Here is a 72,089-nt window from a genome sequence, read left to right on the forward strand (position 1 = left end):
AAGGCGCAGAGCTGACAAGTATGGTCCCACAGGAGATTCTTTGTGTGTGTGTATGGTACTGTGGATGGAACTCGGGGGCATTCTACCTCCAAGCTATAACCCCAGCCCTACTTTTTATTCTTTATTTTGAAACTGGGTCTCACTTAGTTGCAGAGGGCCTCACTAAGTAGCTAAGGCTGGCCGCGAACCACGATGCTTCTGTCTCAGCCTCCCAAATGCCGGGATTACAAGCGTGCACCACCACACCCGGCTCTCAAAGGAGATTCTTGAATGCCCTTTTAAGCACAAATCTGACTTTATAATTTTTTTTGGGGGGTACTAGGGAAGGAACCCAGAAGCATTCTACCTCTGAGTTATACCCCCAGCCCTATTTTGTATTCTTTATTTGAAACAGGGGTCTCACTGAGCATGTACGTAAATCCAGGTCCTCCTGTCTCAGCCTCTCAAATGCTGGGATTACAAGCGTACACCGCCACGCCTGGCTAAAAGAGCACTTTCAAGGTTACATACTACATAGGAAATGCTGACACCATCTTCACAAGCACATGCACAAAGCACGCCCCTTCTCCTTCCTGAGATGGCCCTGCTCACCCTGTAGCTCCACTCATAACTCCAGCCTCTGACCTCTCCCCACTCCACTTGCTGTCTTCAGAGCGCTGATCACTACCTGAAACTGTATTCCCCATCTCTTCTCCAACTTCTCCCAGAGAACTTCAGCTCTATCAGGGCAGTTTGCCTTGTTTCCTCCTGTATTCGTCAGTGCTTAGAATAGTTGCCAAGTTGACAGGTGCTCATATACTTACCAAACACACCATCACTCCTCCAGATTTAATCACAGCACTTCGCAGACTACCTACATCGAGTCACAGATCCCTTGATTATGCTGAAATGGACTCAGGCTACTTTGATCAACAGGTGAAAGAAAGGGCAGAAACCCCTAAAAGGACTTCCGGGAAAGCAGCACTCACTCCCAGGCCACAGCCCCTCCCTCCCTCCCCACCCCGGCTGCCACCCTCCTGCCTGTGTCCCGTCCACTCAGCTCAGAGCACCCACTGTACGCACTGGCTGCACCAGCCTCTCCATCCAAGGCTCCCTCAGGTGAAACTGAGAACTGGCCAGCCAGAGAATTTGCTGGTTAGCATTGGGTCAACTGCCTCCCCTGATCCGGTCATAACCTGGGGCAGAGGAGACAGCACAAGGAAGGGACATAACACACCGTCTGGAGTCTGCTGACAGCCAAGCCCATTGGACAAAAACCCACTCCGCAGAGACCAACTCATGTCACTTCGTCCAAATATGCCTCGCTCTCTCATCCTTACACTCTTTTGTATTATCTCCTCTGCTTAAAATGTTCTTTCTCAACATCAACCTGTGTGTGTGTACCTGAAACTGTACTGTATTACCCATTTATTCTGAATCTTCTTCCATAGAACTTCAGCTCTATTATCTGCATAACTTCAAGTAATACAGTTTCAGGTACGCATGCACACACAAACTAAGGATTAAACCCAAGGCCTTATACATGCTAAGCACAGGCTTTACCACCAAGCTACACCCTCAAAAAAAAAAAAAATTTTTTTTTTTTTTTTTTTTTTGGCAGTACTAGGGATTGAACCCAGGGAGACTCTATCTCTGAACTATACCTCCAGCCTTTTTTTTTTTTTTTTTGTACTAGAGATGGAACCCAGAGGCATTCTACCTTCGAGCTACACCCCCAGCCCTATTTTTTTATTCTTTATTTTGAAACGGTCTGAGTTGCAACGGGCCTAAGTAGCTGAGACTGTCTCCGAACCGCAATCCTTCTGTTGCAGCCTCCCAAATGCTGGGATTACGAGTGTGTCCCACCAAACCCAGCCCCAGCCCTATTTTATTCTTTTTTCCTGTACTGGGGATGGAATGCTGGGGCATTTCTCTGAGCTACACCCCCAGCCCTATTTTCTTTCTTTTTTTGTGGAACTGAGGGTGGAACCCAGGGGCTTTTCTACCTCCGGGCTATACTCCCAGACCTATTTTATGCTTTATTTGGAAACAAGGTCTAAGTTGCTCAGAGCCTCACTAAATAGCTGAGGCTGGCTTTGAACCTGTGTGATAATCCTGTCTCAGCTTCCCAAGCGATGGAATTACAAGCGTGTCACCATACTCGGCTTTTATTCTTTAATTTTTATTTATATTTATTTATTTTTGCAGGTCTGGGGATGGAACCCAGGGGCATTCGACCTCCGAGATACAGCCCCTGCTGTATTTCTTATTCTTTATTTTGAAACAGGGTCTCACTAAGTTATGGAGGGGCTAAATAGCTGAGGCTATCCATGAATGGCGATCCTCTAGTCTCAGCCTCCCAAATGCTGGGATTACAAATGTGTGCCACCATGTCCAGCTTTTCTTTATTTTGAAACAAGGTCTCACTAAATTGCAGTGGGTCTAAGTAACTGAGACTGTCCACAAACCACAATCCTCCTGCCTCAGCCTTCTGAGTACCGGGATTAAAAGCATGCACCACCACGCCCAGCTCTATTTTTGTTGTTGTTGCAGTACTGGGGATGGAACCAAGGGGCATTCAACCTCTGAGCTACACTCCCTGTCCTATTTTTTATTCTTTATTTTGAAACCGGGTCTCACTGAGTTGCAGAGGGCCTCATGAAATAGCTGAGGCTGTCCGCGAACCACGATCCTCTGGTCTCAGCCTCCCAAGTACTGGGATTACAAGTGTGCGCCACCACATCAGGCTTCCCCAACTTTTTATTTTTTTTGGGGGGGGGGCACTGGATATTGAATCCAGAGACTTTCTACCTCCAAGTTATACCCCCAGCCTGATTTTATTTTACTTGGAAACAGGATCTCACCAGGTTGCTAAGAGCCTTGCTAAATTGCCAAGGCTGGCTTTGAACCTGTGATCCTCCTGTTAGCCTTCCAAGGGATTACAAGCGTGTCACCATACCCAGCTTCCCCAACCTTTTTAAGGGTACAACTCAATGGCACTTAAAAGTCACACTGGCCAGGCATAGTGGTATATGTGTGTACTGAGGCGGAGATGGAAGGATTACAGGTTTGAGGACAGCCTTGGCAACACAGCAAAACTCCCAGCAACCTAGTGAGGCTCTTTCAAAACAAAAAATAAAAAGGGCCGGGGATGTGGCTCAGAGGTAGAATATCTCTAAATTCAGTACCTAGTACCATCACCAAAAGAAGAAAAATATTTCACAGTTGTCCAAACATCATTTATTCCAGAACACTTTCATAACCCCCCAAAGAAACTCCTATTAGCACGCATTTTCCATCCCCATCCCAGGCAACCAGTTTTCCGTTCTCAGGTATGTTTCTAGAAGTGGATGTTAAATATATTGGAATTGCTGGGTGACATGACAACACTACATTTAACATTCTGATATTCTGCCAAGCCATTCTCAAATGTGGCTGCACCACCTCTGTACCTTACCAGCAGCAATGTATGTTTTCAATCTCTCCATGTTCTTGCCAAGAGTTATTGACCATCTTTATATCCATCCTAGTAGATGTGAGAGCTGTTATCGTGCATTAAACTCTACTGCTTCCTACTTTAAACCCCAGTTCAAACATGACCGCTGTGGAATTTCACAATGTGCTTCAGGGCAGCTGTAGTTACTCCATAGCACTAGAGCATCGTGGTTTATCTATGCTTCTGTCAGTGCCCATACTCTATCTACTGTGCGCTTATGCTGAAGATGTGGCAAACAAGACACACAGCAGAGGAAAGCACCCATCTCCTTGGGAGCTTATACCAAGTGTACGGGATGGTGGTTAAAGCAGAGCAAGACAATAGCAGATTGATAGTGTGGCGATGCCATTTTTAAACAGGGTGGTTGTGAACAGCCTGACTGAAGTTACATCTGATCAGGAAGTGAAGTTAAATTTGAACTATGATGGCTGGGCGTGGTGGTGCACACTTGTAATCCCAGGATTCGGGAGGCTGAGACAGGAGGATCACAGGTTCATGGATAGCCTCAGTTTAGTGAGGCCCTCAGCAACTGAGACCCTGTTTCAAAATAAAGAATAAAAAATAGGGCTGGGAGTGAAGCTTGGAGATAGAATGTCCCTGGGTTCTATCCCCAGTACCTCCAAAAAAAAAAAAAAAAGACCCAGGTGTGGTATAATCCCAGTACTTGAGAGGCTGAGACAGGAAGATCACAGATTCAAGATGAGCCTCAGCAACTTGCTGAGGCCCTCAACAATCTAGCAAGACTGTTTCAAAATAAAAGTTAAAAAGGGCTGGGGATGTAGCTTGGAGGTTCAATTCCTAATTTAAAAAAAAAAAACTATAAGACATTCATAACATGTCAAGGAGGCATTCAGGCAGACAGAGACAATGGAAAAGCTAATAACCAGAAACTACCTGAGATGTGGCTAAACTGGGTGGAAATTTAAATCCGGCATCCTACAAGACATTTCTGTTGCTATAACAAAATACCACAAACTCAGTGACTTAAAATAAATTATCTTACAGTTCTGTAGAGGCCCATGTGGGCCCGAGGTGGTGTTGGCAGGCTGTGCCCCTTCTTGAAGGCGCTGGGGGGTAGGGTGGAGGGAGGTCTGTTTCCTTACCTCTCCCATCTTCCAAAGGCTGTATGTAATCCCTGGCTTATGGCCAGTTCCTTTACCTCCACACCCAGCAACATTGCATCTCTCCGATCTCAGCCAGGAAAGGTTCTCTGCTTTTTTTTGGGGGGGTGGGGGGGTACTGGGGGTGGAACCCAAGGGCATGCTACCTCCGAGCACACCCCCAACCTTATTTTTTATTCTTTATGTTGAAAACAGGGTCTCAGTGAATTGCAAAGGGCCTCACTAAGTAATTGAGGCTGTCTGCGCACTGCGATCCTCCTGTCTCAGCCTCCTGAATGCTGGGATTACAAGCGTGCACCACCAGGCAGGCCCGGCTTTGTGCCTTACTTTTTAATTCTTAATATCTGAAGTACATAAGTTGTCAGAATGGATGAATGCTGACCCATGGCTAAAGGGAGTCCTTCCACCCCAAAGTCCACTGATACATAAGGTTGCTACTTTGCTTTTTAAGTTTAAATAAAATGTTGCAATGCTTCATCAAAATCTATGGTGGAAATAAATCCTTTGAAAGATGCTGATTTCAACACTGTTGTATTCAAGAACCAAAACATGTAGCAGGTGTATCCGAACTACAAGTTTACCCTTACTGAACACCTGGGTAGCAAGAAATCTTTGAACTTCCCAACCTTCAATTATTTTATCTACTTGTAGTAAATTAGCCCAAAACAGGCCTTGAGAAAATAGTAAACAGAGAAAAGCAGACAAATGAAACTCAATTTGTGGGAGGAGGAAAAAATGCACAAAAAGCATGTAAAATATGTTTTATTGTTCTTCAAAAGGGCTCAAGGGTTTGGTTTTAAATCAGGCTGCACACCTTTCATCAGTCTGACACTACTCTCACCATGTCAAACTGGTTTCAGCTAGCAATACTTCATTAAATCCAAAGGAAAAAAGTTTTAATTTTGAGGGAAAAAATCCAGTTCTAAGAACAGTGAACATTAGTCTGTAATTTAAAACCAATGAGGGATAATGTTTCATGTTGCTTTATACACCTTTCTCCTCACACAGAACCAGGAATGTAATTTTCCTAACTCAGGCAGGCACTGATGCTGAAAGATGCTGTGTGTGTGCACGCACACAGACACACACATACACACATTCACACACACAAGCACTCTCACGCTCTCTCCTCCCAAACAACAAAATTCAGAGCTTGTCAAATGAAAAAGGTTTCTGATGATATTGATCCAAACCTTTGGAATCAAGTCTATCTGAACTTGGAATAATATTTTGATGTTGAATATTTAAGAAATCTATTGTTGTATTGAGAAATAAAAGATTTTGGATAGTACCATAATTTTTACTTTAAAATTCCAGAAACAATGTCAAAAAGCATTATTATTTTGTTTTGTTTCCTGGGATAAAGGAGAGAACCCACAGATTTGCATTAGTTAAAAGTCAAAACAACTCCAGCAATAGGAAATAGGCAGTCACACAGCCGGCCAACGTCTGAGGTATCATCAGTGTGAGACAAGGTCCCAGTCCACTCCTTACTGGCCTAGCTGATGCTAACAAATGGGGAGTTTATGACTCTGCATAGCAAAATTCCAGCAAGACAAGATGACTCTAAGCCTGTATCCAGAGCCTTAGAAGCAGGGCACTATTATGTAATAGTTAGGTGGAAAGAGTATAAGAGTCCTTCTGATGGTTTACCTCCTCTACTTGTTTTATCCATGCAACCTGGTCATAACTACATTCCAAAAATGAGAAAAAACAGCTTTTCTAAATCAGCATATTGAACCCAGCACAGACTCTGCAAGATGTGCTGTTAGACCCCTTCAAAAGCAACATAGTCCTGTTGTTATTCACTGGGTTGTTCCATGTCTCCCTTCTGCCTTGTTATAGACTATAGATATGTACTCACTAGGCATTGCTGGTTCTGAATGGGTGATTTTTTTTTTTTTAAATCTCAAGAAGAACCTAGTAGGAAAAATAACAAGGCAATCAGTGGTTAAATTAAACTGTTTAGGGAGCAGTTCAGAAAATGAACACCACAGGCGTTTCTCAAGACCAAAATATTGTGACTTTCCTATTGCTTCTTTGACCGTTTCTGAAAATTCAGAGTACAAATTTCTCAACCAAAATATTACAAATTTGTTGTCCTTTGACTGCTTCTGAAAATTCAAAGAATAAGTCCTAAAGTAAAAGTTTCAAGCTACCAGCATTCTCTGACATCATTAAACAGAAGATCAGAGTAGTGCTACAGCCCACAGTTCTATGGTTTGTAAAAAGTATGCTAATTCTCTGCCTGGACACATCTTTAGTGATGGCCTGGAGTCGTCCTCTTCAAAAAACAAGTTTCTGGGATACCCACTTAGCTCCATTGCTTGGAAAAGGGAAGACCTCTAATCTCAGCTAAGTTCTTTGAGAAGAGAGACACCTCTTTAAATGCCATTTCCCCACTAATTTACCAAAACAAAGGCTCTTGGCTACTTTGCCTAACGTTAGATCAGGGCTTTGAGAAAAAGAAACTAACATGAACACCCCGTTATCAATAAAAGCCACCTAGCCGGGCGTGGTGGCGCACGCTTGTAATCCCCGCGCTTGGGAGGCAGAGACAGGAGGATCACGCAGGTTCGAAGCTAGCCCCGCGCGCTGGCTTAGGAGACCCTGTTTCCAAATAAAAATGCAGAAATAGGTCTGGGAGTGTAGCCCAGAGGTAGAAGGGCCTCCAGGAACCCCAGTACCACCAAAAAATAAAAAAAAAAAAAAATAAAAATAAAAGCCACCTGGATCAAATTTTATATATATAATTTTTGGGGGGTGTTTTTGGTTTTTGTTTTGTTTTCCTCTAAAATTGCCCAGGTGGGCTTAAGGCTGCCAGACTGCACGCAAATCTACAGCAACAGGGCTTCTCCTACTCCATCTATAAAATGTATTGGAGAAGGAAGGGGTAAGAGAAAGGAAAGAAGAGTGGGAACATGTGCCTCTTCCTCCCCCCCCGAAAAATCCCACCACTGGGAAACCTATGTGCCAAGCATAATGGAAAAGTGTGCTCCACAAACAGATGGTTCTGCACAGGCTAATATTCTGCTGGTTTTCCTTGGAGACCTATTCTGAAAAAGTTAAAAAATATTTTTAAAATAATCCAATCCTGGCAGGAATAAAAACTCCAAAACCAGGAGCAAAATCATCCTTCACTAAATCAATCCCTTTTTTCTTTCTCTTTTTCTTTTCTTAAACATTTTATTCATGTTATAGAGGGTTTTCCTTGTTTGCTTTTTCCCAATCAACAGGAGAGTGGTTGAGTAGTACTGAACCCATCACTACTTTGATGACACAGGTAAGATTCCAGATTCACATTTCCAGGTACCAGAGTTCCCTCTAAATGCCACAATGTGTAAGCCTTCATTTATCTTTCTTTCTACTGAACACAGCAATGCCCATTGGTATCTCTGAAGCGTAATCGCATCTTAGGTCGGTATTTCTCCAAGTAAAGCAGCTGTTTGGAATTGAATGCTCCCCTTCTTTTTCTGAAAATACAAGAATGAAAAACTTTATCATATAAGAAGGAGATGTATGATTCACTGAAGTTTATTATTTATAGCTTAATGCCTTCCTAACTAACTCCATTTTTTTTTTTTTTTTTTTGAAACAGGGTCTCATTAAGTTGCTGAAAGCCTCACTAAGTAGCTGAGGCTGGCTTTGAAACTGTGTGATCCTCCTATCTCAGCCTCCCAAGTACTGGGATTACAAGCATACGCCACTACACCTGGTATAACTAACTCCATTCTGCTAAACTCAACATATTTCCCAAACTACATCACCTTTTTTTTTTTTTTTTTTGGCAGTACTGGGGATGGAACTCAGGGGCATTCTACCTCCGCGCTACACCTCCAGCCCTATTTTTTATTCTTTATTTTGAAACCAGGTCTCACTGAGTTGCAAAGGGCCTCACTAAGTGGTTAAGGCTGTCCTTGAACTGCGATCCTTCTAAGTTTCCCAAATGCTGAGATTATAGGCGTGCACCACCATGCGCCAGCTTCTACCACATCACTTTTTAAATATCTAAGTTGCAACATAAACTCTCTAAACTTTCCTAAAATTTTCCTGCTGATTGTCATTATAGTGTATTTAAACAAAAATCACAATGAACCAGATACACCCCTACAGGAGTGGTAGTACATGCCTGTAATCCAACTTTCTTGGGAGGCTGAGGCAGAAGGTTATAAATTTCAAGGCCAGCCTTGGCAATTTATCAAGATCCTGTCTCAAAATAAAACTTACTTACTTATTTGTTTGTTTATTTATTTATTTATTTAGTGGGACAAGGATTGAACCCAAGGGCATTCTATCTCTGAATTATATCCCTAGCCCTATTTTTTATTATTCATTTTGAAAGAAGGTTTCACAAGGTTGCTGAGGCTAGGCCCTGAAGCTGCAATCCTGTCTCAGCCTCCCAAGTATCAGAATTATAAGTGTTGCCATCATGCCCAGCAAACTAAAACTTTAAAAAAAAAAAAAAAAAAAAAAAAGCAAAGGAGGATTCAGTTCAGAGGTAGAGTACCACTGGGTTCAATCCTCAGTACAAAAAGGGAAGGAGCCAGGTGTGGTAGTGCTTGCTTATAATCCCAGTATTTGAGAGGATGAGACAGGAGGATCCCGGTTCAAAGCCAGCTCGGGCAATTTAGGCCGGCTCTCTGCAACTTTGTGAGACCCTCTTTCCAAATAAAAAATAAAATTGAGCTAGGAGTGTAGCTCAGAGGTAAAATGTCCCTGGGATTAATTTCCAGTGATACACACACACACACACACACAGGATTGGATTTATCCAGAGGCATCTGATTACACTTTTTCCAATCTTGGTACTGTGGGCTGAACTCAAGGGCATTTTACAAAACTCCCAACCCCTCTTTTTTCTTCCATTTTTTATTTCAGGGTCTTGCTAAATTGCTAAGGCTGTCCTTGAACCTGCAATTCTCCTGTCTCCACCTCTCAAAAACTGGGATTAGATTAATATTCTTCAGATTACAAGAAAAGGAAGACGGGGTATGGTAGCACATGTCTGTAGTCCCTATACTTAGAAGGCTGAGATAGGTTCAAAGGTTGAAGTATAGCCTCAGCAATTCAGTGAGACTCTCAGCAACCTAGCTAAATTGTTTCAAAACAGAAACTAAAAAGGGCTGAAGTCCACTCAGAGGTGGAAGGTTGGACAGACAGGAATAAAAAAAACTCAAAACATTAAGATGACACAGCTGGCTCAAGACATACACAGATGGAATTTTCTGAAATGCTGCTACCCTAATCCTGCTACCATATATTTCATGCCCTCTGTTACGTTGTTCTTGTTTTTGATTTTTTGTGGCACTGGGAACTGAACCCACAAGCATTCCACCTGAGCTACACTTCTAGTTCAATTTTATTTTTATTTTGAAATAGGCTAATGAGAGTTGTCCTCAAACCTACAATCCTGCCTCAGCTCCCAAGTACTGGGATTATAAGTGTGCACCACCATGCCCAGTTCCTTCCTTTTCTTTTTTTAAAAGAAAGGGTTGAAAGGGCAAGACAATAATTGCCAACAAATTCTGCACAATTCTGTTATTTCAGATCAATGTCAAGATTCTGTCTGGGCACTCCCGTCTTGCTATTAGGCCTAAACAGGTCCCCTCTGAGTCCACAGTGACTAAACTGCTCCTCTATACATTCTTCTTCGCTCTTGTTCACACAAAGTTGCATTTGGAAGGTATTTTGGAATCTATTAAAAGAGACACTAGATCAATGAAACACTACTTATTCATTTTCAAGATTTCTACATAGTCAAATCATATATTGTATATATCCTATAATGTGTAAACTTGAAACTCAAATAAGAAAATCTTTAAACCTAGGAGCCAATAGTACTGAATCCCTTTATATCTTGCTGTAAAATTTTTATATCTTCAAATAATACTTTAAGCAAATTACTCCATACTACAAATAGATACTTTTCCTAATTCCTTCATCATTCATGATCTTATCTCAGGTGTTTAAAACTTCATACTCACTGTCTTATAAATTGAACGGCATCTTCATACTTCATTCCACATTCAATCAAAGCAAGTGCCACTAGCACAGGTGCTCTGCAGAGAGAAAACCATTTGTAAATATCTGCAAGCTTTTTAATTTCCTTTTCTTTCTTAATTTTCTTTTCTTTTTCTTTTTTGGTATTGGGGATTGAACCTAGGAGCACTCTATTTCTGCATTATACCTCCCAGCCCCTTGTTGCTAAGGCTAGCCTTGAACCTGCAATCCTTCTGCTCAGCTTCTCAAGTAGAAGGATTACAGATTCGCAACACCATGCCCAGCTAAAGAATTTTTTTAAATCCAGGATTAAAGCTGGGCATGGTGGTACATACTTATATAATTCTAGTATTTGGAAGGTTGAGACAAGAGGATCAAAGGTTCTTAGCCACCCTCAGCTATACTTAGTGAGGCCCTCTGCAACTTAATGAGACCCTATTTCAAAATAAATAAAAAATAGGGCTGGGGGTGTAGCTCAGAGGTAGAACATCCCTGGTTCAATCCCCAGTACCATAAAAATAAATAAATAAGTAAAGAAACAAACAATGAAACCCAGGATTACATATTACTAAAAAAATCCAAAGCCGATCTCACTTTCTCCATATAATAACATGCCTAACATTTTCCTATACAGAAAATCTCTAATTATTGCATGTATGACATTATCTTATTTTTAGTAAAGCAATGCATCCTAAATCTCTAAGAAAGGTTTACTTTTTAAAACAGTCCCACATTATAAGTTATCATCATCTACCATAAAAACTTCTTCACTAGTCTTTAGCTATTATCATGGTAAAATAATAGCCAAGTATACTATCTTAAGTATCTCAGAATTTCATTACAAATCAACTTATTATTTCCTTATCAAATGCTAAAAATACTAGATTTCAACAAAACCTTTTGATGAGCTAATAGAGTGCCAAAGAGTTGATAATTAGAGATAGTTCTCTATTCAAAAGAAAATCTATCAAAAGAAAATTGTGTGTGTGTGTGTGTGTGTGTGTGTGTGTGTACACGAGGACATGCTAGTTGGGATAGAACCCAGGGGCATTTAAGTAGCTGAGACTGGCCGCAAACCTGGGATCCTCCTGTCAGCCTCCCAAGTACTGGGAGTACAAACGTGTGCCACCACATCCGGCTCAAAATGATGTTTTTTAAAAGCTCATTACAAAGCATCAACTTTAGACTACCTAACTAGAATAGCTGATTGTAATAAAATTGACCCCAAGTAATGTTATAACACTATCTTTAGCTTTCAGGATAAAGACTGAAACTTTTGACCTTATGAAGAAATAATAACACACTACAAGGGCTAAATGGAGCTAACAGCCTGAGTCACCACCACCTCGAGGCAAAGGCAACGCACAAATGTTTTGGGACAAAGTGCACACCATAAATTGGCATTTAATCTGCTGTTGATGAGGGTGTTACAATACCATTCCAAGCAATGTTCAGAAGGAAAGGAAATCAAAGTTAACTCTGTCTTTACATTTCCTTTCAAGAGTTTAAAGTTCAGTCATCTACTCTCTACCTATTAATGTTCCTTTCATCTCAATCCAAAATTAACCATGTACGTATATAGTCTTCGAATGATACATATATCCTCTAAAATAAATTTAATTTTGTTGCTCATTTCAATGACCAAATCTTTGATTACTTGAAAAGGAAACTAAACAACTCATTACATGCATTATGGTACCAGAATCAGACAACCAGATGAAACACAAGGACTGTTAGGAGAAGTTATTATACTAGCTTTTGCTCTCATTTCCTTTCCAGTAATTTAATATTTAGTGTAATACATGCAAATTTCTACCAGAGTGAAATTTTCAACTGGCTTCCTTTAGTCATGATAATGAATTCAGACAAAAGGCTAAGTGTTTACCTTCCCAATCCTGCAACACAATGCACTGCAACACAGCAACCTGGCTCTTCACGAAATTTGGATTTTAACAAGTTCAGCCAATCATCTACTATCTGATTAGGGGGTGGAGCTCCATCGTCAAATGGCCAATCCTGAAAAGAAATGACCTCTTACATTAAATTAATATTTTTTCAAAACTAACATCCTAATGCAGAAGAGCTACACATAATAGAGTAGGCCTAATTGAACTAATTATGCCACATACACCTGACTTTTTTCCTTTTTTTGCACTGAGAATTAAGCCCAGGAGTATTCTATCTCCAAGCTACATTCCCAGTACCCCCACCTTTTTTTGTTTTTGAAACAGGTCTCACTAGGTTCCTGCAAGTCTCGCTACATTGCTAAGGCTGACCTGGAACCTGTGATCCTTCTGTGTCAGCCTCCCAAGTACTAGGATTACAGACATGCACTACCACGCCTGGCTCATATATTCCTAACACAATTCTAGGCATTGTTAAAAAATTATATCCAAGAGCCGGGCGTGGTGGCGCACGCTTGTAATCCCAGCATTCGGGAGGCTGAGACCTGGAGGATCTCGGTTCGCGGACAGCCTCAGCTACTTAGTGAGGCCCTCTGCAACTCAGTGAGACCCGGTTTCAAAATAAAGAATAAAAAATAGGGCAGGGGGTGTAGCCCGGAGGTCAAATGCCCCTGGGTTCCATCCCCAGACCCGCAAAAAAAAAAAAAAAAAAAAAAAAAAATTATATCCAAGATTGGTATTTAAATTTACCAAATAAATTAGTCTTCTCAATGAAATACAATCAGCATTACAGGCATGTAATTTTTTACAAAAATAATTTTATCAGTCATAAGAGTTAATGCTCTCACAAATACTTTATCTGAATAGTACACTAAGACATAATAGAGAAACCTATAATTAAAGCCAAGACCACGTAAAAGAGGGCAAACACGTCAACATGACTCTAAAAATCGACAGTGGCAAAGTATACCAATGGGGTCTCACTGGCTTCTATTTTTGAGGATTATCCCCAAATTAGTCTAATTATTATATCTTTTGAGAATGAATAAATTCAATAATTAATGAAGCTAACCAACATACTATCATCTGTGTTTATTAAATTAAAAAAGGCAAGAAGCAAAAAATGTAAACCTTTGCCTAAATTATACATCTCCCTTTTGACAAGGACAGTGCCACACGATAGGCTCCTGAGCAAATGGAGCCCATTTTCTCAAGTGTCCTTTTTCTCTTTTTGTATCCTTCAATTTGGGTCGTAGGCAGGAGTTTATCTTCTTTGTTAACTAGCAAGAGGGCCTAAGAAACCAATACAAAGAAGCCCTGCTCACATTTTATACACTCTCACTCTTGCTCTTCCCAAGGACAGAAATGCAAAAATGCTGTTGGGGAATTTTCTTAAAACAATGCTATTCTAATGAGACTGGCTAAAAACACTTTAAGATACTAGAGAAGGAAGAGAGTACTAAATTAATTCTTGCACTTTTATTGGCACCACTAGGACTTTTCATGGAGCCCATTAGCCACAACACATTACATTTGAATTCTCAACTATACCCCATAATTAAAAGACTCTAAATGTTATTATATATGTCACTACAGGCTGGGCATGTTGGTACATGTTTGTAATCCTAGTACTTGGGAGGCCGGGACAGGAGGATCACAGGTTCAAAGCCAGCCTCTGCAATTTAGGCTCTCAGAACTTAGTGAAACCCTGTTTCCAAATAAGAAACAAAATTTGGCTGAGAATGCAGCTTGTAAATAGAGTGCCTCTAGGTTTGATCCCAAGCACCAAAGATAGATAATATTAATAAAATAAATGTATGTATGTTACTACAGAATGTAACTGTAAATAGCAATAAAACCTAAGCACCTTAGTTGAACTTACTTCCTCTAATACTCCCTAAAATGCATCTACAAAGAAAACAGTAAGAGCTTGGTGTGGCACGTGTTTTTAATCCCATTACTTGGGAAGCTGAGACAGGAAGATGGCAGCTTCGAGGACAATCTCAACAAGTACTGTGACTCATCAACATAGCAAGACCCTGTTTCAATTTAAAAGTAAAAATAGAGCCTGGCATGGTGGTGCATGTTTGTAATCCCAGTACTTGGGAGGCTGAGACAGGAGACTCCTGGTTTGCAGATAGCCTCAGGTACTTACTTAGTGAGGCCCTTTGCAACTTAGTGAGACCCTGTTTCAAAATAAAGAATAAAAAATAAGGCTGGGGGTATAGCTTGGAGGTAGAATGTCCCTAGGTTCCATCCCCAGTACTGCAAAATAAATAAATAAATAAATAAATATATATAAAAAATATAAATATAATATAAATATAAATAAATAAAGAATATATATATTAGGGCTGGGGATGTAGCTCAGAGGTAGAACTGCCCCTAAATTCCATCCCCAGTACCACACATACACAAAAAAGAAAAACAAACAAACAAACAAGCAAGCAAGCAAGTGTGTTTCTTTTTTTTTTCTTTTTCTTTTTTGGTACTGGGGATGAAACTCAGGGGCATTCTACCTCTGAGTTACACTCCCAGCCCTGTTTTTCATTCTTAATTCTGAAATAGGGTCTAAGTTGCAAAGGACCTCACTAAGTAGCTGAGGCTGTCTGCGAATCTTGATCCTCCTATCTCAGTCTCCCAAAATGCTAGGATTACAAATATGCGCCACCACGCCTGGCTTCTTACTTATGTTTTTTTTTTTTTGTATTTTTTTAAAGGAGGAGGAGCATTATTATTATTATTATTATTATTATTATTATTATTATTATTATTATTATTATTGGGCTGGGAATGTAGCTCAGCAGTAAAGCACTTGCCTAGCACGCTGGAGACCCTGGGCTCAATTCCAGTTTAACACTACCCTGTGTACCCCACATGCAAAAGCATTAATTATTTAGAAATATCAGCACCTCAAACTAACACAGCTGAAGCCAGGTGCGGTGGCACACACCTGTAATCCCAGTACTTGGAAGGCTAAGACAAGATCATAGGTTCAAAGCCTGCCTCAGCAACTTAAGTGAGACTTCATCAGCAACATAGCAAGACCCTATTTCCAAATAAGAAATAAAAACTAGGACTAGGGATGTAATCTGGAGGTAAAATGCCCCTAGGTTCAATCCAAAGCGTGCATGCGTGCACACATCCACACAACACATCCACACAGCTGACACCACCATTAGCCTAAGTCTATTCCAATGGCCTTGGATTTGCAAGAGCAAAGGATTGAAAAGTCTTACCTGGTTGGGGGGGGGTGTCTTTTTTTATATGTAGAGTAATGGGGACTGAGTCCAGAGGCATTCTACCTCTGAGCTACATCACCAGATCTATTTTATTTTTTATTTAGAAAAAGGGTCTCACTAAATTGGAGAGGGCTTCACTAAATTGCTAGGGTTGGCCATAAACTTGCAATCCTCCAGTCTCAGTACTGGGTTTAGAGACAAGGTGCCACATCCAGCTGAAATTCTCTTATACTAAAATGTTTCAAACTTTCTTCACCTAGTAAATGTAAATTAACTCCATCTTAAATTTGTGTGAGGAAAGAAACTTCCAAGCTCAACACCAATGTCCTTGCTTTTTCAAGCTTAACACAGGAAGCTGGGACTAGTGACACACGATTGTAATCCCAGTACTTGGAAGGCTGAGACAGGAGAGCTTTAATGTTATTTGACCACAAAACAAAAATAAATTTAAAGGTCTGAAAGAAAAATCCCAGATCTACCATTATATTCTACAAACAAGTTCAGATTCTGTAGTTCATTTCTATTTCATGAAGATATTTATTTACCAAAATTACAAACTCAATGGTCAAGCCAAAATTATTTTCTCACCCTGCTACATATCAAAACAAGTTTTTGCAACTAGCCTCTGCAGAATATACTCACAATTTAGGAAAATACGCTTGTTTCAGCTTAATTTCAGACTTTAACATTGTTTTTCCCTAGCCGGGCATGGTGGCACACGCTTGTAATCCCCACGCTTGGGAGGCTGAGACAGGAGGATCGCAAAGGTTTCAAAGCCAGCCTCAGCTACTTAGTGAGGCTCTCAGCAACTTAGTGAGAACCTGTTTCCAAATAAAATATAAAATAGGTCTGGGAGTATAGCCTGGAGGTAGAAAGCCTCTGGGTTCCAACCCCAGTGCCACACACACACAAAAAAATGTTTTTCCCTTTTAGTTTTTTGTTTTGGTACTGGGGATTGAACCCAGAGGCATTCTACCTCCCAGCTATATCCCCCAGTCCTTTTTATATTTTGAAATAGTGTATCACTGAGTTGCTGTGAATAGCCTCAAACCTGTCATTCTCTTGTCTCAACCTCCTAGGTACTGAGATTACAGGCAAAACCACAGGAAGCCAGCCAGGCCCGGTGATGCACACTTGTAATCCCAGTAATTGGGAGGCTGAGACAGGAGAATCATAGTTCATGGCTAGCCTTAGCTAATTTAGCAAGGTCCTCTGCAATTTAGTGAGACTCTGTTTCAAAATAAATATTAAAAAATAGGGCGGGCATGGTGACAAACACTTGTAATCCCCACGCTAGGGAGGCGGAGACAGGAGGATCACGCAGGTTCGAAGCCAGCCTCGCTGGTTTAAGAGACCTTGTTTCCAAATAAAAATACAAAATAGGTCTGGGAGTGTAGCCCGGAGGTAGGTTTTCCAGGAAGCCCAGTACCACCAAAAAAAAAAAAAAAAAAGGTGGGGGGGGTTAGAAAGCTGGGCATGGTGACACACGCTTGTAATCCCAGCATTCAGGAGGCTGAGACCAAAGGATTACGGTTTGTGGACAGTCTTGGCTACTTAGTGAGATCCTTTGCAACTCAGTGAGCCAGGCGTGGTGGCATATGCTGGTAATCCTAACATTTAGGAGGATGTGACAGAAGGATACAGTTCACAAAAAGCCTCAATTAGTGAGGCCCTTTGCAACTCATTGAGACACTGTTTCAAATTAAAGAATAAAAATAGGGCTGGGGGTGTAGCTAGGAGGTAGAATGGCCCTGGGTTCCATCCCCAGTACAACAAAAAAAAGGGGGGGGAGGGGAGTATAGCTTTGAGGTAGAATGCCCCAGCGTTCAATCCCTCATACCAGCCCCCAAAGAATTAAACAACACAGGAACTGCATGGTGGTGCATGCCTATAATCCCAGTACTCAGGAGGCTGAGACAGGAGGATTGTACTTTCAAAGCCAGCCTCAGCAATTTAGCAAGGCTCTCAGAAACTCTGCAAAACCCTACAGTGATTTTCAGCTTATAGATCATAAATTAAAAATAGGAATGCAAAAGCCAAGTGTAGTGGCACATGCTTGTAATCCCAGTACTTTGGAGGCTAAGACAGAAGAATCGAAGGTTCACAGCCGCCTCAGCTACTTAGCGAGGCCCTCCACAACTTAGTGAGATCCTGCTTCAAAATAAAGAATTAAAAAATAGAGGTGGGAGAGCCAGGCATGATGGTGCACGTTTGTAATCCCAGCATTTAGGAGGCTGATACAAGGAGGATAGCAGGTTCACGGCCAGCCTCAGCTACTTAGTGAGGCCCTTTGCACTCAGTGAGAACCTGTTTCAAAATAAAGACTAAAAAATAGGGCTGGAGGTATAGTTCGAAGGTAGAATGCCCCTGAATTCAATCCCCAGAACTGAAAAAAAAGGGGGGGGGAATGCATGCAAATTAATATCATGCCATAATAGATAATAGTAACAATTTTTTTTCTCACTAAATTGGTGAAGGCCTCACTAAGTTGCTGAGGCTGTCCTTGAACTCTTGATCCTACTGTCTGAGCCTCCCAAATACCGGGATTACAAGTATGCACCACTACGACTGGCTTAAAACAAAAACAAAAAAATTTTTTTTTTGGTGGTACCAAGGTTCCTGGAAACCCTTCTACCTCCGGGCTATACTCCCAGACCTATTTTGGAAACAGGGTCTCTTAAGACAGCGAGGCTGGCTTCGAACCTGCACGATCCTCCGGTCTCCACCTCCCAAGCAGGGAGGGGGGGATTACAAGCGTGCACCACCACGCTTAAAACAAAATTTTAAGAAACAATGTTTGGCCAGACAGGGTGACAGAAGTTCAGACATGGTGACACAAGTCTATAATCCTAGTACTACTTGGGAAGCTGAGACAGGAGTATTACAGGTTCAATGCCAGCTTCCACCAACTTAGCAAGGCTCTCAGCAATCTAGCTAGACTGTTTCCAAAAAAGAAAAGAAATCAGGCTAGGGATGTAGTTGGAGGCAGAATGCCTCAGGGATCAATCTCCAGTACTAAAAAAAAAAAAGTAACAACAGTGAAATTAAAAAAACGCTGGGCATGGCTAATCCCCAGGATTGGGAAGCAGAGACAGGAGGATCGTGCAGATTCGAAGCCAGCCTCACTGGCTTAAGAGACCCTGTTTCCAAATAAAAATATAAAAGTAGGTCTGGGAGTGTAGCCCGGAGGTAGAAGGGTTTCCAGGAACCCCAGTACCACCAAAAATAAATAAATAAATAAAAATAAAATAAAAAAGAAACACTGCTTGGCTATTTTGTTTTTATATTTTTTACCCAGACAGAAGTGAGGATACAGTTATGTATCAGACATGACTTAGCTGTCATACCAACAGGAAATTGACTGTATAAACTGCCTTCCCAGCTGGGCGTGGTGACACATGCTTGTAATTCCAATACTTGGGAGGCTGAGATAGAAGGATCGCACAAGTTCGAAGCCAGCCTCAGCTATTGAGTAAGGCTCTCAGCAACTTAGTGAGAACATTTCCAAATAAAGTATAAAATAGGTCTGGGAGGATAGCCCGGAGGTAGAAAGCCCCTGAGATCCACACTCAGTACCACAAAAAAATAAAAAATAAAAACTAAATAAATAAACTGCCTTCCCAACCACTGACCAATGTAATAGAAACTATAGAACTACATAAAAACATAACCTTTCTCATTACTTTCTTCCTACCAAACTAAAAATTTTCCAGTTCTCATCTTACTACCTTGCATCCCTATAATCAAATCAAATAGGCCTACAATATCTAAGACTATAGTTATTTCGTAATACACTCCTAAAAGCCACCCCTGAGATTCAGACAACTATTTAGGGAAGAAGGTATAAAATCATATCTGAGGCTCCTGTTTTCTACAAGGAAACAACATATTTAGGAATTAAGGAGGAATTTAAAGTAATTTCAGATACTTTGTGTTCAAACTGAACTATGATAGACATTTAATATCACAAGATCCTCAGAAACCAGCCAAAGTGTCAGAGAAACTATGCTGACCAATATAGCAAGATGCTTTTTCTCTCTCCTCTCATCAGCCTTTCCTCCCACCCTTTTGATCCCCTACAAATTATCGACAAGATACTAAGTAACTAATCTAGCACTTACAAAGTGGCAGAGGATTTTTCTATATGTGAGTTAAGAATTTTTCTTTCTTATTTTTGGGGGTGGTGGTGCTGGGAATTGAACACAAGGGCATTCTACCTCCAAGCCATGCCACCAGATCAATTTTTTGGTGCTGGGAATTGAACACAAGGGCATTCTACCTCCAAGCCATGCCACCAGATCAATTTTTTATTCTTTATTTTTGAGATAGTGGCTGAGGCTGGCCTTGAACCCAGATCATCCTGTCTTAGCCTCCCACATACTGGGATTATAAGTCTGCACCACTGCACCTAGCTAGGATTTGTGTGTGTGTGTGTGGGGGGGGGGGTTACTGGGGATGGAACCCAGGGGATTCTACCTCCAAGCTACACCCCAGCCCTATTCTTTATTCTTTATTTTGAAACAGGGTCTCACTGAGTTGCAAAGGCCTCAATAAGTAGCTGAGACTGGCCACAAACTGCAATCCTCCTGTCTCAGCCTCCCAAATGCTAGGATTACAAATGTGTACCACCACACCCGGCTTGAGGTAAGAATTTCTGATGGATATTGTTTTCAATTAGATTCAAAGGAGTAATCTAGAATAAAAGCTAAATACTATACTAATTTCTTGAAAAAATGTAAAATCCCATTTTTTTTTAAATAAGTGTGCAGCAAATTTTGCTTAAATACTCTGCATTTGTAGACTTCAGGAACACAAACTGCCAATGTGTTAATCCAAAGAGTTTTGTTTATTTGTTTGTTTTGTTTTTTGGTAGTGATTCTGGAGATTAAACTCAGGGGCATTCTACCTCTGAGCTATACTCCATGCCCTATTTTATATTTTATTTGAAAATAGGGTCTCACTAATTTGCTGAGGGTCTTGCTAATTACTGCTGAGGCTGGTTTCAAACCTACAATGTAGACCTGTGCCACTATGCCTGGCTAATCCAAAGAATTTTTAAAAGATTGTTATTACCAGCCAGGTGTGATGGTACACACTTGTAGTTCTAGTGCTTGGGAGGCAGAGACAGGAGGATTATGCAGGTTCGAAGCCAGCACAGCTACTTAGTGAGGCTCTCAGCAACTTAGTGAGACCCTGTTTCCAAATAAAATATAAAATAGATGTGGGAGTGTAGCCCGGAGGTAGAATGCCCCTGGCGTTTTTCACCCCCAGTACCACAAAAAAAAAAAAAAAAGATTTTTATTACCAGATATGGTGGAACATGCTTGTAATCCCAGTTCTTGAAACAGGAGGATTGTAGGTTTGCAGCCACAGCCTAAACAATTTAGGCTCTCTGAACTTAGTGAGACCCAGTTTCAAAATAAAAAAAATAAAATAAAATAAAAAAGGGCTGGGGATGTAGCTCAGTGGTTGAAACCCTGTTCAATCCATAGTACCCCAACCCCCCCCCCACCAAATGCTATCAATATAAGCTTGAAAAGCAAAATTACCGAGTGCCAAGTTTTATAATTACATTTGTTTGAAAGGTACAATTTATCTGCAGCAAAAAAGCTAAAACACTACACACTCACTAGGACGTGAATTCCTTCTTTTTCAACTGGAGCTTTATCATACGTAGCATCACAAACTCGAACCAAAGTTGTCACTCCATACTTCTTCAGTTCCTTTAAAGAAAAACAATTTTAAGAAAACTTGCTTTGGAACCTGCAATACAAAGCCTTAAAAATAATACAACTGTAAATGTAAATAATAATCTCTTCCTTAGACAAAGGTCAAAATCTTTCTTATTGTAGTAACATATATAATGGACACTAACATACTTTCAGTGGAAAGTAATTAAGGCTCATCTTAAAAAGTTAATTTGGTAGCTAACAACAAAAAACTGGCTAAGAAGTCAGGTGCAGTGGCACACCCTTATAATTATAGTACTTGAGGCTGACAGGAGAATCACAGGTTCAAAGACAGCCTCCGCAAGTAGTGAGACCCTCATCAGCCTAGTGAGACCCTGTTTCAAAATAAAAATAAATATCAAAGTCAATCACTAAGCCAAACATGAGAAGGAGGTGCACAGGAGAAAATGGGGTGGGAATTAGGTAAGGGCTAATTGGGTGATGTGTACATGTATGCCTCTACCATCTTGTACTCCATTAAGATGTATGACTAGCCAGACATGGTGGCACAAGCTTGTAATCCCTGCATCTGGGAGGCTGAGACAGGAGGATCATGGTTCATGGACAGCCTCAGCTACTTAGTGAGGCCTTTGCAACTCAGTGAGACCCTGTTTCAAAATAAAAAAACATAGGGCTCAGAGGTAGAATTCCCTTGGGTTCCATCCCCAGTACCACCAAAAAAAAAAAAAAAAAAAAAAAAGATGTATGACCACAATGAACCAATGAAAAATTTAAAAATAAATAAAAATAAAATAGGGCTGGGGATGTAGCTCAGAGGTAGAATGTCTCTAGGTTTAATCCCCAGTATCTCACACACACACACAGAGAAATTTCTATGACCTAGAAATTCTACTTCTGGGCATGTAAAGAAAATAATTAAGAATATACAAAGATTCAGGTAGCAGCATATTCATCACAAACCTTTTTGGAATGTTGAAAGATGGAAATAATATTAACGGTTCAAAAACAAAGGGATGACGCCAGGTGTGATGGCGTGCACTTGTAATCCCAGCATTTGGGAAGCTGAGACCGATGATCACGGTTCACGGCCAGGCCAGCCTCAGCTACTTAGTGAGGACTCCTCTTTGCAACTCAGTGAGACCCGGTTTCAAAATAAAGAATAAAAAATAAGGCTGGGGTGTAGCTCAGAGGTAGAATGGAACCTCTGGGTTCCATCCCCAGTACCACACAAAAAAAAGGAAAAATGAAAAAATAAATAAATAAATAAAGACATTTAACACACAATTATAGCCCGAAGCTTTACTCCTCTCATATAAACCCTTACTGCATGCCTATCTTCAAGGGACCACTATCTTTTTATAGTTGGAGGAGAGTAGCCTATGCCACTTCTAGTGTCCAAAGCCAAGGAATCCACAGGCTAAAAATAGTATCATGTAATTCAGTCAGGCATACAGACTTGGAATCAAGTTGTACACCATGTACATAAAGTTAAGAACCTAAAAGAATTGTAAGTATATAATAAGCAGCAACAGTGATCTATAAAAAGTCTCTATCAAGGCCAGGCGTAGTAGCGCACGCTTGTAATCCCAGCATTCAGGAAGCGGAGACCATAGGATCTTGGTTCGCAGACAGATTCAGCTACTTAGTGAGGCCCTTGGCAACTCAGTAAGAACCCTGTTTCAAAACTAAAAATACTAAAAAATAGGGTTAGGGGCGTAGCTCGGAGTTACAATGACCCTGGGTTCCATCCCCAGGACTGGGGGGTGGGGGGAGGGTCTCATTCAGTTATCCTAAGAGTAAAGAAAGATATTTTAATTTCTAAAGGTCTGGCTCCAGGAAAGTAAACGTACCATCATTTGAAATATGAGGTGTAAAAATTTTTTTTGGGGGGGTGGTACTAGGGGTGGAACCCAGAAGCTTTCTACCTCCGGGCTATACTCCCAGACCTATTTTATATTTTATTTGGAAACAGGGTCTCACTAAGTACCCGAGGCTGGCTTCGAACCTGTGCGATCCTCCTGCCTCAGCCTCCCAAGTGCAGGGATTACAAGCGTGTGCCACCACGCCCGGCTAGGTATTATATATAGAACCCAGGGGCACTCTACCTCTGAGCTTATATTCCTGGCTCCTTTTACTTTTTCATATAGGGTCTTACTAAAGTATCCAGGCTGGCCTCAAACTCATAAGCCCTCCAAGTAGCTGGGATTACAGATGTGTGTCACCATTCTCCCTTGAGTTACAGGAATTAAAATTAGGTTTCAAAATACAAATAAAATTCCATTAAAATGAACTCTATAGCCAGGCATGGTGGTGCACGCTTGTAATCCCCACGCTTGGGAGGCGGAGACAGGAGGATCGCGCAGGTTTGAAGCCAGCCTCGCTGGCTTAAGAGACCCCGTTTCCAAATTAAAAAAGAACTCTATAGCTGTCATTCACTCAAGATGTGACAGAATTTATAATAAGAATTTGTAAAAAAAAAAAAAAAAAGAATTTGTGATTAAGTAAAAAATCTCTTTGACCTCAGCTTTGCCACCTGTAATCCCTAGAAAATCACCTAGCTCTCTAATGCTACTCCATAAATATACCAACTGAACAACCTTGGAATGATTAAAAAGTTAAGGACTTGACATAATGCTACCTCTAACAACCTTCCTTCCTCTCAGTTTCTGTATCCTTGTATATGATGACTATTATTACTAAAGTAGTTCTGGAGTGCCTTTTCATTTGCAGTAAAGTATAGGTTTTAGTATGACACGGGGATTAAGTGCCAGTCTTTCCATGTACAATATACCATTAGACAAGTTACCAAATGGCCCTAAATCTGTTTTGTCATTGGTTAAAGAAAAATAATAATAGTACCTATATCCCAAAAGGTTCCCATGAGTGTCTGTGACCTTAAACACAAATACTGCTTATTGCATGATGTATTAACATTGCTTACTACAATGCTAAGTACATACTGTAATAAATAAATGTTACTTTTATTTTGAAAATATGATAAGGAATTAATAAATATTAGAAAGGACACAAGAAGGTACTAGATCATCTCTATAGTATCTCAAAGTTACATAAATATTCTTTCAAAATTCTTTTTTTTAGGTACTGGGAATGGAACCAAGGGGCATTCTACCTATGAGCTACACCTCAAGCCTGATTTTTTTTTTAAATTCTTTATTTTGAAACAGGGCCTCTCTGAGTTGCAGAGGGCCTAAGTAGCTGAGGCTATCCACAATCCACAAACTGTGATCTTCCTGTCTCAGCCTCCCACCATGCCCAACTTCAAAATTCTATTTTAACTATTTCAACCCAATTCAAGCCAGGACTGGCAGGATAAACATCTGTACCCCAATTACAGGGATTTTTAAAGAAAGCTGTAAGTTTTAATAGGATTATACCTAAATCAACTCAAGCAGCAGACTGCTATAATCTTACCTCTGTGAACTTGTTGAGAGTAGCATTGGTAGGATTATGAGTTATCAAAAAACGCATATTTTCATAGGAGATCTCCACAGGGGCTGGACGGTTCATTATGGCAAATAAAAAGTGTGAGCGTGCGTGTGTGAATGAGTGAGTGTGATGGGGAAAATGAAAAAAAATCAATAAATCTTGAAATGTTTCACAGCAGAAAACATTAAAAAGATCACTAAAATGCCTATTATCAATCAGTATCTTCTCTAGTCAACTTATTCTTTATGAAGCTTCTCTCTTCGAGATAAGGAAAAGTAGTTAGAATCCACTTGAATACAAATTCAACTTGGGCCTCAATGCCTGCAGATTGATTCCTTCAGGCTCCAAAAAAATCCAGCTACATACAAACTTAAGCAGCCTTTACTACATTTAGGCACTAGTGAGACAAGTTAAAAGTGTTGGTTGTTTTCCACTTTTGTTTACTTGATGCTTAATTTTACTGGAGTCATTAAAAGAAATATGCTTGCAATAAAAAAAAAAAGCCAACTATTTCTGAGGCCAGTCTCGGTGTCCAGAGTCTTCAAGGCAATGTTAATTATGGCACATCGAACCCCCAAGCTCACTTGTCAGCAAAAACACTGTGCTGAGCCTGGCAGAAGTCTGCCCTCACGCTCAGAATCGCCATAAATGTGCAACGTATATTCCAACGAAAAACCTGGGGGAGAGAAGCATAAGTACAATGAAATGAGGATGACAGCATCGTAAACATAATGCATGAAGTCAAGAATACATACTTTAAGAGCCAAAGACACATGAAATGTCACTATTCGAAACTAATGCCACCTATAAAGAATAAGTTAAAGGGGTATACCCAAGAGTTCTAAACATCAGAGACTAGTGAGCCGGCGTGGTGGCGCACTCTTGTAATCCCAGCATTTGGGAGGCTGAGACAGGAGGATCAAGGTTCACAGCCAGCCTCTGCTACCTAGTGATACCCGTTTCAAAATAAAAAACAAAAAATAGGGCTGTGGGTGTAGCTTGGAGGTAGAATGCCCCTGGGTTCCATTCCCCCCCCCCCGGGGGGGTGGTCAGAGACTAAAATCTGTTTTTTAAAAAACTGAGTCCGAACTGGGTGAAGCTGAGACAGGAGGATCATGCAGACTCAAAGCCAGCCTCAGCTACTTAGTGAGGCTCTCAGCAACTTTGTGAGACCCTGTTTCCAAATAAAATATAAAATAGGTCTGGGGGTATAGTCTGGTGGTAGAAGGCCCCTGGGTTCCATCCCCAGTACCACAAGAATAAAATAACAGAGTTCAATGAAGATTCTGTGCGAGTAAGATTATTTCAAACTCATTTTTAAATGACCATATGTAAAAATGCATTTAAATCATCTTTTTTTTTTTTTTTTTGGTGGCACTAGGGATTGAACCAAGAGGCATTTTACCTCTAATCTAAACCCCCAGCCCGATTTTGTTTCTTATTTAGAAATAGGGTCTCACTAAGTGCGCGTGGGTGCACATCTGTAATACCAGTACTTGGGAAGCTGAGACAGGAGACTCACAGGTTTGCAGCCAATCTCATCAGTTTATAGAGCCTCTCAGTAACCTAATGAAACCTTGTTTGAAATTAAAAAAAAAAAAAAAAAAAAAAAGGCTGGGAATGTACCTTGGAGATAGAATGCCCCTAGATTCAATCCCTAGTACCACTCAACAACAACAATAAAAAGTACACACACTGACCCCAAATTACAACAATGATCATAAAGCACTTTTTAAAAATTACTAATTGGCATGATGGCACACACTTTTAATCCCAGCATTTGAGAGGCTGAGACAGGAGGATCACAGGTTTGCCGACAGCCTCAGCTACTTAGTGAGGCCCTTTGCAACTCAGTGAGACTCTGTTTCAAAATAAAAAACAGGGCTGAGGGTGTAGCTCAGAGGTAGAATGCCCCTAGGTTCCATCCTCAGTACTGCAAAAAATTAAAAATTTTAAAAAATTTTAAAAATAAAAATTACAAGCTAGGTGGTAGTGGTGCACACTTGTAATCCCAGTACTTGGGAAACTAAAACAGGAGGATCACAGGTTGGAAGACAGCCTCGGCAATTTAGCAAGGCCTTCTGCAACTTAGATCCTGTTTCAAATTAAAAGATAAATCTGAGGATGTAGCTTAGCAGTAGAATGCCTCTGGGTACAATTTCCAGTACACATGCAAAAAACACGTGAAGAATGAGGAAGGAGGAAAGGGTATCAGAGAAGTGAAATGACTTGTCTTAAGGTCACACAAATTTATTGAGCCCAAATTCAAATCAAAGTCTTCTGTTAGGTGTGTGTGTGTGTGTGTGTGTGTGTGTGTGTGTGTGTGTGTGTGTGTTACTGGACACAGAACCTAGGGGCCTTCTACCTCCAGGCTATACCCCAAGACCTTTTAATTTTTATTTGAAAACAGGGTCTCACAAAGTTGCTGAGAGCCTCACTAAGCTGCTGAGGCTGGCTTCAAATCTGTGATCCTCCTGTCTCAGCCGCCTAAGTACTGGACAAGTGTAGGCCACCATATCCAGCTAGCCAAGTTTTTTTTTTTAAAAACAACATATCACCAATGCCTGCTGAATCGGCTAATGTATTTCTAATGTCTTTCTAATCCAGTTCACCTTTTTACTATTTTTCCTATCACTGTCTTAAGAGTACAAAATCATTTGAAGGTCACTGATTCACATAGTATTCCCCTCCCCAAACATTAATCCCTATTAAAATGCAAGGTAAGAAAGAGAAGTGGCAGAATTTTTAACGTTATTTTAGACCTGCTTCTTAGAAACAGAGTAATCCATAGCTAAGTCAGTTGGAGAATGTCAACATATCTATAAATTCCTCTCGAATCAGAGACCACGTCTAAGTTCTTTGACTTGCCTCTTCCCTCAGCCACCAATAAATATTTATTTTTGTCCATGTGTGGTACTGGAAATGGAATCCAGGAGTATTCTACTTCCAAGCTATACCCCCAGCCCTAGTTTACTTTTTATTTTGAAACAGGGCATCACTAAGTTGCAGAGGGTCTCACAAAATTGCTGAGGCTGCCCACAAACCTGTGATTCTCCTGTCTCAGCCTGTGATTCTCCTGTCTCAGCCTCCAATACTGGGATTACAGCATGTGCCACCATGCCCGGCATAAATGTTTATTTAAAAGTCTTGAATATGGTGGTACAACTTAGTGGTAGAACACTTGTCTGGTATGCATGAGAACCTGGGTTTGATCTCTGGCAAAAATAAATATAAAAACATTTGAGTTGGGGGTGAGTTTAATGGACAGAGAACAAGTCTAGCTAGCATGAGTGAGAACTGGAATTCCATTCACAGCACTGGGTAAAAAAATGTAAAGAAGATTGTGACCTAATAGAAAAAGCATGAAAAAGCCAGGCATGGTGGCGCACGCTTGTAATCCCAGCATTTGGGAGGCTGAGACAGGAGGATCACAGTTTGCGAACAACCTCATATACTTTAGGCCCTCCGCAACCTAGTGAGACCCTGTTTCAAAGTAAAGAATAAAAGATAGGGTTGGGGTGTAGCCTGGAGGTAGAATGCCCCTGGGTTCCATCCCCAGACCCGCCCAAAAAGAGAGAGAGAGAGAGAGAGAGAGAGAGAGAGAGAGAAGAGAAGAGAAGAGAAGAGAAGAGAGAGAGAGAGAGAGAGAGAAAAGAAAAAGCATAAAAGATATTGGCTATAGATTATTTCAGGAGATAATTTAAATATAGCTAAGAATCTAGGCCTACAAACTTTCAAACCTATTCTATTCTTTAGTCTTTTATGTGTGTATGGTACTGGCAATTGAACCCAGGAGCCTTTCTACATCTGAGCTACACTCCCAGCCTCTTTTAATTTTTTTTGCAGGTTTAAGTTACTGCATACTGACCTGAAATTCTCCTGTCTCAACCTCTCAAATACTGGGATTCCAGGTATTCCACAACCAGTTCTCACATCTTTTAAATAATATTCATGTTTGTTTGTTTTCAGTGCTGGGGATAGAACCCAGTGGTGGTTCTACCTCAAGCTACACCCCCAGCCTTAATTTTTATTTTTATTTTTTTAATTTTTATTTTTTTGTGTGTGGTACTGGGATTCCTGGAAACCCTTCTACGTCCGGGCTACACTCCCAGACCTATTTTTATACTTTTTAAATTTGGAAACAGGGTCTCTTAAGCCTGCGCAGCTGGCTTCAAACCTGCGCGATCCTCCTGTCTCCACCTCCCAAGCACGAGGATTACAAGTGTTTGCCACCACGCTCAGCATTATTCTCTTATTTTGAAACATGGTCTGAGTTGCAAAGGGCCTCCTTAAGTAGCTGAGGCCGTCTGCAAACCGCAATCCTCCTGTCTCAGCCTCCCAAATACTGGGATTACGGTGTATACCACCACCCCGGGCTCATATGGGTACTCTTATTTGTAAATTACATATTTATTATGTCACAATTAACACAAACTAAAACATTCCTAAAATATGAAAGATACGTATGAAATCCAGTTGGGCATGGTGACACACACTTGTAATCCCAGTATTCCAGAGGCTGAGACCAGAAGATAGCGGTTTGTGGACAGCCTCAGCTACTTAGTGCCCTTTTTATTTCAAAAATACAAAAGACTAAAAAAATAGGGCTGGGCCGGGAGTGGTGGTGCACGCTTGTAATCCCAGCATTCGGGAGGCTGAGACCTGAGGATTGCGGTTCATGGACAGCCTCAGCTACTTAGTGAGGCCTTCTGCAACTCAGTGAGACCTGGTTTCAAAATAAAGAATAAAAAATAGGGCAGGGGCTGTAACTCAGAGGTAGAATGCCCCTGGGTTCCATCCCCAGACCCACAAAAAAAATAAAATAATTTTTTAAAAAAATAGGGCTGGGGGTATAGCTAGGAGGTACAAAACCCCTGGGTTCCATCCCAGTACTGCAAAAAACATACATATGAAATTCATAAAAAAAAATTCTAAGAACTTCCAAAAATACCTTAGTAGTATGAATTAGCCACTACTGTAAAACCATAAAACTTCGGCACAGTGAGGCCAGGTGGCTGGAGCCTATAATCTCAACTACTTGGGAGGATGAAGGAGGAGAATCACAAGTTTTTTGTTTGTGTGATACTAGGGATTGAACAGAGAGGTATTTTAGCTCTGGCTATACTCTCAGCCTCATTTTATTTTATTTGGTACTGGCTAGCTATTGTATTTTAACTTTTTTTTTTTTTTTTTTTACAGTACTAGAGACGGAACTGAGATGCAACCGTACTACTAGAGATGGAAGGGGGGGCATTCTACCTCTTAGCTACACTTGCAGTTCTATTTTTTATTCTTTATTTTGAAACAAGGTCTCATTGAGTTGCAAAAGACTTCACTAAGGAGCTGAGGCTGTCCTGGAACTGCAATCCTCCTGTCTCAGCCTCCCAAAACCGCCCAGCTCCTATTTTATTTTTTATTTTGAAACAGTCTTACTAAATTGTAGAGGGCCTCTAGCTGCAAACTTGCAATCCTTCTGTATCTGGGATTACAGGGATATGCCACCACACTCAGTTAGGATCATGAGTTGAAACCAACTTAGGCAACCTAGCAAGACCCTGTTATAAAAGTATAACAGGCTGGGAGTCAGGCACAGTGAAAAGAAAGAAAAAGGAGCTGGGCATGGTGGCACACACTTGTAATCCCAGTATTTGGTAGGCTGAGACAGGAGGAATGTTGGTTTGAGGCACTTCACAACTTAGTGAGAACCTGTTTCAAAAATAAAGAATAAGCCAGGCATGGTAGTGCACACTTGTAATCCCAGCATTTGGGAGGCTGAAACAGGAGAATTGCAGTTCGAGGATAGTCTCAGCTACTTAGTGAGGCCCTTTGCAACTCGGTGAGATCCTGTTTCAAAATAAAGAATAAAAGACGCTGGGCATAGTGGTGGACACTGGTAATCCTAGCGCTTGGGAGGCTGAGAAAGAAGGATCACACAGGTTCGAAGCCAGCCTTAGCTACTTAGTGAGGTTCTCAGCAACTTACACCCTGCTTCCAAATAAAGTATAAAATAGGTCTTGGAGTAGAGCCCGGAAGTAGAAAAGCCCCTGGGTTCCACTTCCATACCCCCACAAAATAATTAAAAAGAAATAAAGGCTGGGCATGGTGGTGCACCCTTGTAATTCCTGCGCTTGGGAGGCAGAGACAGGAGGAAGGAGAATCCCGCAGGTTCGAAGCTGTTTCCAAATAAAATATAAAATAGGTCTGGGAGTATAGTCCAGAGGGTTCCATCCAGAGAGAGAGAGAGAGAGAAAGAGAGAGAGAGAAGAGGGAGGGAAAGAGAGGGGGAGGGAGAGAGAGAGAGAGAGGAGAGGGAGAGGGAGAGGGAGGGAAAGAGAGGGGGAGAGAGAGAGAGAGAGAGAGAAGAGGGAGGAGGAGAGGAAGGGAAAGAGAGGGGGGAGAGAGAGAGAGAGAAGAGGGAGGGGGAGAGGGAGGGAAAGAGAGGGGGGAGAGAGAGAGAGGGAGAGGGAGAGGGAGAGAGAGAGGGGGGAGAGAGGGAGAGACAGAGAGAGAGAGAAAATAGGACTGGGGGTCTAACTTGAAGGTAGAATGTCCCTGGGTTCCATCCCCAGTACCACACAAAAAAAATTTAATTAATTAAAAGAACAAAAAAGAAAAGTTTCTCAGTGGTAGAGCACTTGACTAACATGGTTGAGACCCTGGGCTGGAACTCCAGGACCATATGTATCTTAAGAAAAACAATATATACAACCACTCTTCCTAATCCAATTCCAGTTGTAACCCCAAAACTTAGCCTCCTTGGACTACACATGAAGACACTTTATTAAACATTCCTTGTATAATAAGGAATTTGCGAACTAGGAAAAATACAGATAAACCACTTCACCTTTTGAAAATTAAAATAGAGATGTTTAAGGGTTCAAAGAGGTTAAAATGACTTAGACCACACTACTAATAGCAAATCAAGGACAAGAAAGCAGATCTCCTAACTCCCTGGTTATTTTTCCTTCAATATTAGGGGTTCCCACATATTTTTCAAATCAATCTTTTTCACCCAAGTATAACATTTCTTCAAATATCTGCTTGGATGATCATCCGCAATTCTGTGGTTTATAAAAACAAAAGTTTATTAAAGTAACTACTCAAAGAACAATAGTTCACATGCAGTGAAGAGTAAAACATGAAGAAATTCTAACCTGTTTGAATCCCTTTGGTTCAATGATGTTATCACAGCTAATGTGTGTCAGCTGAGCAAAGGCACTGAAAGGCTCGCACTGTAGTGGCAGCTAGGCTTAAAAGGTTAAGGCTCTAGCATTAAGTTTTCTACCTTGTCTCTAGTGTTTGTCTGCTCAGCAAACAGAAAAGGCTTTATCCCATCTTATTTCTCCAACCTCATTTTGAAAGAACCATTTCCAGGGATAAGGACAACTCATTATTAGAGTTTCAATTCTTAATACTGAGCCCCACTGAGGATGTAGCTCAGTGGTAGAGCACTTACCTAGCATGCGAGTCATGCCCTAGGTTCAATCACAAATACCTCTGCATATATGCCTGGACACACACACACACACACACACACACACACACACACACACACACACACACACACTCTCTCTCTCTCTCTCTCTCTCTCTCTATATATATATATATATACTGAGAGCCCTAACAGGAAATTCTGCTAAAAAAAAAAATGTTTCCTAACACTGTTCTATAGATGCTAAAAGACACATCATAAGTTTTGCACCTGTCAGTTCAGTTTAACGAAGATTAATACCAGTGACACACTTAAGAATGTAAAGCAGCCTGTAAAAATATCATACAACCCATCACAGCTGGAGTACACAAGTTAGAGAGCCCTGTATTTTAGCTACTACTAAAAATTTGGAAGAGTATATTAATTAGAGCTTAAATGTTCAGTTGTCAACCAGACGTTGTTCACACCCATAATCCCAGTACTTGGGAAGCTGAGAAAGGAGGATCACAGGTTCAAGGACAGCCTCAGGAAGTAGCAAAACTCTCATCAATCTAGCAAGATCCTGTTTCAAAATAAAATTAGCCAGGCATAGTGGCACATACTTGTTCGGAGGCTCAGACAGGGAGATCACAGATTTGCTGCCAGCTTCAGAAACTTAGGCCACCTGCAACTTAGTAAGACCCTGTTTCAAAATAAAAAAAAATAAAATAAGGCTGGAGGTGTAGCTCAGAGGTAGAATGCCCCTGGGTTCCATCCCTAGTACCACAAAATAAATAAGTAATAAAAAATAAAAATAAACTGAGCATGATGGTGCACACTTATAATCCCAGTATTTGGGAGGCTGAGACAGGAGGATCACAGTTCCAGATGGCCTGGGCTACTTAGTGATACCTTTCATAACTTAGTGAGACCTTGTTTCAAAAATAAAGAATAAGCCAGGCGTGGTGGCGCATGCTTATAATCCCAGCATTCAGGAGGCTGAGGCAGGAGGATCGCAGTTTGCAACCAGCCTCAGCTACTTAGTGAGGTCCTTTGCAACTCAGTGAGACCCTGTTTCAAAATAAATAAAAAATTGGGCTGGGGGTGTAGCTCGGAGGTAAAATGTCCCTGGGTTAAATGCCCAGTACCGCAAAATGAATGAATGAATGAATGAATGAATGAATGAATGAATGAATGAAATAAAGAACAGAGCTGGGCATGCTGATGCACGCTTGTAATCCCAACATTCTGGAGGCTGAGAATGGAGGTTGGCGGTTTGCAGAAAGCCTCAGCTACTTAGCAAGGCCCTTTGCAACTCAGTGAAACCCTGTTTCAAAAATAAAAAGATAGCCAGACATAGTGGTGCATGCTTGTAATCCCAGCATTCAGGAGGCTGAGACAGGAGGATGGCAGTTCGTGGCCAGCCTCAGCTACTTAGTGAGATCTTTGCAATTCAGTGAGACCCTGTTTCAAAATAAAAAATAGGGGGCGTATCTTGGGAGTAGAATGCCCCTGGGTTCCATCCCCAGTATCGCAAGAAAGAAAGAAAGAAAGAAAGAAAGAAAGAAAGAAAGAAAGAAAGAAAGAAAGAAAGAAAGAAAGGAAGAAGGAAGAATAAAAAATAGGGGCTGGGGGTGTAGCTCAAAGGTAGAATGCCCCTGGGTTCCATCCCCAATACTGCAAAATAAGTAAGTAATAGGGCTAGGTGTGTAGCTTGGAGGTAGAATGGCCCTGGGTTCAATTCCCAATACCAAAAAGAAAAAAAGAGCTCAGTGTCTGTAATAGTCTACTGATACCTACTTACATGAGAACCTAAAATCAAAATTCATGAAACAATATAATAAATTCTGCATCTGTACACCATACAAGAAACCTTTCTTTAAAAGTTCTCCCTCAGCCGGGAATGGTGGCACACACTTGTAATACCAGCATTTGGAGGCTGAGACCAAAGGATCGCCGTTCACACACAGCCTCAGGTATATAGGGAGGCCCTCTGCAATTTAATGAGACTCTGTTTCAAAAATAAAGAGTAAAAAAATAGGGCAGGGGAGTGTAGCTCAGGTCAAATGCCCCTCGGTTCCATCCCCAGACCCACACACAAAAATATAAATAAATAAATAAATAAATGTTCTCCCTGAGCTGGGTGTGGTGCACACATTTGTAATTCCTACTTGGAAGGCTGAGACAGAAGAATGTCAGGTTCAAGGCCAGCCTCAGCAATTTAGGAAAGCACTCAGCAACTTAGCAAAACCAGGTTTCAAAATAAAAAATAAAAAGGCTAGGGTGTGGCTTAGAGGTAGAATTCCCGGAGTTCAATTCTAAATACCAAAGGTTAGAAAAAAAGTTCTTTCTGACATTAATTCTGCTCTACCTTCTTCAGTAAAAATTGATTATTTGGCTCAGACTATAACTTAGTGGAAGACTGCAAGTTTGGCATACCCAAAGGCCCTAGATTCCATCTCTAGCATCACCACTCCCCATAAGTGACTGTTTAATTTACCAGGTGATATTATATGTTATACTTGTCATACAATTGCAGTTAAATTCAAATATACACTCAAATATTCTCTCTACCCTTTATGTGTTTTGTGTTTTTTTTTTTGGGGGGGGGTCTGGGGATGGAACCCAGAGGCATTTGACCTCTAGCTACACCCTCTGCCCAATTTTTTTTTATTCTTTATTTTGAAACAGGGTCTCATTGAGTTGCAGAGGGCCTCACTAAGTAGCTGAGGCTGTCTGCGATCTGCAATCCTCCAGGTCTCAGCCTCCCAAATGCAGGGATTACAAGCATGCGCCACCACGCCCAGCTCCCTTTATGTTTTACAGAGCTTTTTTTCTTTTTTTTTTTTCCTTTCTTTTTTTTTTTTTTTGGTGTGTGTGGTGCTGGGGATGGAACCTAGGGGCATTACTTCTGAGCTACACTCTCAGCCCTATTTTATTCTTTATTTTGAAAAAGGATCTCACTAAGTTGCAGAGGACCTCACAAGTTGCTGAGGCTGGTCACAAACTTGTGATCCTCCTATCTCAGCCTCCCAAGTACTGGGATAACAAGCATGCATCAACATGCCTGCCCAGCTAGAGCATAACTTTTAAATGTTGGATTGGGCTGGACATCGTGGCACCACACTTGTAATCCTAGTACTTGAGAGGCTGAGATAGGAGGATCACGGTTTGTGGACAGCCTGAGCTACTTGGTGAAGCCCTTTACAATTCAGTGAGACCCTGTTTCAAAAATAAAGAATAAAAAAATAGGGCTGGGAGTCAGACATAGTGGCACACACTTGTAATCCCAGCGTTTGGGAGGCTGAGACAGTAGGATCACACAGATTCAAAGCCAGCCTCAGCTACTTAGTGAGGCTCTCAGCAATTTAGTGAGACCCTGTTTCCAAATAAAGTATAAAAAAGGTCTGGGAGTATAGCCGGAAGGTAGAAAAGCCCCTAGGTTCAAACCCCAGTACCACACAAACAAACAAACAAACAAACAAACAAAAATAGGGCTAGGGGTATAGCTCAGAGGTAGAATGCCCCTGGGGTCTATCCCCAGTACCAAAAAAAAAAAAAAAAAAATAGGGCTGGGACACACCATACACACACAAAAAGGACTGGAATAGAGCTCAATGGTAGAGTACCCTTGCCCTGGGTTCAATCCCCAGTATCAACCAAAAAGAAAAAAGAGGGTACCGGAAGGGAGGGAAGGGATAAAGATAAGGAAGTAAAGAAGAAAGGGAGCTGGAAGATGGGCAGGTAAGCAGTGTTAACAAGTAGAGATAATGTGCTCCCAGTAAAATTAAGTAAAGCATATGCAACTACTTAGAATTTGGAAGAGGGTACATTAAAGTTTAAATGTCTGCACTTGTAATATCTACTTAGGTGAGAATCTAAAACTAAAATGTACTGGGCATGGTGACACACACTTGTAATCCAGTACTTGAGAGGCTAAAACTAGAATATCACAGGTTCGAAGCCAGCCTCAGCAACTTAGTGAGGCTCTCAGCAACTTACTGAGGCCCTATTTCCAAATAAAAAATAAAATAGGTCTGGGGATTGTAGCCTAGAAGTACATGGGTTCCATCCCAGTACTACAAAAAAGTAAATATAAACCAAAATGCACAAAACAATACAGTATCCATTGTGCATTTGTGTGCATTGTGCATTTGTAAAATAGAAAACTATGCAGAAGTTAAAAATAAAACAGATCTACCGGGCGTGGTGGCACACGCTTGTCATCCCAGCATCCTGGAGGCTGAGACAGGAGGATCACAGTTTGCGGTCAGCCTCAGCTACTTAGTGAGGCCCTCTGTAACTCAATGAGACCCTGTTTCAAAATAAAGAATAAAAAATAGGGCTGGGGGTGTAACTCTGAGGTAGAATGCCCCTGGGTTCCACGCCCAGTACAGAAAAAAAAAAAAAAAAAAAAAAAAAAAAAAAAGCCAGGTGTGGTGGTGCACATTTGTAATCCCAGCATTCGGGAGGCTGATCGCAGTTCCCGGACAGCCTCAGCTACTTACTTAGTGAGGGCCTCTGCAACTCAGTGAGACCTGGTTTCAAAATAAAGAATAAAATATAGGGCAGGGGGAACAGCTCCAAGGTCAAATGCCCCTGAGTTCTACCCCCAGACCCGCAAAAAAAAAAAAAAAAAAAAAGATCTATAATGCACTGGTTTGGAAAAATAGCTAAGACACTAGTGTACCAGTATTGGGAATGGCCTAGGAAGATTTGAGAAGGCTATGATTATTAATATAGTTCAAAAATTGGGTGAGGCCGGGCGTGGTGGCGCACGCTTGTAATCCCCGCACTTGGGAGGGAGAGACAGGAGGATCGCGTAGGTTCGAAGCCAGCTGCACGTGCTGGCTGAGGAGACCCTGTTTCCAAATAAAAAGGTAAAAATAGGTCTGGGAGTGTAGCCCGGAGGTAGAAGGGCTTCCAGGAACCCCAGTACCACCAAAAAAAAAAAAAAAAAAAAAAAATGGGTGAGGGGCAAATCTGTGTAAGGACTTGGTTTCTGCCTAAAAGCAGGCAACTATTCCAATGTAAATTAACCTAGCTAAAAGCAGCTAACCAGTCAATAGGAGAGGAGAACTAGGCCTGTCTCTATCTAAAGACAGATCTTAGTTGAGGAGAACTAGGCCTTTATCTAAAGGCCTAGTTCGATCCCCAGTTCCAAAAAAGACCAAAAAAAAAAAAGAACCCCTTTAAAAAAAATAAGCTAAGAACAAATAAAAAATGTAGAATAGGTCTGGGAGTGTAACCTGGAGGTAGAAGGGTTTCCAGGAACCCCAGTACCACCAAAAAATAATAACCGGTACTGGAGCCTCCTAGGCCAGGATAAGAGCCTGCTGAGGGGTTAGGCCGGTGCTGGAGCCAGTGAGGCCGGCATCTCAGCCTGCCATGAGGCAAGGCCGGTACTGGGGCCTCCAAGGCCGGGATTGGAGCCTGCCTTGAGGCAAGGCCGGTGCTGAGGCCTCCGAGGCCGGGATTGGAGCCTGCCTTGAGGCAAGGCCAGTACTGGGGCCTCTGAGGCCAGGATAAGAGCCTGCTGAGGGGTTAGGCCGGTATCGGAGCCTGCCGTGAGGCAAGGCCGGTATCGGAGCCTGCCGTGAGGCAAGGCCGGTACTGGGGCCTCCGAGGCCAGGATAACAACCTGCCAAAGGGCTAGACCGGTGCTGGGGCCAGCAAGGCCGGCATCGGAGCCTGCCGTGAGGCGAGGCCAGCATCGGAGCCTGCCGTGAGACATGGCCAGTGCTGGGGCCTCCTAACCCGGGAACGGAACCTGCCGAGGGGTTAGGCCGGTGCTGGGGCCAACGAGGCCAGCATTGGAGCCTGCCATGAGGCTAGGCCGGTGCTGGGGCCTCCGAGGCCGGGATTGGAATTCTGCCAAAGGGTTAGACCGGTGTAGGGGCCAATGGCCAGCATCGGAGCCTGGTGAGGCAAGTTCACTCCTGCGGCCTCCAAGGCCGGGACCAAAGCCAGCTTAGGGGTTAGACCGGTGCAGGGGCCAGCGAGACCAGAACTGGGGCCTCCCATGAGGCAAGGCCGCTGCTTGAGCCAGCGAGGTCTGGATCAGTCCAATGAGTAGCCAGGCCACTACTGGGACCATCAAGAGTGGGATCGGTACTTGCAACGCAGCATGCACAGAGAAATATCGCAGAAAATATAAATCAGACGCTTCTCTTAATCAGCAATAACTAGGAGGAAAAGGGCAACAGGAAGAGGTTGAGCTATAGAAAGGGCCCTATAGTGAAGCAACTAATGTGACCAATCAGAGGGTATGTAATACTGGAGGACGGAGCCTCTTTAAAACGCAGGAGGTACATAAACAAATGTATCAAAGTAAATCACCAAAGAAGCTTGGGATGGAGGGAGGGGGAGGGAATGGGATGGGGGCTGGAGGAGGGCTAATTGGATGTGTGCTTGTATATCCTCTCAAGTCTTGTAATCCAATGTGATTGATATATGACTACAATGCACCAATTTTAAAAATAAATTAATAAAAAAATACTTAAAAAAAATAATAATAAAAATAAAAATTGAGCTGGGGGTATAGCTGCAGAGGTAGAATGCTTTGGGGTTCCATCCTCATTACAGCAAAAAAAATTATATATAAATATATAAATAATATTTATATATATAATTATAATTATACACACACACACACACACACACACACACACACACACACAAAATAAGCTGGGCATGATGATGGCCCACACTTGTATTGTGGTTCAAGGACAGTCTCAGCTATTTAATGATGCCCTCCATGCAACTTAGTGAGACCCTGTTTCACAACAAAGTATTAAAAAAAAAATAGGGCTGGGACTATAGCTTGGAAGTAAAATGCCTCTGGGTTCCACCCCCAATTACACAATAATAATAAAAATAAGGCTGAGGGTGCAGCTCAGAGGTAATTCTGTCCCTGGGTTTAATCTCTAGTATTGGAGGGGGTGGTTCTGGAGGGGGAAGGCAAGACTAGAGGTTGGAAGTCAGGAGCATAGTAACTTTTTTTATTTTTTATTTTTTTGTGGGTCTAGGGATGGAACCCAGGGGCATTCTACCTCTGAGCTACACCCCCTGCCCTATTTTTTTATTATTTATTTTGAACCGGGTCTCACTGAGTTGCAAAAGGCCTCACTAAGTAGCTGAAGCTGTCCGTGAACCGCGATTCTCCAGTCTCAGCCTCCCGAATGCTGGGATTACAAGCGTGTGCCAGCATAGTTACTTTAACGTACAACTTTTGAACTGTTTTGATTTTTTTTCCTGTATATACTTGTGTGTGTGTGTGTGTGTGTGTGTGTGTGTTATACATATACTGGAGATTGAACCCAGAAGAGGATTCTACCTCCCAGCTATACCACTAGCCCTATTCTATTTCTTGCTTTAAAATAGGGTCTCACTACAGCCTCAGCTAGTGAGGACCTCTGTAACTCATGAGACCCGGTTTCAAAATAAAGAATAAAAAATAGGGCAGGGGGTGTAGCTCAGAGGTAGAATGCCCATGGGTTCCATCCCCAGACCTGAAATAAAGAAATAAATAAATAAATAAATAAATGGTCTCACTAGCCCGGGCATGGTGGTGCACACTTGTAATCCCAGCATCTGGGAGGCTGAGACAGGAGGATCCAGGTTTACAGATAGCCTCAGCTACTACTTAGTGAGGCCCTTTGCAATTCAGTTAGCCTGTTTCAAAATAAAGAATGATAGCCGGACTTGGTGGCACACACTTGTAATCCCAGCATTCGGGAGGCTGAGACTGGAGGATCACAGTTCGCGGACAGCCTCAGCTACTTAGTGAGGCCCTCTGCAACTCAGTGAGACCCGGTTTCAAAATAAAGAAAATAAAGAATAATAGGGCAGGGGGTGTAGCTCGGAGGTCAAATGCCTCTGGGTTCCATCCCCAGACCCGCAAAAAAAAAAAAAAAATAATTCAAAATAAAGAATGAAAATTAGGACTGGGGGGTATAGCTCAGAAGTAGAATGCCCCTGGGTTCCATCCCCAGTACCAGGGAAAAAAAAGGGGGGAGGTCTCACTAAGAGCCTAAATTGCTAATACTGGCCATAAATCTAACCGTCCATCTCAACCTCCCAAGTACTGGAATTACAGGCATGTACTACCACACTCAAATACATTTTTTTTTAATTCTAGGTTGATAACGAAACCTATAATGAAGTATGTTCTTAATGCTATAATCATAGAATTTAAAGTCTGCAGAGGGCTAGTCACTCTATTCCAGGCCAGCCTATAACCACGAAATTCTAGAAAGATAGTTTTCTTCTTTGTAAAAGATAGTTGCCGGGCGTGGTGGCGCACGCTTGTAATCCCTCCGTGCTTGGGAGGCAGAGACAGGAGGATCGCGCAGGTTCAAAGCCAGCCGTGCTGGCTTAAGAGACCCTGTTTCCAAATAAAAATATAAAAAATAGGTCTGGGAGTGTAGCCCGGAAGTAGAAGGGCTCCCAGGAATCCCAGTACCACAAAAAAAAAAAAAAACAAGATAATGAGTAAAACTCATGTCCTGTCTATCAACTGTAATTCTAAGCTCAAATGTAAATATAGCAAATTCAAAGGTCTGAGGAAATTTTATAAAAGTAGCCCCATTTAATTTAACCAAATTTTACTGGTTTAATTCTCTTTAAAATTCTATCAATTCACTTCCATCAAGCTTCCCCACAGAGAAATTATCTCTTAGCTCCAAATTAAAAGATACAATAAATCCTCTAATTTAATAATCTATGCCAGTACTGGCCAAATTATAATGCCACATAATGCAAATGCACAAAAAGAATTCTAGATATGAGAAAATAAAATCTCAAAGCAAAGTTCTGAAGAACACGTAAACAAACATATGCTCACTGTGTCACTTTTCTTACCAGAAATTCTACAGGAAGTCATGCAAATTTGAGTCACTTTAGTTTCTACAATCAGGCAACATAACAGCATAATAAATCCTGTATACAAGACTTAAAACCTTGTGACATTTTTTCCTAAAATAAATTAATTTCCTATCAATAAAGACACTTGTACTTCTTAAAGTATGAATATTCTAATCTTATAATAGTTAAAAAAATGGATCCAAATAAAGCCATTTTCCATGCAAATGTCTAGTTAAGATTTTAACTAATTCCAATGTTTACTGAACATACACTAAGCATCACATACTCTCATGGGGCAACAAAGAGGAGCAAAAAAAACTTTCTATCCACTATCCAGATGGATGGTATATTTTAGTGGGGAGGAGGGGAGGGTACATGTCACTGTTAAGGAGAAAAATGCAAAGCAGGAAAACTGGTAGTGCCAAAAGGGAGCGTGGACTCCCCCCCCCTTTTTTTTGACAGCACTTTAGACCAAACCCAGGGGCATATTACCTCTGAGCTATATCCCCAGCCCAGTTTTATTATTTATTTTGAAACAGGGTCTCACTAAGATACAGAGGGCCTAAGTAGCTGAGGCTGGCCACAAACCCAGATCCTTCTGTCTCAGTCTCCAAGTACTAGAATTACAAATGTGTGCCAAGCCCAGAGATTCCAATTTTAAACCAGCCTATCAGAAAGGGCTTTGCTAGCCGGGCATGGCGCACACTTGTTATTCCAGTACATGGGAGGAGACAAGAGGATTGCCCTTTGCAACTCAGGTAGAATGTCCCTAGGTTCCATCCCCAGTACCGCCAAAAAAAAAAAAAAAAAAAAAAGATAGGAGGTAGGGACATACTTGTGGTGTTCTAGGAATAAGAGGATCAGTGCTAATAGAACAGAGAATAAAAAGATAAAATAGTGCCAGAGAAGAGAGCCTTATAGGCTACTATTAGAATTTGGCTTTTATTCAGAGAATGATGACTCTCCAAATGAAGCCAGTAGAAGGTTTCATTTAAGAGTAAAAACTTACATTTCAGCCTGGCACGGTGGCCCACACCTGTAATCTCAGTACTTGGGAGGCTGAGACAGGAAGATCACAGGTTTGAGAACAGCCTCAGCAAGTAGTGAGACTCTCATCAATGTAGTGGAACTGTTTCAAAAATAAAAACAAAGCTGGTGCACACATGTAATCCCCGTGCTTGGGAGGCTGAGACAGGAGTATCGCACAGGTTTGAAGCCAGCCTCAGCTACTTAGTGAGACTCTCAGCAACTTAGCGAGACCTGTTTTCAAATAAAATATAAAATAGGTCTGGGAGTATAGGCTGGAGGTAGAAAGCCTCTGGGTTCCACCCCCAGTGCCACCAAAAATAAAAAATAAAATAAAATAAAAATAAAAATAGGGCTGGGAGTATAGCTCAGAGATAGAAAGAATACCCTGAATTCAACCCCCACTAACACAGACACACACACACACACACACACACACACACACACCAAAAAAAAAAAAAAAAAACCACACACACGACTTGTTTTTAGTTTTTAGGGTTTTTTTTGTTTTTGTTTTTTTGGTGGCACTGAGGATTGAACCCAGGGGCATTTTACCTCTGAGCTACACCCCAGCCCTATTTTATTTTTATTTGGAAACAGGGTCTCGCTAAATTGATCAATCTCATTACTTGCTGAGACTGTCCACAAACCTGCAATCCTTCTATTTGCACAGCCTACCAAGTACTGGGATTATAAGAGTGCATCATGCACCTGGATACAACTTGTGTTATGTATGTATGTATGTATGTATGTATGTATGTATGTATGTATTTGTGGGGTTGAACCAAGGGACTTTCTACCTTCAAGCTATACAATTTATTTGTTTGTTTATTTATTTATTTATTTATTTATTTATTTATTTATTTATTTATTTATTTGGTGGTACTGGGGTTCCTGGAAGCCCTTCTACCTCCAGGCTACACTCCCAGACCTATTTTATATTTTTGAAACAGGGTCTCTTACGCCAGCGCGGCTGGCTTCTAACCTGCGTGATCCTCCTGTCTCCGCCTCCCAAGCACGGGGATTACAAGTGTGCACCACCACACCAGGCACAATTTATGTTTTAAAAGGAGCATTCTGAGCTGAGTAGAATGCCCCTGGGTTCCATCCCCAGTACTGAGGGGGGAAAAAGGAGCACTCTGGCTGAGTGTTAAAACATACTCTAATAATGCAAGTACTTGGGAGACTAGAATGGATTGATCACAAGTTCAAGAACATTCTCAGCAACTCAGTGAGGCTCTCTGCAACCTCGAAAGTAAAACACTCCTGGGTTCAATCCCCATTGCCACCAAAAAAAAGTGCATTCTAGCTGCTATGTTAAAGACAGATTTTGTGAATGATAAGGGTGGAAGCAAGGAGACCTATTAGAAGCCTACTGCCATACCCAGAAGAGATAATGGTAGCTCAGACTAAATAGTAAGTAGCAAGAGACGGAATAAGTAGGGGTCAACTTCAAGATATACTCTGAGGTAGAATCCAAAAGGATTTAGACATGAAAAAAGTCAAGAACTAGTCTGACTAACACTAAAAACCCAAGGAAGCCTAACAATATTCAGAGACTTCTCAGACAGCAGACCAATAAAATCTTCTCAATCAGAAGTCTAGAAATTCTTCAGTAAAACACTGCTATATCTACTGCATTTTGACCATTTGAAAAAGTATCGGAAGCTGGGAGTGGTGGCATACACTTGTAATCTCAGTACTAGGTAGGCTGATACAGGAAGATTGAGGATCAAAAATTAGAGACCAGTCTCAGCAATTTAACTAGACTCCCAGTAACCTAGTTTCAAAATGAAACATAAAAAGGGCTTGGGAGTATGGCTTGAAAGCAGAATGTCCCTGGGTTGAATCCTCAATACCACAAAAAAACTTATTAATTTAAAAAATAGTGCTGAGGCCAAGCATGGTAGCACACACTTGAAATCTCAGTATCTGGGATATTGAGACAAGAGAATCACAGGTTTGAGACCAGCCTCACCTAGCTACTTAGTGAGTCCCTCAGCAACTTAGTGAGACACTGTTTCAAAATAAAGAACAAAAAGCCTGGCATTTATAATCCCAGCCATTTGGAAGGCTGAGACAGGAGGATCCAGTTTCATGGCCTTAGTGAGGCCCTCTGCAATTCAGTGAGACCTTACTTCAAAATAAAGAATAAAAAATTGGGCTGAGGGTGTATCTAAGAGGTAGAATGCCCCTGGGTTCCATCCCCAGTACCACAAAAATAAATAAATAAAAATAAAGAATAAGAGCTGGGCGTGGTGTCCCATGCTTATAATCGCACATTCAGAGGCGGAGACCAGAGCATTACTAGTGGCGGACAGCCTCAGCTACTAAGTGAGGCCCTTTGCAACTCAGTGAGACCCTGTTTCAAAAATAAAAAGGCTAAAAAATAGGGCTGGGGGTGTAGCTCAGAGAGGTAAAATGCCCCTGGGTTCCATTCCTGGGACCGCGGGGGGGGGGGGGGGGGAAAGGGGGGGGGCTAGGGGAGGTAGAATGTCCACAGGTTCAAGCTGCAGTACCACAAAAAAAAAAAAAAAAAAAGTAGCTGGGTGTGGTGGTGCATACTTCTAAGGCTGAGACAGGAGATTCACAGGTTGGCAGACAGCCTCAGCAAACAGAGACTCATCAACCTAGCCAGCCTCTGTTTTAAAAATAAAAATAAAATAAGGCTGGAGGTGTAGCTTGGCAGTAGAATGCCTCTGAGTTCAATCCCCAGTAAACTGCCCCCCCCAAAAAAAGAATAAAACATAGGGCCATGAGTGTAACTTGGAGGTAGAATGCCCCCTGGGTTCAATCCCCAGTACCACCAAAAAAAAAAAAAAAAAAAGTGCTGGGAGTGTAACTTAGGGGTAGAATATCCTTGGATTCAATCACCAGTATTACCAAGAATAAAAAATAAACAGAAGTACTCTTCAATTTCTATAGGAATAGAATACTTCAGACTAAAGTATATTTAAAAAATAGCAATTTTTTTCTGCTAAATAAAAAAATCTATTGTTACTCCCTTGGTTATTCCCACTTTTCCACTTCCTCATTTAAGGAGGGAACTTGAGAATCAAGTTCCAGTATAGAAATCAATAATCAGTCTATAAAAAGAGATTTGACCTTGATGGCAGGAAAATGTCTTAACATTTCAGAATCAAAAGATACACATCCTGCCACTCTGAAAAGAAATCAATTAACCAACAACCACACCTGCTTCTGAGAACAGTGACAGTTATTTACTGAAGTCCAGTGGGGCTGTTCCCACCCAAATGAAAAGGGAGTGGTTTTCACATGTTTGTACCTTGATGATTAACAGTTGTCCTCTTCTAGTAGTTTCTACCTCTACAAATAACTAGACAAAAACCACATTAAGTATTTACTTTTTAGATAGGGATAGTGACCCACACTTGTAATCCCAGCTCAGAGGTACAACACCCCTGGGTTCCATCGCCAGTACCAAAAGAAAAAAAGTATTTACTTTTTTATTTCTGTAATCCATTATTACTCTGAAGATTAGCAGTTCTCCAAATGAATCTCTTTTCCTAAAATGTCATTTCTCCTTCCGTAAATGAAAAAGAGTTAGCAAACAGAGCATGGTGGACACACCTGTAAGTCCAGTACCTGGGAGGCTGAGACAGTAGAATTCTACTGCAGGTTTGAGGACAGTCTCAACATGTAGTGAGACTTTCATCAACCTAATGAGACCGTCTCAAAATAGAAATAAAATAGGGCTGGAGCCAGCGTAGTGGCAGATGACTGTAAAGTCAGTATTTAGGAGGCTGAGACAGGAGGATCGCAGGTTCAAGGACAACCTCAACAAGTAGTGAGACTCTCATCAACCTAGTTGGACGGAGTTTCAAAATAAAAATAAAGTCAGAGCTGGGCGTGGTGGCAAATGCTTGTAATCCCAGCATTTGGGAGGCTGAGACAGGAGGATCATGGTTCACGGCCAGCTTCAGCTGCTTAGTGAAGTCTTTTGCAACTCAGTAAAACCATATTTCAAAATAAAGAATAAAAAAAGATAGGGCTAGGAGTATAGCTTAGAAGTAAATTGCCCCTGAGTTTCATCCCCAGTACCACAAAAAATTTAAAAGTAAAGTCAGGCATGGTGGCTCATGCTTGCAATTCCTGTACTTCAGAGGCTGAGACAGGAGGATCACAGGTTCGAGGACAGTCTCAGCAAGTAGTGAGACTCAGCAACCTGGTGAGTTTTTGTTGTTTTTTTGTTTTGTTTTGTTTTAGGTACTAAGGATGAAACCTTGAGGTTATCTATATCCCCAGCCCTATTTTTTATTCTTTATTTTCAAACAGGGTCTCATTGAGTTGCAAAGGGCCTCAATAAGTAGCTGAGGCTGACCACGAGCCGCAATACTCCTGTTCTCAGCCTCCCGAATGCTGGGATTACAAGCGTGAGACACCACGCCTGGCTTAAGATGTTTCAAAATAAAAATAAAATAGGGCTGGGGGTGTAGCTCAGAGATAGAATGCCCTTAGGTTCAAACCCCAGTGCACAAAAAAAATAAATAAAAATAAAATAGGGCTGGAGGTATAGCTTAGAAGTAGAATGCTCCTAGATTCAAATCCCAGCACCACACACACAAAAAAAAAAAATTAAAGTAAAAATTAAATAGGGTTGAGGGTGTAGATTAGAGGTAGAATGTCTCTGTGTTCAATCCCAATATCATTGCACACTAGTATTCTCAGTACTTGGGAGGCTGAGACAGGAGGATGGTACAGGTTTGAAGCCAGCCTCAGCTACTTAGTGAGCTCTCAACAACTATAAGACCCTGTTTCCAAATAAAATATAAAATAGGTCTGGGAGTGCAGCCCAGAGGTAGAAAGCCCCTGGGTTCCATCCCCAGTACAACAAAAAAAAAAAAAAAAAAAAAAAGGCATAACACTATGTAGCAAAGTTTCACTTTTCAAAAAAAAAAAAAAAACTTCAATTATACTGGTTAATAACAGTAAAAATCACTGGGTGTGGTGGTGGTGGTGCACGCCTCTTATCCCCACACTTGGGAGGTGGAGACAGGAGGATCGCACAGTTTCAAAGCCAGCCTCACTGGCTTAAGAGATCCTGTTTCCAAATAAAATATAAAATAGGTCTGGGAGTGTAGCCCGGAGGTAGAAGGGTTCCATCCCCAGTACCACCAAAATAATAATAATAATAATAATAATAATAATAATAATAATAACAACAACAACAACAACAACAACAACAACAGTAAAAATCTTAACAGCACAATCTTAATATTGGGCATTAATCCAATTGTTTTCAATTAATCTCTTTAAAATTACATTAAAGCCGAGAGTGGTGGCCCACACTTGTAATCCCAACCTCTGGGAGGCTGAGACAGGATCGTGGTTTACAGAAAGCCTCAGCTACTTAGGGAGATCCTTTGCAACTCAGTAAGGACCCTGTTTCAAAGTAAAGAATAAAAAATAGGGCTGGGGGTGTAGTTCGAAGGTAGAATGCCCCTGGGATCTATCCCTAGTACTACAAAAAAAAAAAAAAATTACATTAAATATTCTATTAAATTGATTTCTTCCATACTTTCATTTCCTAGCAAAGGTATCATGGCTATCCTTTGTATGGGCTCTTTTTAAATATTTTATTTAATGAAGCATTTTAAGACTCCCAAACCTCTTTATTATAAAGTTAAGTATACTCTTTTTCTTTTTCACTTGTTTGGTACTGGGGATTGAACCCAAGTGCATTCTACCTCTGAGCTACACTCCCAGCCCTTTTTATTTTGGGTTTTTTGCTTGTTTATTTTTTAGTACTGAAGATTAAACCCAGAGGCGTTTTGCCCCTGAGCTACACCCCTACCCTATTTTATTTTGAAACAGGGTCTAAGTTACAGAGGCTTAGTGGGGAACTTGCAATACTGTCTCAGACTCCCAAGTACTGGGACTTCAAGCATGCGTAACTAAGCCAGGCTCACATTCTTTTTCCAAACAACTGTGGAAACAACTATCTCCAATTAAGTTGTATTCTTATAAAATTAAATCCTAAAATTTGTTTTCCTTCTATTCTTCTTTCTTTAAACTTAAAACACTGAGTAATTTTCCTGAAGAAAAACTTAGACCTAAATCATTTTAATTCAGTTAACCCAGCCGGGCGTGGTGGCGCACGCTTGTAATCCCTGCGCTTGGGAGGCAGAGGCAGGAGGATCGAGGCCAGCCACTGTGGTTTAAGAGACCCTGTTTCAAAAATACAGAAAATAGGTCTGGGAGTGTAGCCCAGAGGTAGAAGGGCTTCCAGGAACCCCAGTACCACCAAAAAATAAAAATAAAAATAAAAATTAAAAAAATTAATTCAGTTAACCCAAAATTATTCATTGAATTGACTTCATCAATAAATATGTCTGAGCCAGGCATCGTGACACAATTATAATCCCAACATTCAGAAGGTTGAGATCGGAGGATCACGAGGACAGCCTCAGCTACTTAGTGAGGCCCTCCACAATTTAGTGAGACCCTGTTTTAAAATAAAGAATAAAATACAGGGTAGGGGGGTTGTTGCTTGGAGGTCAAATGCCCATGGGTTCCATCCCTAGACTCCCAAAAATAAATAAATAAATGTTTAAGATTTTGAACTTCAATTGTAATAAAGCAAATTCAGGAGCCAGGCTTGCTGGCACATGCTTGTAATCTCAGCATTTGGGAGGCTGAGACCAGAGGATCGCGATTTGAAGGCAGCCTCAGCTACTGAGTAGTGAGGTCCTTTGCAACTCACTAAGTAGTGAGGTCCTTTGCAACTGAGGGAGCCCCTGTTTTCAAATAAGAATAAAAAATAGGGGTGGGGGTGTAGCTTGGAGATAGAATGCCCCTGAGTTCAATCCCCAGCACCACGAAAAAATAAAAAAGAAAAAGAAAAGCAAATTCAGTAGCAAAAATTCAAAAGGACACCTGGATTCAGCCTGTCAACACTACTCTGAAATGTTTTCTGGGCTCTATCAGGACAGTTAGAATGACAAGGACAGCTGCAAGTTCCCTAAGGTTGCAAATGGATACTTGGAAAAGGTTATTTGAATCACCTTTAAAAATAACCTACAGGACAGGAGCAGCACGCAATGCAAAGCAAAAGCTTCCAGGCTATTGTTAGCATTATTTAAAATGCACCATGTTTCAGAACTTAGTTTATGGGTCAGCTTAACTCTCTCATTTCCCCTTTTGTCAAATGTATTGATAAAATACATCTGTCCAGTGTCCACCTCTGAAAAGGAGAGAAGGAAGCTCTCATATACAGGATTCAAAATGAAACATTCTAAAATACATCTTGTCAGCAAAAATTCTTTTGTTTGAGCCCCAGAAATTTTCTGCTTGTTAGGGCATTGTGTTCTAAGTTTTCCCTAAAAACTAAGTCAATTACACTTCACTTCCTCTCCTAAGCTTACTTGATTCACATTATACTTCACAACCATTTCTTTTGTGTATGCTGCTGGTGGCCAATTAAATATACTGTCTAAGCCAGGCACAGTGTTCCACACTTCTAATTCCAGTACTTGGGAGGCAGAGACAGGAGGACTGCGCAGGTTCAAAGCCAGCAGTGCTGGCTTAAGAGACCCTGTTTCCAAATAAAAAAATATAAAAATAGGTCTGGGAGTGTAACCTGGAGGTAGAAGCGTTTCCAGGAACCCTAGTACCACCAAAAAATAAATTAAATAAATAAATAAACTAGCCGGGCGTGTTGGTGCACACTTGTATTCCCAGCATTTGGGAGGTTGAGACAGGAGGATCATGGTTAGAGGACAGCCTCAGCTACTTAGTGAGGCTCACAGCAACTCAGTGAGACCCTGTTTCAAAATAAAGAATAGAAATTTAGGTTGGGGTGTAGCTCAGAGGTAGAATGCCTGAGTTCCATCTCCAGTACCAGAGAAAGAAAGAAAGAAAGAAAGAAAGAAAGAAAGAAAGAAAGAAAGAAAGAAAGAAAGAAAGAGAGAAAGAAAGAGAGAAAGAAGGAAGGAGGGAGGGAGGGATGGGAGGAAGGGAAGAAGGAAGGAAGGAAAAAATAGGGCTGGGGGAGTTGTAGCTCAGAGGTACAATGCCACTGGATTCCATTCCCAGTATCACACACACACAAAAAAAAAAAGAAAAGAAAAGAAAAAAAGGGCTTTCTGAGGAAGGTAAAAGCCTTTATGATTTATGAAAGTAACTGGTATGAGGAGTGAAGGACTACAATTCAAAAGCACTAAACAGCCGGGCGTGGTGGCGCATGCTGGTAATCCCCGCGCTTGGGAGGCGGAGACAGGAGGAAGCCAGCCGCTCTGGCTCTGGCTCTGGCGTAAGAGACCCTGTTTCAAAAATATAAAATAGGTCTGGGAGTGTAGCCCAGAGGTAGAAGGGCTTCCTGGAACCCCAGTACCACCAAAAAAAAAGCACTAAACAGTCTTGGGAATTTAAAAGCAGAGTAGTCGTCATGAGAAGCAATCATTACTATATTGGTATTGCCTTTTCTGATCTGAGCAGCTTGGTAAATACCAAAAGGCACATAAAAAATGTTTTCAACTTATCCTATATGATAAATTTTTTTCCTAGTGATCAAATAAGGTTTTTTTTTTCCGGGTCTGGGGATGGAACCCAGAGGTATTTGACCTCTGAGCTATACCCCCTGCCCTTTTTTTATTCTTTATTTTGAAACCAGGTCTCACTAAGTTGCAGAGGGCCTCACTAAGTAGCTAAGGCTGTCCGCGAACCGCGATCCCCTGGTCTCAGCCTCCCGAATGCTGGGATTACAAGCATGCGCCACCACGCCTGGCTAATAAGTTTTAAATCCTACTGGTTGAGAACCTCTAAATGAAAATCATATCTCACTAGAAAAACAGTGTATAATCTATAACTTACATTACACCAAGAAAGATCCATATCTGCATAATTTAAATTAATCAACAAACAGAAACTTATTTGTAACCCCACATGCGGAATGAAGAATAATATCACTGTAATCTATTGTTTCTCTAGCATATCCTTCTCAATTTGCTGACAAATCCAACTGATGACTCACATCCTATGCTAACCAACCAGTCACTTTGTTCCCTCATGATAGGCTTTTTCACCAATAATAGTAGAAAAACACATCAGTTTTGCTACTAAAAACAATAAATATCAAGTATATATATACATATACATACATACATACATACATATCTCCAATTTACAAATACGATGATGGTACTACCTAATAAGTGTTTCCTGTAAAATGGTGGAGAAAAGTGTTCAAATCTAAAATAAAACTAGAGGCCGGGCGTAGTGGCACACGCTTGTAATCCCAGCATTCAGGAGGCTGAGACCAGAGGATCGCGGTTCGCGCACAGCCTCAGCTACTTAGTGAGGCCCTCCGCAACTTAGTGAGACCCTGATTTAAAATGAAGAATAAAAAATAGGGCAGGGGGTATAGCTCGGAGGTCAAATGCCTCTGGGTTCCATTCCCAGACCCACAAAAAATGATAATAATAATAAAATAAAATAAAAAAGAAAACTAGAGGACAACTGAAAGCAGACCTGACTGTGAATTTGAATTCTTGTCAAATAATACATTAGTTCAGAGCCAACATTTTTGACCACTGCAGAAATAAAAATATAAGATAAATTATGTGATCTTCTAAAACAAATATATCATATGTTCATTTTATGCCAAAATAACTAAGATTTTCTGAGAAGAATGAAATTTCAACCCAAAAATACTATGAAAGGAACTAAATACACCACTTCTCTAAAGGTAAAGACTGTTCTGATGTTCAAAATATTTTTCCAAACCAGGCTGATCTAGCAAAGAAAGAACCACAGAAAATGTCTAATCTTAAAATTCTCTACAGTTTAAAAAGCCAATATGATATAAAGTAAACTTAATATATAAGTGATGAAATTTAGTTTCTAAGCCCCTTAAGCAGGAATGGATGCAGTGGTCAAGGAGCCACCAGTAAGAAAGTCAGTGTAAACAAACAAAAAAAAACATGTATTCAAATCAAATAGAATATACAGGTATTAATTTTCTGGAAAAAGATTTTGGTGTCCTATAAATCTACATTGAATAAACAGAAGAGGGAAAACTAAGACATATAAAAAGGTCATCTTCTCACCTAAGCCCTTGTAACTTCATGGGGACCTGTGGATAGTGGATAGAAACTAAAGTACTGTGCAGCTTTTATCACTGATGTGTTAGGGTACTGATAGTTTCTGGTTCAGCCTAGCCCTCTACAACTCCAAGGAGCAAAAGATTTACCTACATATCCAGCTCTGTACCAAGCTATCCTACAAGGCATCAAGTCCCAAGAAAGTGGCCAGAAAGTCAACTGAACCCAGAGAATGAGGTTCAGTCAATAAAACAAGTGAATCAATTGCTGGGTGTGATGGCTCACTTTTGTAATCCCAGCATTCGGGAGACTGAGGCAGGAGGATCGCAGTTTGCGACCAGCCTCAGCTACTTAGTGAGGCCTTTTGCAACTCAGTGAGACCCTGTTTCAAAATAAAGAATAAACAATAGGGCTGGGAGTGTAGCTCAGAGGCAGAATATCCCTGGGTTCAATCCTCAATACAAAAAATAAAAAAAACTGATTTCCAGTTACTCAAAATGTTAAAGGTCCCACACTTCTGTCCAATTAGTTTTACAGTTTGTGGGAAAGTGTGCTGCAAGAGGGGGAAGAATCAATTTGGTAAAGTTTCACTCTTCAAGAGCAACAGCTAAAGCCAGGCATGGTAGCCCACACTTGTAATCCCAATACTTGGGAGGCTGAGACAGGAGGATCACACGGGTTCAAAGCCAGCCTCAGCTACTTAGTGAGGCTCTCAACAACTATCAGACCCTGTTTCCAAATAAAATATTAAAAGTAGGTCTGGGAGTGTGCTCCAGAGGTAGAAAGTCCCTGGGTTCAATCCCCAGTACAACACACACACAAAAAAGCAACAGCTATAAACTTTTGTACTGTTCTCTCTTAATCTTATTTGTAAATGTTTTTTTCTAGAGGCTGCACTACATTCCAACAAAAAGGAACAAGTACAGTCAAACTCTGCAAACTAAATCCCTACTGAATTTCAACTTTGTATCTCAAAATTGTAAAGTGGTCTATAATTACTGCAAAAGTAAATACTGCCCTTCAAAAACAAAATGAATTTAAAAAAAAAAGTAAACTGAAAAAAGAGGCTAAGGATGTAGTTCAGTGGTAGAGCATGACTACCATGTTCAGAATTTTTTTTTTTTTTTGCCAAAGCCTGGTGGTGCACGTTTGTAATCCCAATATTTGGGAGGCTGAGAAAGGAGGATTGCAGGTTCACCACCAGCCTCAGCTATTTAGTGAGGCCCTCCACAACTTAGTGAGACACTGTCTCAAAAGAAAGAATAAAACAGGGCTTGGGGTATAGCTTGGAAGTAGAATGACTCTAGGTTCAATCCCCAGTACTGCCAAAAAAATTTTTAAGTAAATTATAAACATGAGACTTTCAGGTTGAAAAAAATTGCATGCAGCCTACTAAGAGGTACACACCTGTAACCCCAGTAAATGAAGGCCGAGACAGGAGGATTACAGGTTCAAGGCTAGCCTCAGCAACTTAGTGAGATCCTGTTTCAAAACACTAAGGTAAAAAGGGCTGGGAATATAGCTCAAAGGTAAAATGCCAAGCTGGGCGTGGTGGCGCACACTTGAAATCCCAGTATTCAGGAGGCTGAGACTGGAGGACCACAGTTCGTGGACAGCCTCAGCTACTTAGTGAGGCCCTCTGCAGCTCAGTGAGACCCAGTTTCAAAATAAAGAATAAAAAAAAAAAAAAAAGGACAGGGGGTGTAGCTTGGGGGTCAAATGCCCCTGGGTTCCATCTCCAGACAGAAAAAAAAAAAAAAAAAAAACCAAAAACCCTTGGGTTCGGTCCCTGGTATCAAAAAAAAAAAAAAAAATGCAAAAGCATTCAGACATCTACTCTTCCCTAGTGCCACCAAAGTTCAATGATATTGTAAATGGTTTCTGCCTATAAACTTGGTTCATTCAAATTAAATATTACTTGACTGACTCATAGAGGGAGTGGTCTGACTTTCGCTGTTCTGAGTCATAAAATATCCAGTTCAGCAGTTCTAAACTATTTTTCATTTGTAAAGGTATTCTAAAATGCCAGCCTTTTCTACCTACTAAATATAACTATTGCCAAAGTAGAAAAGTCTTAGTGAAAATAATACTATAGTTCAATTTATAATTAACAAAGTGCTTTCTTCTGTATTTTCTCACATGCTCTTCACAATCTCCTGTTTTAAGAACCCCACATATCTCAACAGAGAAACTTTCACAAAGTGGCAAGTTACAGCTGACTCAGCCCCAGCAAATACTCTTCTCCTTCTTCCTGCTCCATTAAAAAACAAAAAGGGCTGCTGCATTTCTTTAATCATTCTTCCCTCTCCCAGACATATCCCAGGCGCCTCATAAAAACTGTCTCAAAGCTCACACCCTGGGGCCCCAAGAGAATTTCTAGGTAGAATCACCTCCCACCTAAAAGCCTAGCTTAGGTCCCAAAGAGCAAGTCAGTAACTTCTCCAGTCATTCAGTCTTCTCCATTTAACTTTTCTCCACTAACTTCCAAGGCTCTCATTTATACAAACTGCTAAGTTACTGTGTGGATGAGAAATTTCAAAGACAACTTTCTGAGAAGGAATATATAGCATGGTGGAAAATTAAGGGTTTTAGCATCAGACAGACTTCAATTTTAGTGCAGCTTCCATTCTTATATCTGTGTGACCTGGGACAAATTAATCTTTTGAGTCTGTGTATAGCTTCATCTTATCACTATGTCCATGGAGGCTCATCACCATATCCTTAGTGGCTGCCAAACAGAAGCAATTCAAAATATGCGAAATTCTACAGCAACAAGGTGGTGGACCTCATGGTCCATACGGCCTCCAAGGAGTAAGAGGCCCTCAGACACCAGCCCCAACAGTAACACAAGAGAAGAGAGAAGTCCTCAGCTGCTGGGGTGTACCTGCCCCAACTTAGTCCCTCCAGAACAGAGACTCTCCCCTCCTCCCAGTTTCAATCCCAGACCCCTTGAAGAAGGGGAGGGGCTTAAGAAGCCCTAGTATCCTGCACCATCAGTAAAATCCTCTGCATCCAGAAAAAAAAAGAAAAAAGAAGGCCAAATGAGGATACCTACCACCTTTATTGTGGCTGTAAGAATTAAATGAAAAGCCGAGAGTGGTGACACATGCCTGTAATCCCAGCAATTGGGTGGCTAAAAAAAGTGGCTCGCAGGTTCAAGGACAGCCTCAGCAAATAGTGAGACACTCATCAATCTAGTGAGATCCTGTTTCTATATTTAAAAAAAATATATAGGGCTGAGGTTATAGCACGGAGGTAGAATGTCCCTGGGTTCAATCCCCAGTACCAAAAAAACAAAGAATTAAATGAAAGTATAAAGAACACCTGTAGCACAGTAAGCACTTAATACTAATTAATACCTTTCCAAATGAAGTGACCATACTATTTCTGAAGGCAGATCATGCTAGTGATTGAGAAAAAGCACATCCTAAGAAAATTATCATTTATAACTTCTAACTGCATATCAACTATTTTGCCTGTAATTCTATTATGGCCATTATCAAAACAACCACTTTACTCTTATATTGAAAGACTCAAAATTCTAAAAAACATCATTAAAGTACAAAATTACTTTGAATATACCCTTCATCAGGAATCCCTACTTTCACAACACCAGATGGAAAAGTCCATGACAATGATTAGTCCATTCAATATACAACTTCAAAAATGTCAGGATCATAGTCGGGTGTGGTGACGCACACTTTGTAATCCCAGCATTTGAGAGGCTGACACAGGAGGATCGTGGTTCGCAGCTACTTAACAGAGGCTCTCCGCAACTCAGTGAGACAGTTTCAAAATAAAGAATTAAAAAATTAAAAAAAAAAAAGGGCAGGGGTTGTAGCTCAGAGGTCGAATGTCTCTGGGTTCCATCCCCAGACCCACAAAAAAAAAAAAGTCAGGATCAAGATCCTGGCAAACAACTTCTCAGCATCTTCCCCAATACAGTAGTATGCCAAGTGGTTCTGAAACCTTGATAATGTCTTTCTGTGTCCTTAATTTGCTTTTGCACACTTAATAAAGCATAACTTCACTCACTTCCTGTCTAAAATTACTCCATAAAGCATGGCAACAAGTACCATATACTAATCCAACAGCGGCTGTAGTTTGAGAACTCCTAACTGACAAACATTTGCTGAATGCCTATATTCATGCTAGAACTAGTCACTTTATATATTATTTCTTGACACATTCCAGGAAATAATAAACTACTATCATTTCTTACTAGCTTTTCCCCAGAAGGGTAGAAGAGTCATAACCTAAAAGATACTTAAATTTCTATAACAGTACCTTTTACCTGCAAAATTAACAGAACTTTACCAAAAAAAAAAAAAAGTTTATGCTTCTGAATACAGGCAAGAGCGTATAGGCTCTTGGGCAAGAGTTAAAATTGTGTTAAAGCCCCCGATTCAGACAGGATGGCAACCATACCCTTGGTAAATTCAGAAATTTGTCAATTTCATGAAACCTGGACTAAAAATAGAAAAGAAAAGAAAAAGGCACACCCTTTCTGGGGAAAGAAAGAAAAGAAACCGCCGGCGCCAGAGATCACAGCGTCACTAGAAAAAGACTAATCCCCTTTCCTCTGACTTGAACACAAGGACCCAGATACCAGATGCTCCCGCTGAGAACTCCCTAACGCAAGACACCAGGGTTCACTATCGCTACACACGAAGACCGAGGAGACGGGCGTCCAGGACGCCGGCCCACACGCCGGACAAACGCAGGCACACCCTGGCACACTCCCGCGCCCGCCGCCCCGCGCCCCCGGGCCCGCCCGCTCGCGCGCACCAACTCCGCGCCTCCCCGGCGGGTCCCCACGCCCGCTCGCCCGCACTCGCTCCGCAACTCCGCTCCCCGGCCCTCCGGGGCGCTCTCGCTCTCCCCACGCACGCCCCACATTCTTGCACACGCAGACCCCGCAGCTCGCCCCCCTCGCCCGCGCGCCGGCCGCGCTCCCGCCCCCGGCCCGGCCCTCCTTCCGGGGACGTGTCTCGGGCCTGCACTAATGGCAGCGGCGCCTCCCGCCCTCCTCCTCCTCCCGAGGCCCGGGGCGCCGGCGCGGGCCGCCCGGGAGGGGCGCACTCACGCTGGCGAGCTGGGGACTGGGCATTGAAGTCCGGCGGCGGCGGGAGCGAGGAGGCGCCTCTCTCCTCAGTCACCTCGGCGGCGGCGGCGGCGGCGGTACCGGCGGCGGCGGCGGCGACGACTCCCCCCCAGCCTCGGCGCGCGACACCCGGCCCGGCGGCGGCGGCGGCGGCGGCGGCGGCGGCGGCGGCGGCGCGTGTCCACGAGTCCGTCTTGCTGCTGCTGCTGCGGCCGCCGCTGCGTCTCCGGCTACCGCGCTGCCCCCGCTGCCGCCGCGGCCCTCTGGAGTAGCCTCGCGCCGTGCCCGGCCGCCGCTGCCGCTCCAGCCGCTCCCGGACGGACGACGGTTACAACCCGGCCGATCGCGCCGCCGCCACCACCGCTGCGCGCGCAGCCGGAACCAGCTCCCGCCGCCGCCCCTCAGGGGGCGCTGCGGGGCGCGGCGCGCGCGGCCGCCGGCCCGCCCTCGGCGCCGCTCATTGGCTGGCGCGCGGCTCGGGGCGGCTGGCCCCGCCCACCTGCCCGCGGGGCGCTGACCCACTGCCCTCGCGCCTCCCCCGCCCCTCCTCCTCGTGGTTCGTTCCGCTCCGCACTCTGAGCGGCGGAAGGCGCGTCCATGTGACGGGGCGGGGGGGGGCGAGCGTGGCCGCTCCCACGCCGCGCCCCGCCCATCTGCACCTGGGCAGGGGCGAGGGCGAGGGCGAGGGCGAGGGCGAGGGCGAGGGCGAGGGCGGGCGCTGCCCGGTGACCCGCGAGGTCTTGGGGCTTATTCCCGCTCGCGGGCGGTGCGGCCCGGGGCCAGATGCTGATGGGATGGGGCGGTGACCGAGTCCTGTGCTCGGGGATTTCCAACTCAGAAGTGGGAACTGGGGTAGCAGAGTTCCTAGCCGTCCTTCCTGGAGGCCTCTAATGGCGTGTGCGTCTTCACCAAGGATATTTCTGAGCTGCTTCCGACCTCCCACCTCACCCCGCCCAAGACACACACACACACACAGAAGAACTCCCGCTGATCAAAATTCACACTTCAGGATGTAGGAACTTGGACAAACCTAAGGATTCTCAACTATTAAATGGAAATAAGGATCAACTAGTTACCTTGTGGGGCTCTTCAGGTATCAATAATGTATGAAAAAGTTACATAAAGAGGAAACCCTGAATTTCAAAAGTTTCCAACCTAATGTCCCCTTTAACGATGTGTATTATCCTAGAGATTCTCCAGTGGAAAGGTTTTAGCCTCGTGCCTTTGGAAGCTAGCCACAAATCCTTTGCCAGATCCTGCGTCCTGAGTTTTGGTTTAGAAAATGTCGTTACCAGTGAGTTGAGACACTGGTTTGGACTTCCGACAGATGACAGCCGGAAAAGACCCTAGAGGCTGACTTGGAAGGGGAAAGGTTCCCCAAGAAAGTTGGGGGGGGGGGGTCTCTCCAGCCTGTGAAGTCTCACCTGCCCAGAACTGGCTAGAAGGAAATGTTGCCCGTGGAGCTGCCTCTCTACCATACTACCACACACGTGTTCATCATGCTCTATGCGGAAAAAACAGCGGTCAGTCTTCATTAGCTTTTCCCCAAGAAGTAGACCTCGGTCATCGCTCCTAACCAGAAGGCTTCCATTAGAGCTTAGCAGTAAAAGGAAAGGTCTTATGACTCAGACTCAGGCGCATCTGAGCTCGGGATGTTTACCACCAGCAGGTGGCCCAGAAGAGGGTATTCTAGGGCAAGGCTGGCTGGCAGGCCTGTGTGGGAGTTGAAAGGCCTTGAGGAACAAGAGGGACTGCAGATCAGAATCAAGGTCCTTGGGTGAAGGAGCACAGGCTCAGCAGCTGCCTGCATTCCAACTGCCTCCATTAGGCAGCATTTTCCACTTCCTGAAAGCACCGGCTGGAAATGGTGAAACACTTCTGCAAAACTTTTGCTGCCTCTCCTGGTTACTGATTCCACCCTTAAAGACTCACCCCCGCCTATGCGATCCCATGCCATGCACTCATATTGCAAATGCCTACTTTCACAATTCTCCCATGCTTAGACTGGTCTACTTAAGGCAAACTAATAGATTGTTGAACAAATGAGTGGATTTGCCCTCCATCTGGCTCTCAGCCTAGCCCTAAAATATCAGTAAATAATAGAGCAACATAAGGATAACAATAATGGTTATGATAATGGCCATTTATTAAGCATGTACTCTATTCCAAGCCTCGAGCAAGGTGTTTTTAAATAGATCATCAAGTTTATGCTTCAAAATAACCCTATGAGGAAGGTGTTATTACTCCATTTTAAAAGGAAATGGAGGCTCAGAGAGATGAAATAACAGAAGCAGGATTCCGCCCAGGTTTATCTGCCTCTGGAGCCCAAATAATCACTATGTTCACTTCTAACCTTTGTCAATAATTGGTATCCCTCAGAGAATGCTGGAAATACTTCAGAAATGTTGGGGAAACACTCACCTCTAAGAGCCAAAGGCCTGAGACAGGAGACACCACACCTTCCCTTCTCTCCAGGCCAACTAAGAGATGCCCTGGCCTCTGACATCCAAATGGTTTCCCTGGAAGGCTGTCATGTGGCTTTACTTCCTCCACACCTCCAAGATCACGAACTGGGCTGCAAGTCCCTTATTAAAGCACGAACCACCTTGGCAGTGAGTTTCACACATAAGTGCCCTGAGTTTATCCAGGACCTGTGCTGAAGCATTCCAAGTGCCATTAGCTTATTAATCCTCCCAGCACCCCTGTGAGGCAAAGCTGGCAGTATACTTGGCTGATTTAACAGAGCATTCACTCCTTGAGAGCAGGAGCTGTGTAGGCCTGCCACACACACATGAGTTCAGAGAAAGAAGTAGCCATGAGCCGGGCGTGGTGGTGCACGCTTGTAATCCCAGCATTCAGGAGGCTGAGACCTGGAGGATCGCGGTTCGCGGACAGCCTCAGCTACTTAGTGAGGCCCTCTGCAACTCAGTGAGACCCGGTTTCAAAATAAAGAATAAAAAATAGGGCAGGGGGTGTAGCCCGGAGGTCAAATGCCCCTGGGTTCCATCCCCAGACCCGCAAAAAAAAAAAAAAAAAAAAAAAAAAAGTAGCCATGGTGTGGCAAAGAAGCCCAGGCCCCAAGGTGGGAACAAGCCCAGGTGCCTGGTTCCAACCTGGAGCTCTAGGCTATTTCATTTGGTATCCTTGCAGCACCGTGTAGTTGCTCTATAGCTTTAGGAAGTTCCTTCATCTCTCTGAGTCTCAATTTCCCTATCTGTAAAACAGGGAAAGATAACACTGCTTACTTCATGCACCTATGTGTGTGTTTGTGTGTGTGTGTGTGTGTGTGTGTGGTACTGGGAGTGGAACCCAGGGACTTTCTACCTCTGAGCTATACTCCTAGACCTATTGACCTATTTTATATTTTATTTGGAAACAGGGTCTTATTAAGTTGCTGAGAGTCTCACTAAGTAACTGAGGCTGGCTTCGAACCTGTGCGATCCTCCTGTCTCAGCCTCCCAAGTACTGGGATTACAAGTATGTGCCGCCACGCATGCCCGCATGCCCAGCTCTTCATAAGCCTTTTTTTTTTTTTTTTTTTTTTTTTTGCGTCTGGGGATGGAACCCAGGGACATTTGTTCTCCAAGCTACACCCCCTGCCCCATTTTCCATTTTTTATTCTTTATTTTGAAACCAGGTCTCACCGAGTTGCATAGGGCCTCACTAAGTAGCTGAGGCTGTCCACAAACCGCGATCCTCCAGTCTCAGCCTCCCAAATGCTGGGATTACAAGCGTGTGCCACCACGCCCAGCTTTCATAAGCCTTTTTGAGCACTAAAAAAGTTACTATATATAACTCTTATAGACTGCATTGGACGCATGGTAAGTGTTCAATATTTTACAGTTATTAGGATGGTACTTGGTACTATAAGGTGAATAAATGAAATGATCGTTGATTTTATTAGCTCCGTAGAGTTTAATCTTAAAGTCATAGGCTCTAGCCACAGTAGCATGTGCCAATAGTCCAGCTACTCAGGAGGCTGAGGCAGGAGTATTGCTTGAGCCCAGAAGTTCAAGGCCAGCCTAGGCAATACAGTGAGACCCCATCTCTAAAAATAAATAAGTAAAACTATAAGTTCTGCTACTTCCTATTAGCTTTGTGACCTTGAACAGATATCTCCATGAATGAACCTCTGTCTTTAAGAAGGAAAGGAAATGATAAATGAAGAGCCTGAAAGTGCTCTGTAAACTGTTAAGCACTATAAAGGCTTTAGCTGTGGTTTTATTTGTTTAGTGTGTGTGTGTGTGTGTGTGTGTGTGTGTGTGTGTGTGTGGTATATTTATTCAGGTCTGGGAGTATAGCCCAGAGGTAGAAAACCTCTGGGTTCCACCCCCAGTACCACACACACAAAAAAAAATTTAGGGCTGGGGGTGTAGCTCAGAGGTGGAATGCCCCTGGGTACCATCTCTAGTACCGTAAAAATAAATAAACAAAAAAAAACAAACAAATACGGCTGGGGGTATAGCTTGGAGGTAAAATACCTCTGGGTTCAATCCCCAGTACCACTAAAAAAAAGTTTCCTCATCTATGATATGGACTTGATGACTACATTTATTTCATGGTAGTGTTGTAGAAAATCAAATGATTAAAGAATATATTTAGAGCCAAGCATGGTGGCACAGGCCAGTAATCCCAGTACTTGGGAAGCTGAAACAGGAGTATCACAGGTTTGCAGCCATCTGCAGCAATTTCTCAGAGGTATAGAATGCCCCTTACTTCAATCCCCAACACCACACACCAAAAAGTATATTTAGCCAAGAGAGGTGGTGCACACCTGTAACCCAGTACTTAAGAGACTGAGACAACAGAATCACCTGTTTGCTTGCCAGCCTCAGCAGCTTAGGGAGACTCAGCAATTTAGTGAGATCTCTTTTCAAAATAAAAAATAAAAAGGGCTGGGGGTGTGTCTCAGAGGTAGACTGTCTCTGGGTTCAATCCCCAATACAAATAAAAAAAAGTCTATTTAGAGTAGCTGGCACAGTGGGAGGTGGTCCCTAAATGTTACTTCCCTACCTCTTAACAAACAAGTCTCGCCTTCTAGTGACCTAAATAAAGGAAGCTGCAGGGCGTGGTGGGAAATATATGCAACTAACCGAGCCAAGGTTATTTCTGGCTCTGCCACTGGCGACCTTGCAGAAGTTACCTGTTCTTTCTGAACCTCAAGCTTCCTTCCCTCAACGCTAAATAGAATTTTTAGGAAGAGCAACTCAAAGTAGGGGCCTGCTCAGTAAATCCAAGCTATTTAGCCGATGCACAGACAGGCCTATGAAGCACTCTCATGAAAAGGACCCAGTTGGAAATAACAACTAAAATTCCCCTGCCAGAAACCAAATGGGATCATGAACTGCAAAATTAACGATCCAGGCTCTACAGCGTTCAGATGACCTGGGAGGTTCCTGCCTAGCACCGCCGAGCTTGCCTGGACCCCGCCAGTGGACCGTCAGGAGGAGGCCTTGAGAGCGCCCAACCCTCCGGAGTGATAACCCGGGGGAGCGGGGAGGAATGTACTGATTCACCGCCCCACCCATCCCCTGCCTCTAATCACTCTTCCGGAATTTTACAGTCCTCTTTTACTGGGGCGGGCCGAGGGGGCAGGGCGCGGATCCAGTGGCCAGCCCTCCTTACCCGCGCCTCCCGGCCTGGCCCATCAGCTAGCTGGGAGCCTGGGGATGCAGGCTCGCGGCCGCGTGCTCTCAAGGGACCCCGGGGCCTCCCGGGCGATCCGCAGTTTGCTGGAGAGAGGATCTGTGAATTCCAGGAGAGTCAAGGCGTGATTCGCGCCAGGGTCGCAGGCGGGCGGACAGTGCAGGTTGGAGCTGGAAAACTTTGGCTGAAGCCCAGCTTGGCCTTCTGAGGACTGAAAGGACACTGCCTCCTTGCGGACCTTCCCCTGGGGCAATCAGCAATCAGGCGGAACTGAATTTCAGAACCAATCTGGTGGAACTGGCCAGAACCCGTTTCAGGGGTGCAGGACTGTAGTAATCCCAGTATTTGGAAGGCTGAGACGAAAAGATCACAGGTTCGAGACCAGCCTCAGCAACTTAAGTAGGCCTGTTTCAAAAATAAAGTAGAAGCCAGGCGTGGTGGCGCATGCTTGTAATCCCAGCATTTGGGAGGCCGAGACAGGAGTATTCCCTGGTTCGGGGACAGCCTCAGCTACTTAGTGAGGCCTTTTGCAACTCAGTGAGACCCTGTTTCAAGAGAATAAAAGCCGGGCATGGTGGCTCACGCTTGTAATCCCCGCGCTTGGGAGACTGAGACAGGAGGATACCACAAGTTCAAAGCCAGCCTCAGCTACTTAGTGAGGCTCTCGGTAACTTAGTGAGACCCTGTTTCCAAATAATATAAAGTAGGTCTGGGAGTATAGCCCGGAGGTAGAAAGCCCCTGGGTTCCACCCCCAGTACCACCAAAAAATAAATAAATAATAAAAAATCTGGCTGGGGGGTGTAGCTCAGGGGTAGAATGACCCTGGGTTTAAACCCCAGGACTGCAAAAATAAAATAAAATAAAATAGAATGGGGATTGCAGGTTTGAAGCCAGCCTCAGCCCCTTAGCAAGACCCTGTTTCCAAATAAAAAATAAAATAGGGCTGGGCATACCTCCTGAGGTAGAAGGGCCCTAGGTTCCATCCCCAGTACCACAATCAACCCCCAGTGCCATGAAGAACAACAGGCAAGTAGAGACAGGAAAAGCGCCACTATTTTATTTTACAGATGGGGCAACAGACCCGCAGAGGATGGGGTCTGGTTAAGACAGTGCTGAGAACCAACTGCGGCTCCAGAGGGTGCGGAACTTGGAGACTATCCTGCCTCTTGGGTTCAGTACACAGCATTCCTTGATGCCTTGTGACTCAGTTTCCCTATTTGTGATTCTGGGAACTAAACCCAGGACATGCTACAGCCCCAGCCCTTTTTGTTTTTTAGTTTATTTTTGGTTTTGAACAGTCTTGCTAGGTCACCGAGCAGCTTGCTTTGCTGCTGAGGCTGTACTTGAACCTGTGATCCTCCTGTCTCAGACTTCCTCGTACTGGGACTAAAGGGCATGTACCACCACAACCAGATTAGTTTTTCTATTTGGAGGTAGGAAAATATCAAATGATTTCTTAATAACTGAAGCTAGAACTGCTGGAAATTAAGCAGCCAATCTCCCTGCAACAAGGAATTAGGAAGTAATGATGTTCACAGCTAAGCACTATGTGCCAAGCACTGTTGTTTCAAGTATGTTGGATGTATTAACTGGTCTGTTTTTCACAATTCCAGGAAGAGTATTTCCTCTTTCTTACTCTATTATCCCCATTCTGTGGGGGAAAGTGAGATGAATAAAGCAAAGCCACTGGATCAAGATCACCTAGCTAGCACATGAGCGATGCTGGAGGATTGAACTCAGTGGCTATTTTCCCATAAGGATTTCAACCTAGCAAGTATATTTCCAGGGGCCCACGCCCTGGACTATTTTGAGTTAGCTTCTAATGAGAATGTGGTTACAGTTTACCTACATTCTGGATACTGGTGTAGCAGTGTAAACTTTTCGTTACAGCAACTTCTTTCAGAGTAATTTAGTTTATCTGTGCCTGTATAAATGTTTAATATATACTTTCTGACCAGATAATGTTTCTACAACACTGAGACCTCAAAGTGCCAGGTTAAATGGGGCAATCAAGGTCACATTCTGAAATTGAGAAGACTCCTTCCCCCAGTGATGCAGAGCTTTCTTAATTCCATCCAGTGCTATGGCCAGAAGCTTGGCCCCCTTCCCCCCAAAAAATGACTTCCATGTTACTTAGTACCCATCCCTACATCAACAGTACTTTTGTGTGTGTGTGTTTGGGGTGGGGGTATTGGGATGGAACCCAAAGGTTATCTCTGAGCTACATCTCCAGCCCTATATTTTTTTTTTAATTCTTTCTTGCTTTCTTTTACTCTTTCTTTCTTTCTTTCTTCCTTTCTTCCTTCCTTTCTTCCTTTCTTTCTTTCTTTCTTTCTTTCTTTCTTTCTTTCTTTGTTGTTGTTGTTATTGTTGTTTGCGGGTTTGGGGATGGAACCCAGAGGCATCTGACCTGTGAGTTACACCCCCTGCCCTACTTTTTATTCTTTATTTTGAAACAGGGTCTCACTGAGTTACAGAGGGCCTCACTAAGTAGCTGAGGCTGTCCGCGAACCACGATCCCCCGGTCTCAGCCTCCTGAATGCTGGGATTACAAGCGTGCGCCACCATGCCTAGCAGTTAATTTTTTATTTTGAAAAAAGTTCTCACAGCCGGGCGTGGTGGCGCACGCTTGTAATCCCCGCGCTTGGGAGGCAGAGACAGGAGGATCGCGCAGGTTCGAAGCCAGCCGCGCGCGCTGGCTTAGGAGACCCTGTTTCCAAATAAAAAAATGTAAAAATAGGTCTGGGAGTGTAGCCCAGAGGTAGAAGGGCTTCCAGGAACCCCAGTACCACAAAAAAAAAACAAAGAAAAGAAAAGAAAAAAGTTCTCACTAAATTGTAGAGGGCCTAAGTACCTGAGGCTGTCCTAGAACCCATGATCCTCTTGTCTCAGCCTACCAAGATTTGGGATTACAAGCATGTGCCACCACACCAACTACATCAATAGTTTTTTGGGTTTTGTTGTGGTTTTGTTTTGGTTTTGGTTTTTTCTTTTGTGGTACTGGGGATTGAACCCAGGGGCATTGTACCTCCAAGCTACACCCCCAGTCCAATTTTTTTATTCCTTATTTTGAAACAGGGTCTCACTAAGTTGCGGAGGGCCTCTCTAAGTAGCTGAGGCTGGCCGCAAACCTGTGATCTTCCTGTCTCAGTCTTTCAAGTACTAAGATTACAAGCGTGCACCACCACGCTTAAGAGTTCTAACTAAATTACTGCTACGTTTTCTAGGACTCTGAATAGGTTGCCCTGCCCCACCCCCGACATCTCCCCTATTCCTTCCTCAGTTTATATACATGGAAACTGCACACTATGAGGTTTCTTTCTTGGTTTAACACCAAAACTGATTAATCACCTTTTATTAAAATGCAAACATCACAAAAGAGAAAAAGAAACTGGGCCTTATCAACCATTTTCATGTAATGAGAATGAGATAACCAGATTCTTTCTCCCTAAAACTAGTTTTGGTGTGGGAGAGACCTGGATTACTGACTCACCTGAATTAATGTCTGGAAGGACCTCAGATCATCTAGTACAAGGTGAAGAAGAAGAGTTTCCCAGGTGACTCTGAGGTACTAAGGGACCTCGAGAAAGGATCCATCATGGAGAATGGAACAGAAGAGGAGGCAAAGAGACAAGAAAGTAGGTTAACCTCAATGTCAGAAAACTTTCCTTCTACTTTTTAATTTTTTATTTATTTACTTTACTGTGTGTGTGTGGTGGGGGGGTGCGCGCATGCGCGCGTGCTGGGGATTGAATCCAGGAGCATTCTACCTCTAAGCTACTCCCCCAGCCTGATTTTTTATTCTTTATTTTGAAACGGGGTCTAAGTTGCGGAGAGTCTCAGTAAGTAGCAGAGGCTGGCCGTGAACCCGAGATCCTCCTGTGAGGCTTCCCAAATACTGGGATTACAAGCATACGCCACCACACCTGGCTCTGTTTTTTTTTTTTTTTTTTTTTTTTTTGTGGTACTGGGGATGGAACCCAAGAACATTCTACCTCTGAGCTACATCCCCAGCCCTATTTTATTTCTTACTTGGAAATAGAGTCTCATTAAGTTGCAGAGGGTATGGATAAATTGCGGAGGCTGGCTTTGAACCTGCAATCCTCTGTGTCAGCCTCCCAAGTACTGTGATTACAGGCATGTGCCACCATGCACAGCTTTATACTTTTTTTATAAGGACAAGAAAACCGATTATTAACCATTTGGATTATATTGTCCCTCCAAATTTTATTTTACTTTTTTTTTCTTATTTATTTTTTAATTTTTGCGGTACTGGGGATGGAACCCAGGGGCATTCTACCTCCAAGCTACACTCCCAGCTCTATGTTTTATTCTTTATTTTGAAGCAGGGTCTCACTGAGTTGCAAAGGGCCTAAGTAGTAGCTGAGGCTGTCTGTGAACTGTGATCCTCCTGTGTCAGCCTCCCAAATGCTGGATTATAAGTATGGGCCACCACGCCCAGCCATTTTTATTTATATATAAATAAAGTGTGTGTGTGTGTGTGTGTGTGTGTGTGTGTGTGTGTGTGTGTTACTGGGGATTGAACCCAGGGGCATTCTACCTCTGAGCTATACCCTCAGCCCTACTTTTTATTCTTTATTTTGGAACAGGGTCTCACTAAGTTACGGAGGGCCTAAGTAGCTAAGGCTGGCTGCAAATCAGCCTCGCAAGTACCAAGATTACAAGCATAGCCACCACATCTGGCTTATTTTATTTTATTTTTGAACTGGTGTTGAACCTAGAGACATTCTACCTCCAAGCCACACCCCCCACCCCCAGCCCGATTTTATTTCTTTATTTGGAAACAGAGTCTCACTTAGGCTTCTGAGAGCCTCCCTGCATTCCTGAGACTGGCTTTGAATCTGCAATCCTCCTGTCTCAGCCTTCCAGTTACTGGAGTTACATACAAGCATGTGCCACCACACATGGCCCTCCAGATTTCTTTTGGATTTTTTTTTTTTCTGTATTAATGTATGTGTCTGTATAACAGAAAAAGGACTCTTTTCCTTAACATTATGTCTTGGATGGTTTTGCATGCCAGTACATTTAGATCTACCTTGTTCTTTTTAAAAGCTGCCTGTATGGTATGGCTGAACTATAATTTATTTAATAGGTTTGCTATTGATAGATATTTGGGTTATTTCCAGGATATTTGGTTTATTTCCAGGTTTTGGGGTTTTTCTGTTATAAACAATATTGCAATAGATATTTTTGTACATACATCTTGGAGTACTTTTAAGGGAATTCTGTAGGATAAATTCTTAGGGAAACTTCCTTTTATAACATGTTTCATCAATTATCATTTTCATCTTAGGCCTGGACATAAAAGTCTGTTTCTGATCAAAATCACATAAAATGCTAAATGTGTAGCATACAGAACACTTGAAACAAATGCTTGTTATTCTCATGGCCATGTTACCGTTCTTTCATGATATCATTAGTCCAGTGCATAAAAGTTCATTACTTCAGTCAACAATTATTGATGAGCTTCTGCCATGGGATAGGGCTGAGGAGCCAACAGAAAACAGACACAAACCCTGCCATCAAGAAGCCAGGCATGGTGCCGCACGCTTGTAATCCCAGCATTCGTAATCCCAGCATTCGGCAGGCTGAGACCGGAGGATCGCGGTTCGTGGACAGCCTCAGCTACTTAGTGAGGCCCTCTGTAACTCAGTGAGACCCAGTTTCAAAATAAAGAATAAAAAATAGGTCAGGGGGTGTAGCTCGGAGGTAGAATGCCTCTGGGTTCCACCCCCAGACCTGCAAAAAAAAAAAGTCAACAAGAAAGCCGGGCATGGTGGCGCACGCTTGTAATCCCAGCATTTGGGAGGCTGAAACAGGAGGATCACAGTTCACAGACAGCCTCAGCTACTTAGTGAGGCCCTCTGCAATTCAGTGAGACCCTGTTTCAAAATAAAGAATAAAAAATAGGGATGGAGGTATAGCTCGGAGGTAGAATACCCCTGGGTTCCATCCCTAGTGTGAAAAAAAAAAAAAAAAAAGTCAACAAGAAGCCAGCTGCAGCGGTGAATGCCTGTAATCCCAGCACTTGGAAGGCTGAGACAAGAAGATTGCAGATTTGGAGCCAGCCTCAGCAATTATTATTATTATTATTTTTTTTTTTTTTTTTTGCGAGTCTGGGGCTGGACCCCAGAGGCATTTGACCTTCAAGCTACACCCCCTGCCCAATTTTTTATTCTTTATTTTGAAACCAGGTCTCACTGAGTTGTGAAGGGCCTCACTAAGTAGCTGAGGCTGTCCATGAACCGTGATCCTCCGGTCTCAGTCTCCCGAATGCTGGGATTACAAGTGTGCGCCACCACGCCTGGCCTAGCCTCAGCAATTTAGTGAGACCCTTAGCAACTTAGCAAGACTCTGTTTCAAAACAGTTTTTTTGAAAAAAAAAATAAAGTCAACAATGAGGTAGCTGCAGTGATCAATGCCTATAATTCCAATGGTTGGAAGGTTCAGACAGAGCATCACAATTTGGCAGCCATCTTTCAAAATCAAAAGGTTATGGGGGTCTAGCTCACAGGAGGAATGGCCTTGGGCTCAATCCTCCAGCACCACAAACGTAGTAACTGCAGGAAGTGCATAAGCGGGACAGCCAGCCGCCTGAGGAGAAGGCAAGGGCGGGGCTAAGAGTTGGAACAGCTTGAATCATCCAAAGAGGAAAAGGGGTGAGTGCCTCAGCTACTAGAGATAGCTAAGCAGAGGCCAGGACCCATTTCCAAGAAATGCTGGTCAGAAGAACAGCCAGATAAGTATTGCTCAGACATCCACCCTCAGCTGGGCGTGGAGGCACATGCCTGTAACCCCAATACTTGGGAGGCTGAGACAGGGGGATCACAGGTTGGAGGGTGGCCTTAACAATTTAGGGAGGCCTTTCCCAACTTAGTGAGACCCTGTTTCAAAGTAAAATAGGGTTGGGGGTAGAGTTCAGAGGCAGAATGCCCTGGGTTTGATCCTTAGTACCACCCCCAACATACACACACACACACACACACACACACAATCCACCCTTAGATGGTGCTAGTACAATGAGAAAGGAGAAGAATATGGATAAAGAGGTGAATTTTCAAGTATCTAATATATGTGGTTTAAGGGATAGTCTTTTGTTTGAAGTGTGTGTGTCCTTCCTACTTTATTTATTTATTTGTTTATTTTGCAGTTGTAGGGATTGAACCCAGGGGTAATCTAGTAATCTACCTTGGAGCTAAAACCCCAGCCCTATTTTATTTTATTCTACTTTATTTATTTATTGCAGTACTGGGGATTGACCCCGGGGCATTCTACCTCTAAGCTACATCTCCAGCCCAATTTTTATTTTTAATTTTTTATTATTTATTTATTTATTTACTTATTTTTGCGGGTCTGGGGATGTAACCCAGAGGCATTTGACCTCCAAGCTACACCCCCTGCCCATTTTTTATTTATTTATTATTATTATTTTTTATATTTATTTTTTTATTTTTGGTGGTACTGGGGTTCCTGGAAGCCCTTCTACCTCCGGGCTACACTCCCAGACCTATTTTTACATTTTTATTTGGAAACAGGGTCTCCTAAGCCAGCGTGCGGCTGGCTTCGAACCTGCGCGATCCTCCTGTCTCTGCCTCCCAAGCGCGGGGATTACAAGCGTGCACCACCACGCCCGGCTATTCTTTTATTTTGAAACAGGGTCTCACTGAGTTGCAGAGGGCCTCACTAAGTAGCTGAGGCTGTCCTTGAACTGCGATTCTCTGGTCTCAGCCTCCCAAATGCTGGGATAACAAGCGTGCCCCACCACGCCCAGCTGCCCTATTTTTATTTTTTATATTTTATTTATTTATTTTTGCGGGTCTGGGGATAGAACCCAAGGGCATTCGACATCCAAGCTACACCTTCAGCCCTATTTTTTATTCTTTATTTATTTTCTTTTTTTAATTTATTTTTTGCAGGTCTAGGGATGAAACCCAGGAGCATTTGACCTCTGAGCTACACCCCCTACCCTATTTTTTATTCTTTATTTTGAAACAGGGTCTCACTAAGTTACGAAGTGCCTCGCTAAGTAGCTGAGGCTGTCTATGAACCGTGATCCTCCGGTCTCAGCCTCCCAAATGCTGAGATTACAAGCGTGCTCCACCATGCCCTTCTTTATTTTTTATTTTGAAACAAGGTCTCATTGAGTTGCAAAAGGCCTCCCAAAGTATCTGGGGCTGTCCTCAAACGGTGATCCTCCTGTCTCAGCCTCCCAAATGCTGGGATTACTAGTGTGCACCACCACACCCGGCTTTATTCTTTTTTTTTTTTTTTTTTTTTTTTTGTGGGTCTAGGGATGAAACCCAGGGGAATTTGACCTCTGAGCTACACCCCCTGTCCTATTTTTTATTCTTTATTTTGAAACAGGGTCTCACTAATTTGCAGAGGGCCTCACTAAATAGCTTAGGCTGTCTGCGAACCATGATCCTCTGGTTTCAGCCTCCCGAATGCTGGGATTACAAGCATGTGCCACCACGTCCAGCTTCTCCAGCCCTATTTTTTATTCTTTATTTTGAAACAGGGTCTCACTAATTTGCAGAGGGCCTCACTAAGTAGCTGAGGCTGGCTGTGAACCTGTGATCCTCCTGTCTCAGCCTCCCAAGTACTGGGATTACAAGCATCTGCCACCATGCCTGGCCCCTACTTTTTTTTATATTAAATGTGAAACAGTGGTCATGTTTCTTGAACATTATTGTCTGGACAAACTAAAACCTTGCAACCAATTCCTGTCTCCCTCCTTTTCTAAACTTTTATCTATTGATAATATCTAAAGTCAGAGGCCCTCTGAACCAGATGACTGCTAAGATTCTTTCCATCCCTGTGATTGTAAGAGTTTCTGCTCATCAGTGATTAAGGCCTGAAGCTAAATTGAGTTTAGAATCTGCGAGCCAAATCCTTTTCAACAGACCCAGGGTAAAAATAAACACGTTAAGTGCACGAGTAAGTAAAAGAAAGACAAGAATTCGGTACCTTCTAAAATCTTCTTTATTTTTTGGTTCCCAAACCACAAAAGAGTACCTCAGGTTTCCGTATAGACTTGCTTCTCTGCTCCAAGGAAATGTACCACTGAAGAAGAGA

At 42.5% G+C, this 72,089-nt stretch overlaps 1 protein-coding gene across 4 annotated transcripts; it reads right to left on the bottom strand.

Moving 5' to 3' along the window:
* Positions 1-7,894: 7,894 nt before the first annotated feature.
* PTP4A2 (protein tyrosine phosphatase 4A2) lies at positions 7,895-24,960 on the bottom strand (the record flags this gene model as incomplete). 4 transcript variants are annotated; one of them, XM_080693208.1, is made up of 5 exons in its annotated part: positions 7,895-8,069; positions 10,581-10,655; positions 12,482-12,573; positions 21,373-21,465; positions 24,865-24,960. In XM_080693208.1, 5 exons carry the CDS (start codon positions 24,958-24,960, stop codon positions 7,961-7,963), a joined length of 465 nt encoding a protein of 154 aa, XP_080549334.1. In that variant the 3' UTR covers positions 7,895-7,960. The 4 variants fall into 4 exon arrangements, with proteins under 4 accessions (XP_080549334.1, XP_080549333.1, XP_080549336.1 ...); XM_080693207.1 differs by having other exon boundaries at positions 12,482-12,612; XM_080693210.1 differs by lacking the exon at positions 21,373-21,465 and having other exon boundaries at positions 12,482-12,612.
* Between the last annotated feature and the right edge of the window lie 47,129 nt (positions 24,961-72,089).

The sequence above is a fragment of the Muscardinus avellanarius genome (assembly GCF_963383645.1).
Source record: "Muscardinus avellanarius genome assembly, chromosome: 3".
In the NCBI taxonomy this organism is placed as follows: Eukaryota; Metazoa; Chordata; class Mammalia; order Rodentia; family Gliridae; genus Muscardinus; species Muscardinus avellanarius.